This window comes from Coregonus clupeaformis, chromosome 15 (assembly GCF_020615455.1).
Source record: "Coregonus clupeaformis isolate EN_2021a chromosome 15, ASM2061545v1, whole genome shotgun sequence".
NCBI lineage: Eukaryota > Metazoa > Chordata > Actinopteri > Salmoniformes > Salmonidae > Coregonus > Coregonus clupeaformis.
In genome coordinates, this window is record NC_059206.1 from 5,502,076 (window position 1) to 5,563,023 (window position 60,948).

General features: G+C 43.1%; 2 protein-coding genes across 5 annotated transcripts; one reads left to right on the top strand and one right to left on the bottom strand.

Moving 5' to 3' along the window:
* Positions 1-25,831: 25,831 nt before the first annotated feature.
* Positions 25,832-39,521, bottom strand: LOC121586003 (E3 ubiquitin-protein ligase HACE1). Of its 4 annotated transcripts, none has more exons than XM_041902406.2 (24): positions 39,225-39,521; positions 38,195-38,249; positions 37,976-38,065; positions 37,638-37,742; positions 37,355-37,430; positions 36,929-37,060; positions 36,502-36,584; positions 35,261-35,357; positions 35,042-35,143; positions 34,806-34,912; positions 34,446-34,596; positions 33,688-34,064; positions 32,914-32,982; positions 32,495-32,582; positions 31,371-31,482; positions 31,036-31,133; positions 30,666-30,753; positions 30,150-30,299; positions 29,842-30,038; positions 29,334-29,465; positions 28,579-28,677; positions 28,267-28,337; positions 28,006-28,119; positions 25,832-27,580 (listed from the first exon to the last, which is right to left on the bottom strand). In XM_041902406.2, exons 1-24 carry the CDS (start codon positions 39,313-39,315, stop codon positions 27,478-27,480), a joined length of 2,787 nt encoding a protein of 928 aa, XP_041758340.1. In that variant the 5' UTR covers positions 39,316-39,521; the 3' UTR covers positions 25,832-27,477. The 4 variants fall into 4 exon arrangements, with proteins under 4 accessions (XP_041758340.1, XP_041758339.1, XP_041758341.1 ...); XM_041902405.2 differs by having other exon boundaries at positions 33,688-34,112; XM_041902407.2 differs by having other exon boundaries at positions 33,688-34,112; positions 39,181-39,232.
* Positions 39,522-45,917: 6,396 nt separating this feature from the next.
* On the top strand, positions 45,918-59,920 carry LOC123492618 (protein lin-28 homolog A-like). The gene is made up of 4 exons (XM_045225347.1): positions 45,918-45,939; positions 51,188-51,372; positions 55,295-55,488; positions 58,093-59,920. Exons 1-4 carry the CDS (start codon positions 45,918-45,920, stop codon positions 58,460-58,462), a joined length of 771 nt encoding a protein of 256 aa, XP_045081282.1. The 3' UTR covers positions 58,463-59,920.
* The last annotated feature ends 1,028 nt before the right edge of the window (positions 59,921-60,948 follow it).

The window sequence follows — 60,948 nt, forward strand, 5'->3', positions numbered from 1 at the left end:
GCATTTGGATTACTGTTACAGTGATTTTAGGGTTGTTAATTAGATTTGTTCCGACATTTTTTTTTCTTTTTTTTTTCTTTCTTTTAATTTTTTATTTATTATTTGTGTACTTGATTGATATTTTACTGCAGTGTTAGGAGCTAGCAACATAAGCTATAACATCTGCTAAACTGTGTATGTGACCAATATTTGATTTGTTTTGAGGACCTCTGGGCAAGTCTGCACCTCTGGGTAAGTCTGGACCTCTGGGCAAGTCTGGACCTCTGGGCAAGTATGGACCTCTGAAGATTTTGGAATTTGGACAAACCTGAAGTTCCAGGATTAAGAGTTCTAAAGGAGAGTAAAGGAACATGTCTTAAAACCACGTCCACGTCCACACACACACACATGAACCCCCCCATGTCTCCATCCTGAGTGACCAATCAAGCATCCCAAAATATCCCGATCTTAGATCCAAGATCCACCGTCCATTTGAATATTTAAAACTATCCCGAAGTTTCATGTAGCATAAATCCTGGAGCCAATGTAAATTTGCCATGAAGGTTAGTATTTCCGATGTGGCTGCGTTAACATTCCCCAGAGATATAAAGCCCCTAAAAGCATCATGTTCATCCCGAGGTCCAGGTCTCTCTCTCCACCATTCATATATTCATTATGCTTACCATGCACTGAGGGATGGATGGGCGGGAGATGGCCACATATTGTTATAGATGTGCATTAGTGTAGTGGAATGCTGAGATTCCCCTGGCCTATGTGTGTAGTTAGAGATATGGTGTGATGGTGAGTATGATTCATCTTTATGATCCATTGACACAACCACTATTGTAGTCATAGTGGTATTATGTTTGTGAATGCAGAGTTGTTGAGATGGTGTGCTGTGTGTGTTGGGAATGAGATGATGTGTAATGTTATGTGTGTGTGTGTGTGTGTGTGTGTGTGTGTGTGTGTGTGTGTGTGTGTGTGTGTGTGTGTGTGTGTGTGTGTGTGTGTGTGTGTGTGTGTGTGTGTGTGTGTGTGTGCGTGTGCTGAGAGCCTAGCTGTGTGGAGAAATAATCAGATGGTGCACTAAGATGGGAGCTGAGAGCTGAGAGGGTCCTCCCCCACCCACCCCACCGATACCGCTACCACCGGGGAATGAGAGTAATCACTCTGCTCTCTCCCAGCAGACACCACCCCGCCCCCACCCTATTCATATATCCCCTGCACACACACACACACACTCCCAACCTCCCACCCAGCCGTCTGCCTTCAACTCCATGGTACCAGGCCAGCGGGGTGGAAAATTGCATCTTGTCATTTAACTTCCAAAAAAATCGTTGTTTTCACAGGATTAATCTTTCTGCTTTGCTCCACTTAAGTTGAAAGCTCAGCAAAATGAAGCAGCCTGTATCTGTATCTGCAATCTGTGGGGACATAGTTGGCGAACTTGCACAAAGATGAATGATGATCAGCTAGCTGCCATGCAGCGTGTTACAGTACCCGGCATACACACACGCATGCACACGCGCGCACACACACACACATTTGCTCTGCAAAAGCCATATATTACCCTGTTAAGGCCTTGAGGTGCAGCACTCCAGTGGAATAGATCATTATTAAGGGAAATAACAGGTTCATCTACCTGCCAAAAGGTGGGCTTTCAGTCTGCCACTGTCTATGTTACCATCAACTGTTTTCATTAGCTGCTCTGTAAGCTCTGTTAAGCAAATTACATAGGAATTGCCCTTGATTGAATATGTAATGATGTGTCATTTAAACCTGAGCCAGATTCATTCATAATGGGACTATAGATTACTGTACATTTGTTCTTCTGCAAGGCAATGGATTGGCTGGAACACACAAATGTACCCCACTACCCGTAAGTACTCATATTAACTCAACATTCACATACAGAAACCCCATTATCAATGTCCATGCACGTTCCATATTGGTCGTGACTTATGGCAGCACTCAAATAGTTGCTTACAGTAATCCTTCTACCCCCCCTTACCCCACCCTACCACCCAAAAAAAAAAAAAAAAAACATATTGTAAAGTGGTATCCCACTGGCTATAAGGTGAATGCACCAATTTGTAAATCGCTCTGGATAAGAGCGTCTGCTAAATGACGTAAATGTAAATGTAAATCATACTGAAGAAAAACCTTCCCATGATCCTTCAGGATTTACCTCTATCCCCGCCCCTGAAGGACCTAGAGGTCGATGAGTGGGGGTGAGGAGGGAAGAGAAAAAACTGAGGACTTCCGATGGCCTTCCCCTCTCCCCCACAATCCCCCCATTGCCTGATCCGATCGCAAACCCCTCAGAAAACTACCTGATCAGTTAATCAATCACTTTGTACGATCAGCAGCGGCTCCTACAGGGCTCATAAAGACGTCATTAATGAAAAAACAAATAGATGCAGACGGACAGACGAGAGGGGTTGTTGGGGAAAACGCACTGTTGTGTGGAGATATGGATTGGGTGGTGGATCAGGACATACGGTGAAGGCCGGGGAGAGAAGGGGAAGGAAGCTGGGTTATACTTATTAACCTTTTTGAAATGGCCCATTGAGCTGAGGCTTTATTGATGACCCGGGTTATGAAGTCACAATGATTTCTCTAGGAAGTTCAAATGAAAGGTTAAACTATTCACATTAATTGCTCTATGAGGTCGTTTATCGACAGATTCCCTTAGCTTCAAGAGCTGCAGTGAGAGGGGGAGAGAGGGAGAGGGAGAAGGAAAGCGAGAGGGAGAGAGAGGGAGAAGGAAAGAGAGAGGGACAGAGAGAGAGAGAGAAAGAGAGGGAGAGAGAGGAAGAGAGGGGCAGAGGGAAAAAGAGGGAGCGAGGGAAAGAGAGTGGGAGAGGGAGGAAGAGAAGGAGAGCGAGAGCGAGAGAGAGAGAGAGAGAGAGAGGGAGAGAGAGAGAGAGAAAGGTGGTAGGCAGAGTGCGAATTACACCATGACATTTGGGGGGTCTCTATTGAAAGAAAGAAAAATATGGGCCTAATAATAAAGACGTAATTTAATTGAATGTGGCATGAACACAACCAGTCATGATATTTTCATCTGATTGTCAAACAAATCACTTCAAAAAGTAGGCTACATGTGCATGTTCGTCCACTCCAAAATAATTCCAGCATCCAAATTGCATGTATACTTGCATCATTTGATGAATAGAAATAGACATCTGTTACAAAACTCCAAAAAGTGTGCTTAATGACATGGCCTACATTAATGATTAGGCCTACATTAATTGATGCATCTTCCTGACAAATTTACCTTTTTTGTAGCCTGATAAGTCAGGACACAGGATGGTCACCCTAACACACACGGTCAACTTACTAGACTACAATGTATTACCATGAACTTCAAATAGGCCTACCGGTAGCCAGTGATGTAGTGGTAAAAAATAGGTGGGTAAACTCTGATTGCCGGTCTAGATTATTTTTTTATAATAACCCTCTAAACTTTCAATGCATTTTTCAGAAAAAGGTGGGTAAACAGCGTTTACCTACGTTTACCCTCCACTAGGCCTACAGTGGGGGAAAAAAGTATTTAGTCAGCTACCAATTGTGCAAGTTCTCCCACTTAAAAAGATGAGAGAGGCCTGTAATTTTCATCATAGGTACACGTCAACTATGACAGACAAAATTAGAAGAAAAAAATCCAGAAAATCACATTGTAGGATTTTTAATGAATTTATTTGCAAATTATGGTGGAAAATAAGTATTTGGTCAATAACAAAGGTTTCTCAATACTTTGTTATATACCCTTTGTTGGCAATGACACAGGTCAAACGTTTTCTGTAAGTCTTCACAAGGTTTTCACACACTGTTGCTGGTATTTTGGCCCATTCCTCCATGCAGATCTCCTCTAGAGCAGTGATGTTTTGGGGCTGTTGCTGGGCAACACGGACTTTCAACTCCCTCCAAAGATTTTCTATGGGGTTGAGATCTGGAGACTGGCTAGGCCACTCCAGGACCTTGAAATGCTTCTTACGAAGCCACTCCTTCGTTGCCCGGGCGGTGTGTTTGGGATCATTGTCATGCTGAAAGACCCAGCCACGTTTCATCTTCAATGCCCTTGCTGATGGAAGGAGGTTTTCACCCAAAATCTCATGATACATGGCTCCATTCATTCTTTCCTTTACACGGATCAGTCGTCCTGGTCCCTTTGCAGAAAAACAGCCCCGAAGCATGATGTTTCCACCCCCATGCTTCACAGTAGGTATGGTGTTCTTTGGATGCAACTCAGCATTCTTTGTCCTCCAAACACGACGAGTTGAGTTTTTACCAAAAATTTATACTTTGGTTTCATCTGACCATATGACATTCTCCCAATCCTCTTCTGGATCATCCAAATGCACTCTAGCAAACTTCAGACGGGCCTGGACATGTACTGGCTTAAGCAGGGGGACACGTCTGGCACTGCAGGATTTGAGTCCCTGGCGGCGTAGTGTGTTACTGATGGTAGGCTTTGTTACTTTTGTCCCAGCTCTCTGCAGGTCATTCACTAGGTCCCCCCGTGTGGTTCTGGGATTTTTGCTCACCGTTCTTGTGATCATTTTGACCCCACGGGGTGAGATCTTGCGTGGAGCCCCAGATCGAGGGAGATTATCAGTGGTTTTGTATGTCTTCCATTTCCTAATAATTGCTCACACAGTTGATTTCTTCAAACCAAGCTGCTTACCTATTGCAGATTCAGTCTTCCCAGCCTGGTCCAGGTCTACAATTTTGTTTCTGGTGTCCTTTGACAGCTCTTTGGTCTTGGCCATAGTGGAGTTTGGAGTGTGACTGTTTGAAGTTGTGGACAGGTGTCTTTTATACTGATAACAAGTTCAAACAGGTGCCATTAATGCAGGTAACGAGTGGAGGACAGAGGAGCCTCTTAAAGAAGAAGTTACAGGTCTGTGAGAGCCAGAAATCTTGCTTGTTTGTAGGTGACCAAATACTTATTTTCCACCATAATTTGCAAATAAATTCATTAACAATCCTACAATGTGATTTTCTGGAATTTTTTTCCTCAATTTGTCTGTCATAGTTGACGTGTACCTATGATGAAAATTACAGGCCTCTCTCATCTTTTTAAGTGGGAGAACTTGCACAATTGGTGGCTGACTAAATACTTTTTTTCCCCACTGTACATCACTGCCGGTAGCCTACCTCCTCAGCCGAGGCAATTTTACACACATGAACACACGCAGAACAGGCAGCCTACATTCAATATAATACATGAGTTATTAAAACATGTTTTACACCCTAGTTCATGAGTTGTCCATAATTTATGTGTTAATGGTTGGAGTATTCACAGATCATGTGACATAAAACACTACCTTTCTTTCCTTACATCAATTACATTTATGACAGTGTTATTTGAATTTATTAAGCATTTAACAATTTAATTAGAACATTGAATTTAGGGGAGCTAACATCTCATTCAAGGGAGCTGGGTCCCACTTGGCACCCCGTAATTCGCACCTTGGTGGTAGGATGAAGGGAGCTATTTGATGTTGGTTGAGAGTTATGAACAAGCGTTTTTTTTATAGTGCTTTTTAAAGGGCTATGAATAACTCAGAAGGTAGGCGCTGACGACAGCCGTCAGAACTCTCAGAGGATTCCATATTCCATGAATAACATCACCACGCTGGGAAATTTACACTGCAAACACAATGCATTTGCACATAAATGTGTAGCTCTTACCGATGGGTCCTGCCACTCCTCCTCCTTCTCCTCCTCCTCTTTTCTGCCACCCAGATACATTTAACACCGCCCTCTACTCATGTGTACTGTATGTATGTTTGAGGTGAGTTGAGGCAGGTGGGGGCTGGGGGTTGGGGGGGGTTGAGAAAGGGAGATGGTCAAATCAAATCAAATCAAATTTTATTGGTCACATGCGCCGAATACAACAGGTGCAGACATTACAGTGAAATGCTTACTTACAGCCCTTAACCAACAGTGCATTTATTTTAAACAAAAAAAGTAAAAATAAAACAACAACAAAAAAAAGTGTTGAGAAAAAAAAGAGCAGAAGTAAAATAAAGTGACAGTAGGGAGGCTATATATACAGGGGGGTACCGTTGCAGAGTCAATGTGCGGGGGCACCGGCTAGTTGAGGTAGTTGAGGTAATATGTACATGTGGGTAGAGTTAAAGTGACTATGCATAAATACTTAACAGAGTAGCAGCAGCGTAAAAAGGATGGGGTGGGGGGGCAGTGCAAATAGTCCGGGTAGCCATGATTAGCTGTTCAGGAGTCTTATGGCTTGGGGGTAGAAGCTGTTGAGAAGTCTTTTGGACCTAGACTTGGCACTCCGGTACCGCTTGCCGTGCGGTAGCAGAGAGAACAGTCTATGACTAGGGTGGCTGGAGTCTTTGACAATTTTGAGGGCCTTCCTCTGACACCGCCTGGTATAGAGGTCCTGGATGGCAGGAAGCTTTGCCCCAGTGATGTACTGGGCCGTTTATCTTGGTCGAGGTGATTTGTCAAAGGATCGTTCATCTGCTTGGCTGCACATAGTGCTCAAGCTAACCCACCTAGAGTTCAACTAAGGGCTATGCAAACACAATGGGCCCTTCATTCTTCCCCCGTCACATGGAGATATAGTGTGGAACAGTGGTAGTAGGGAGCACTGGTCATAACGGCATGTCTATAATACATGTACATGTTTATCTTCAAGACCACTCTTATCAGACCCGGGGTGGATTTCAAGTTCCTTTTCTGCTCCCTTGGCCTGTGTTGATAACACTGTAGGGCATTATAACTGTAAGTAGCTCTGGATAAGAGCATCTGCTAAATTTTGTTTATTTATTTTACCTTTATTTAACTAGGCAAGTCAGTTAAGAACAAATTCTTATTTACAATGACGGCCTACACCGTCCAAACCCGGACGACGCTGGGCAAATTGTGCGCCGCCCTATGGGACACCCAATCACGGCCGGTTGTGATACAGCCTGGAATCGAACCAGGGGGTCTGTAGTGATGCCTCAAGATGCAGTGCGTTAGACTCAAATGTAAAATGTAAAAACAACTCCATATGCAAAGACATACCACCACTACCCCCTCCGCCCGTCCTCCCTCCATCCATCTTTCTTTTCCCACTCTGTCTCTCTTTTTCAGTATTCAGCAGTAGAACATGTTCTTCATTCAAAGTCCTTTTCTGTTTACCAGGGAATATTACTCTCTCTGGAGTACAGGTAATTCAGTTGTTTTCCTCTCAAGGACACGATCCTATCTTCTCTTCCTGCTCATCAAGAACCTGTCTATCTCATCATCTCTCTCTCTCTCAGCGCCTCTCTTTCTCCCTTTCTCTCTCTCTCTCTCTCTCTCTCTCTCTCTCTCTCTCTCTCTCTCTCTCTCTCTCTCTCTCTCTCTCTCTCTCTCTCTCTCTCTCTCGCCTCCTCTCTCTCCCTCTCTCTCTCTCTCTCTCTCTCTCTCTCTCTCTCTCTCTCTCTCTCTCTCTCTCTCTCTCTCTCTCTCTCTCTCTCTCTCTCTCTCTCTCTCTCTCTCTCTCACACACTCAGCGCCTCTCTTTCTCCCTTTCTCACTCTCTCTCTCTCTCTCTCAAATCTCAGTGTACCACAGCAGGGGGATGTGTATTTTTTCTGCTGTACCTCATCATAGAGCTGGGACCATAAACAGAAAATTATCAACACCGACCATATCGATCACTTATCTCAGGCATTTTGCTGATATTGTTCATTACAATAAGTAGCCTATACTAGAGAAATGTTTGAAATGAAATAAGTTTGCTAATATGGGTGATTGTTAACAGGACAATTGATGGCTACAGTAAAACCATCAAACTAGTAGTTTAAAGGATAATTATTTTAAACTGTGGTGCACATTAATGTAATAAACGTATCGTTCTATTTGTTGTTATCGCATACATTTTGGCAATTTATCTTGATATGGATTTTTGTCCATATCGTCCAGCTCTACCTCATCTTCAGTTCCATTGTTAACAAGGCCAGTTCAGTACTTCTCCTCTCACACAGTCCCTCACTGTACCAACCAGAGCAGCAGCATTATGCAGGAAGTAACACACTACAAAGACTACTATCAGGCTGCAATCCACTTCTACCTGACAGCAGCCCTTCAACATGGTTCACATTATAATAGTACTCAATAACAGAAGCTGCCATGGTGTGGAAAGGAACTGAGTTGACATCTGCCAAATATTAAACACAGTTATCAAGTATAGGTAATGACTCGACCAGATAAATGATGTAAATGTAAATGTAAATATACAGGGACTCTTTTCCTAAAACCTCAACACCACATTTAGCTAGAGGAACAAAATGAACACCACACTTTTTCTATGTAAAATAAGTGGGCTTTGTCCTGTCAGAATTACCTCAAACTTGGGTAAGTACATTTCTCTCTGACCCCGAATGGGCTTGAACAATAGAAAGCTATTAGAGCCGATTTATATTAGTCATAAGGAGGTGGTGGGTGGTGGGTGGTGGTAGGGGAGGTAATGTCAGCGCTAACGCTGCATGGGGCTGGGGTGTGGGCAGGATGGGTGGCGCGGACTCCGGAGCAAGGCCCGTCAAATCAAATCAACCCTGAAAGGAGGCATTATGCAGGCCTAATGGAGATTAAAAGCCCCAGCCATAAGAGCTCTCACTCCATCTCCACAGTTCCACTCTGCTCTACCTCTGTTCACTCACCTGCCCCATTCTTATTCTCCTAAGTCTGACCAACACACAAAAGACTAAAAGCTTCTAACCGCTGTTCCACTTCAAAGCAGCTGCTGCACCCAAAGAAAGGCAATTTCAGCCCTATTATAAAGCGGTGATGTACGGCACTCAGGCCCTCATAGAACAAGCACACACTCATGCCTGCACGTGTGCACACAAACACAAATTCACTAAAACACACACACATTCACTAAAACACATGCTACAGAAACAGGAGAGGGTTCCATTGAGCCCATGCCAACAGTTAACCACCTTGAGACGTAATCACAGATAATGATAAGTAGCCTTTCTCCCTGCATGGGCTCTCCACAGAGACGGCTACGGCTCTGGGAGACGAGGCTTCAAGAGTCATCTCAATCATCTCCATCTGGGCCTCCTCTCTGATCTGAGTGGATGGACTCATCAATAGACCATCAATTATAACGAACCCTTGAGATGATGCGGTTGATGATGATTCAAGTAGCCTCCATAGCCGTAGCTAGCCTACCACAACGCAAGACAAGGCACTAATAAAGGAGTAGGCTCGGTCATTGAACAGATGGATTTAATTACTGGCCTCCTCTCGTTGGCTAATTTCCCAGAAAGCAGTGCAGGGATAAAACAGTAGTAGGGTAAATATGATTTGTGTTCTGTGTAAGCCATGGGGGGTTTAGACGGTTAGATGTCAATCAGAGGTGGATGGGGGAACATGTACTCATTCTTTCCACAGGATCTTATTGAGGACTAATCAGGATAATAATCACTGTAATGAGCTCTCTTTAGAGGCAACAAGGGATCCCGTTGATGTTCTGGATCTCAAATTACGTTCAACAGACTTCGGCAGAAAGTAGTTGTATTTTGTTGTTTATTTGAAAATACCAACGTTTCAAATACTCTAGGTAGTCGATTATAGTTTATATAGATTTTAAACTAAAAGGCAACTATTTTCTTTGATATTCAAATACAGGTCTCAGAAAACCAAATCATATTTGAAAGTATTTTGAATACCTCAGAAAACCAAATAATATTTGAAGTTATTGAAAAACAAAACAATATTTGACAGCTGCCAAGTATTTGATGAAGAACCAAAAACTACAACAGTTTTTGAATTAGTGTAAATATAATGGTTTGGAGGGCTCTTAGATACAGTGAGGGAAAAAAGTATTTGATCCCCTGCTGATTTTGTACGTTTGCCCACTGACAACGAAATGATCAGTCTATAATTTTAATGCTAGGTTTATTTGAACAGTGAGAGACAGAATAACAACAACAAAATCCAGAAAAACGCATGTCAAAAATGTTATAAATTGATTTGCATTTTAATGAGGGAAATAAGTATTTGACCCCTCTGCAAAACATGACTTAGTACTTGGTGGCAAAACCCTTGTTGGCAATCACAGAGGTCAGACGTTTCTTGTAGTTGGCCACCAGGTTTGCACACATCTCAGGAGGGATTTTGTCCCACTCCTCTTTGCAGATCTTCTCCAAGTCATTAAGGTTTCGAGCCTGACGTTAGGCAACTCGAACCTTCAGCTCCCTCCACAGATTTTCTATGGGATTAAGGTCTGGAGACTGGCTAGGCCACTCCAGGACCCTAATGTTCTTCTTCTTGAGCCACTCCTTTGTTGCCTTGGCCGTGTGTTTTGGGTCATTGTCATGCTGGAATACCCATCCACGACCCATTTTCAATGCCCTGGCTGAGGGAAGGAGGTTCTCACCCATGATTTGACGGTACATGGCCCCGTCCATCGTCCCTTTGATGCGGTGAAGTTGTCCTGTCCCCTTAGCAGAAAAACACCCCCAAAGCATAATGTTTCCACCTCCATGTTTGACGGTGGGGATGGTGTTCTTGGGGTCATAGGCAGCATTCCTCCTCCTCCAAACACGGCGAGTTGAGTTGATGCCAAAGAGCTCGATTTTGGTCTCATCTGACCACAACACTTTCACCCAGTTCTCCTCTGAATCATTCAGATGTTCATTGGCAAACTTCAGATGGGCATGTATATGTGCTTTCTTGAGCAGGGTTACCTTGCGGGCGCTGCAGAATTTCAGTCCTTCACGGCGTAGTGTGTTACCAATTGTTTTCTTGGTGACTATGGTCCTAGCTGCCTTGAAATCATTGACAAGATCCTCCTGTGTAGTTCTGGGTTGATTCTTCACTGTTTTCATGATCATTGCAACTCCACAAGGTGAGATCTTGCATGGAGCTCCAGGCTGAGGGAGATTGACAGTGCGAATAATCGCACCAACTGTTGTCACCTTCTCACCAAGCTGCTTGGCGATGGTCTTGTAGCCCATTCCAGCCTTGTGTAGGTCTACAATCTTGTCCCTGACATCCTAGGAGAGCTCTTTGGTCTTGGCCATGGTGGAGAGTTTGGAATCTGATTGATTGATTGATTCTGTGGACAGGTGTCTTTTATACAGGTAACAAACTGAGATTAGGAGCACTCCCTTTAAGAGTGTGCTCCTAATCTCAGCTCGTTACCTGTACAAAAGACACCTGGGAGCCAGAAATCTTTCTGATTGAGAGGGGGTCAAATACTTATTTCCCTCATTAAAATGCAAATCAATTTATAACATTTCTGACATGCGTTTTTCTGGATTGTGTTGTTGTTATTCTGTCTCTCACTGTTCAAATAAACCTACCATTAAAATTATAGACTGATCATTTCTTTGTCAGTGGGCAAACTTACAAAATCAACAGGGGATCAAATACTTTTTTCCCTCACTGTATGAATCTTAACATTGCCTATAGCCTAGAATGAAATACATGAGGGACATGGAATCACCTTAACATTAGAGTAGACCACTTTTGCAGCTTCAAAATGACTAACAAATATATTTTCATAAAGAGTGAGACATAAGGTAATACAGTAACACTTGACATCAAGTTCTTATTTGTGTAGTTGTCATAAAAACCTGACTACGCTACCTGGTGGTTTGGAGCACCAGGACTCATAACTGTATAAAGTTTGAGTTCAAGTGACCAGTTGGGTACGAATTGCAGTACCCATAAAATACAAGGAGGCAAGATTTCAGCAAAAATTATGGACATTTATTTTGAACAGAAATAAATAGGTAAAAATTTAGGCCACCCACTAATTGGCTAAAGTGGAATTTTAAGGAGTGGGACATTCCATTCATGGTTTTCCTTCTGCTCTGTCCACTCCAGATCCATCTCCTCTGGGTTAGGCCTGATGCACAAAGAAATGTTAAGCAGTACAATGCCACACAATTGTCTTTGAAAATATATTTACAATAAACCAGAGTCTATTCCTTAAAATCCTGAATCACCCAGTCCAGTGGAAAATAGTTAAAAACGATGTACTTCCCGGTTACTTCACTGTTCGTCTGAGCTCCTTCCTCATCGGCGCCCCACGCGGTTCTGCCCCCATGCTGCTTCTGCAAGGCTTTAAATACAGGCTTCAATATGTGGTAAACCAATGGGAATAAATCTGAGTGATTGTACCTGCATTCTCACAAGGGACGGTGTGCCAATCGGGCTGTGAGTTGCTCCGGTTCCTCCCGTTGTTACACTCCAGTGATTAACGGCAATGCTCCTATGAATCCACTCAGTGACACTCCAAAACAAAACATATGTGAAATCACACAAAATACACATGTGAAAAAGAGTAAGAGCAACATTTTTATTTGATTTAGTCATTTAACATAGTAACCTTGTGATTATTGCAATAGCAACATTGTTACATAGGACTTTGGAAATTGCTTTATAATTGCATAATAATGGAGTTATTACAGAAGTGGAATAAGGAACAGCCACTATTCCTCTTCTGTACAGTAGTTACAAGAACTCTCAGCTCATTGCTACACAATTCAAATGCAATTACCAAAGTATTATGTAACAACATGCCAATAAAATGTTGCTCCAAAAGTAATTACAGTTTTATTACACAGGCACAAGAACCGTTTAATGTTAAGTGTTACTGAGAATGCTAACAGTAATAAAATATGGCTATTAAGTGTTGAAAGGAAACCTGCCTTCTTGAATCAACTATTCTGAGTAAACTATCCCTTTAAAGATGGTATAGTGTGTGTTTGAAACAAGAACATGTCATTTGTGACAACCTCTCATGTCATTTGAGGCAAATCATCATCATTGCCCATCCTGCATGTCTAGAAAGGGAGAGAGGGTGAGGGGAGATGAAGGCGCAGTAATTATCCGTCCATGGCACACATCAATCACACACAGACAGACACACACAGACACAGACACACACAGACACACAGACACGCACACACACACACACATCAATCACATGTCCTGGAGACCATGCCACAGAGCGAGCGCCGGAAAGGAAAAGCAGATGAGGAAAATCCGTTTGACCTGTCCAAGACTAAATTAATTATCCAATTACTGGTCTCCTCTCCGACTGACTGTGCTGCCCAGATAACTCTGCAGCTATTTACAACTGACTGCCTCCCCAAGATAACAAAAGGGCCATTTGCAGCATAATCACTTCACGTGGTGAACGATCGGCGCAAACTCCCTGAGACTACCAAAAACTCGGAGGAGTCGGACCTCCAAAATCTCATCAGCATTTATTTTAGCTTTCCACACTCTGTCAGTCCACTCAGAATGACTGACGACAAGGAGGTGTCCAACCATAGGATGACAAGCCTTTTAGTGGCTCTCCTCTTGACGGCAGAAGGAAACATTTACGTTTGAAAGTTAATTTCCTGCAATTCTACACATTTTGCCATGGGGTGGAGAGAAATGTTTGTAGTTTTAAAGCTAATTTCCTGCAATTCTACACATTTTGCCATGACTTACGCCATGTTAATATAATATGTGAATAAGAGTGACTAACACAATCAATGGGGGCCCCCTGGAGGTCAGGGCCCCTGGGCACATGCCCGGTGGGTATTCGGCCATGATTTCTACAAGTTTAGATAGCTGGCTAGACTAACTTACCATCTAAAAATCATTAGCTGACATGGCTTATTGAGTGACTGTCAGTGACTGACATAACAATAGAAAAACTGCTGATGCACAACCATATTACTATTCTTACTCTCAATATTAAGTTGAGACTCTGACTGAGTTCCTAAAAAAATATAATCATAATAATTTTGGTCAGGGCCCCATAGTGGCCAGAGACCCTAAGCGACTGCTTATGTCGCTTATGGCTGGAGCCGGCTCTGCACACACACAAACACACATACACAGGCCAGCAGGAAAATCTGTCAGAGCCCTGTAATAATCTCAATGTATCAAAGAGCTCTTCATGGCTCTTTACGGGACAATATGTCTTCCTCTGTTCCCCCTGTTCGCCAGGAGTAAGCATATTTCTCCCAGGAAAACAAGAGAGGGGGGAAAGAAGAAGGGAGGGATATATATTTGTTATTGCTTGGAAACAAGACAGGACTTTAGACTGTTATCTGTCAAAGAGCAAAATAGGAGGTTCCATCCCTTTCTTCTAGCTCTCCTTAGATATGGTAATGATAAGCCCCTGTCCTTACCTCACCCCCTTCTCCCTTTCTCTTTCCCTCTCTCTCTCTCTCCAACCCTCTCTCTCTTTCTCTCTTGCTCCCTTTAACTTCTTCTCTTCTCTCTGACATAAGAGAGTTTATCAAAAGACAACGTGTGGGCTTCAATGAGTTTGAAAAACAGAGATTTGTATACCTGAAAAAGTACAGCAAAGGCAAAGACATGCAACAGTTAGGCAAGATCCTAACACACTAGATAGAGTTCTAAACATAAAATATGTATGACCCACAATATAAATAAAAATAACCAAACAACAAAGGAAGCTGAACTGATGCCAATTACAGTACAGACAACAACAACAAGAAACAGAACTCTGGAAAAGATTATGGAGGACCTCAGGGGTCTATGTGATTGTTTGACACTGAATTGGAAGGATGGAATGGCAGATCAATATTGTGTGCCAGGGTTCCAGAACCAGAACCCTTCTGAGAGGACCCCAGAGCACCGCCGCTATGAAGGGAAGGTAGTACATGGCAGCGTGAAACACACTGAGCACGCTCACAACTGCCAACATCAGAGCCAAAGTCAAACAGAGGTGGAGGGAGTTCAAACGCAGAAACACGTTTATGGTTTTGGCCTCTTGACCCACCGACCCAGGTCAGGCATTGATGTGTATTCATGAATGTGTAAATAAGGAGAGGAAGGCCAAATGTGAATAGCAAACACACATAAGCATACACATACACACACACACATACACACGCTTACACACACACGGACGTGCGCATAAATGCTTGTGCACGAACACACACACATTATGGAGTAGTTAATCTGCTGTTTGATGGGGTGCCCCTTTCATAGTGCAGAAAAAGCACTGACTCCAACCCTGACCATATACCTGACCTCTCTTTTGAGGCCGCAGGCATGAGGGAGGGAGGGGAGGGAGGGAGAGAGAGGGAGAGAGACATTAATAGAAAAACAGTTCCCGGCGTCGCCTCTCCCGCCTCTCTCTTCTCTCCGATGTTCCTATAATCCCCCCAACCTTGAGGTCACTAACTACAGTGGCTTGCGAAAGTATTCACCCCACTTGGCATTTTTCCTATTTTGTTGCCTTACAACCTGGAAAGAAAATTGATTTATGGGGGGTTTGTATCATTTGATTTACACAACATGCCTACCACTTTGGAGATGCAAAATATTTTTTTGATGTTGAAACAAACAAGAAATACGTTTTTAAAAAACAGAAAACTAGAGCGTGCATAACTATTCACCCCCCCCCCCCAAAAGTCAATACTTTGTAGAGCCACCTTTTTCAGCAATTACAGCTGCAAGTCTCTTGGGGTATGTCTCTATAAGCTTGGCACATCTAGCCACTGGGATTTTTAACCATTCTTCAAGGCAAAACTGCTCCAGCTCCTTCAAGTTGGATGGGTTCAGCTGGTGTACAGCAATCTTTAAGTCATACCACAGATTCTCAATTGGATTGAGGTCTGGGCTTTGACTAGACCATTCCAATACATTTAAATGTTTCCCCTTAAACCACTCGAGTGTTGCTTTAGCAGTATGCTTAGGGTCATTGTCCTGCTGGAAGATGAACCTTCCCTGTATTTAGCGCCATCTATCATTCCTTCAATTCTGACCAGTTTCCCAGTCCCTGCCAATGAAAAACATCCCCACAGCATGATGCTGCCACCACTATGCTTCACTGTGGGGATGGTGTTCTCTGGGTGATGAGAGGTGTTGGGTTTGCGCCAGACATAGCATTTTCCTTGATGGCCAAAAAGCTCAATTTTAGTCTCATCTGACCAGAGTACCTTCCTCCATATGTTTGGGGAGTCTCCCACATGCCTTTTGGTGAACACCAAATGTGTTTGCTTATTTCTTTCTTTAAGCAATGCCTTTTTTCTGGCCACTCTTCCGTAAAGCCCAGCTCTGTGGAGTGTACGGCTTAAAGTGGTCCTATGGACAGATACTTCAATCTCCGCTGTGGAGCTTTGCAGCTCCTTCAGGGTTATCTTTGGTCTCTTTGTTGCCTCTCTGATTAATGCCATCCTTGCCTGGTCCGTGAGTTTTGGTGGGCGGCCCTCTCTTGGCAGGTTTGTTGTGGTGCCATATTCTTTCAATTTTTTAATAATGGATTTAATGGTGCATATTATTTTTTTTAAATATTATTATTGTACACAGGTGGACTTTATTTAACTAATTATGTGACTTCTGAAGGTAATTGGTTGCACCAGATCTTATTTAGGGGCTTCATAGCAAAGGGGGTGAATAAATATGCATGCACCACTTTTCTGTTTAATTTTTTTTAGAATTTTTTGAAACAAGTCATTGTTTTCATTTCACTTCACCAATTTTGACTATTTTGTGTATGTCCATTACATGAAATCCAAATAAAAATCTATTTGAATTACAGGTTGTAATGCAACAAAATAGGAAAAACGCCAAGGGAGATGAATACTTTTGCAAGGCACTGTACCTACTTCAGCACTGCATAAATATTCTCATTTTTGGTTAGCCAGAAATCTGCTGCTTTGTGAATGACTGACACATGTCACCGTTTATATCACCTTTCAAAAAGACTCTTAGTTACACCCCAGCTAGCATGTAACGTTTCTTAGAGCTTGGTCTGAGCATGGTTGTCCTATGGTTATTTTGCATGTAACCTTCACACAAGAAAATGTTAGTAACGTTCAGAGAACGTTCTAAAAATGTTATTCAAAAACATATACATTACATTCTCAGCATCAACAAAACTCTCTCTATCCTCTATCTTATTAAGTGTGTTCAGGTGTGTTTGCCGCGCCCACTAATTGGCCACACCTGATCTTAATGAGTGCTTGTTTCCTTTGAAAGGCTGTCTGTTTGAATAGACTAAAATGAACAGCTTTGAATGCATAAAAAAACATGGCATGCTATTTCCATCCTGGTGGAACAGTGGACTAATTCCATGGATAGAGAATATTATAGGTTTGAATCTCACTGATGCCGTGTCACAATAAAAAATAAATATGTTTGCATGATTAATGCCTAAGGAAATGAATTGCCATGTGTCCTATCTGTGCTTGGAGTTGAAAAAAGTTAACAGTATTATTGAAACATTCAATGACATTTTTAAGAAAGGTATTAAAAAACCTCCAAATAACCTACAATTTCAGTTCTCAGAGCATTAATAAAACCTCCCAGGAAAACTTTCAAGGAACCAGAGTAAATTGCTCTCAGAACCTCCCTGCAACCTAAACATAAACATTCCCAGAATGGGCAAAATGTTCACGTCTGTTCTCAGAACATTAAAAAAAACGTTTGGTTTAACCGGTCAGGAAACTTTTGGCTTCCTTCCCACAACCAATGTGAAACCAAAAACACTAAAATGACTCTTGTACTGATGAAGTAATGTCCCAAAAGCAACATGACCAGGGCAGTGGGGACAAGAGCAGAACAGCGGTGTGGGAGTCAGCATTAAAAGAGAGGCCAAATGAGGGAGTTTTTCATGAAAAGCGCCAATCTATCTTTAAATAGAAACATGAATAGTTAATGAAAATAGGTCAGGTCATTTGAGCATCTGGGCAGGGTGATGTTGTTGATGTTTGTGTTTGTTTGTATGCTGTCGTTTGTTTGTGTATATTTTGTATTGTTCAAAAAATAAAATCTTACAAAAATAAAGAAAATAGGTCAGCTCGGTGATAACTTATGAAGCACTTTATAGGAGAGTCATTGCATAAGGAATTTCAAATGTCTGTGATTTTATGTCGAACTAATGGAGTAGCATACATTAATATACAGTGGGGAGAACAAGTATTTGATACACTTCCGATTTTGCAGGTTTTCCTACTTACAAAGCATGTAGAGGTCTGTAATTTTTATCATAGGTACACTTCAACTGTGAGAGACAGAATGTAAAACAAAAATCCAGAAAATCACATTGTATGATTTTTAAGTAATTAATTTGCGTTTTATTGCATGACATAAGTATTTGATCACCTACCAACCAGTAAGAATTCCGGCTCTCACAGACCTGTTAGTTTTTCTTTAAGAAGCCCTCCTGTTCTCCACTCATTACCTGTATTAACTGCACCTGTTTGAACTCGTTACCTGTATAAAAACACCTGTCCACACACTCAATCAAACAGACTCCAACCTCTCCACAATGGCCAAGACCAGAGAGCTGTGTAAGGACATCAGGGATACAATTGTAGACCTGCACAAGGCTGGGATGGGCTACGGGACAATAGGCAAGCAGCTTGGTGAGAAGGCAACAACTGTTGGCGCAATTATTAGAAAATGGAAGAAGTTCAAGATGACGGTCAATCACCCTTGGTCTGGGGTTCCATGCAAGATCTCACTTCGTGGGGCATCAATGATCATGAGGAAGGTGAGGGATCAGCCCAGAACTACACGGCAGGACCTGGTCAATGACCTGAAGAGAGCTGGGACCACAGTCTCAAAGAAAACCATTAGTAACACACTACGCCGTCATGGATTAAAATCCTGCAGCACACGCAAGGTCCCCCTGCTCAAGCCAGCGCATGTCCAGGCCCGTCTGAAGTTTGCCAATGACCAACTGGATGATCCAGAGGAGGAATGGGAGAAGGTCATGTGGTCTGATGAGACAAAAATAGAGCTTTTTGGTCTAAACTCCACTCGCCGTGTTTGGAGGAAGAAGAAGGATGAGTACAACCCCAAGAACACCATCCCAACCGTGAAGCATGGAGGTAGAAACATCATTCTTTGGGGATGCTTTTCTGCAAAGGGGACAGGACGACTGCACCATATAGAGGGGAGGATGGATGGGGCCATGTATCGCGAGATCTTGGCCAACAACCTCCTTCCCTCAGTAAGAGCATTGAAGATGGGTCGTGGCTGGGTCTTCCAGCATGACAACGACCCGAAACACACAGCCAGGGCAACTAAGGAGTGGCTCCGTAAGAAGCATCTCAAGGTCCTGGAGTGGCCTTGCCAGTCTCCAGACCTGAACCCAATAGAAAATCTTTGGAGGGAGCTGAAAGTCCGTATTGCCCAGCGACAGCCCCGAAACCTGAAGGATCTGGAGAAGGTCTGTATGGAAGAGTGGGCCACAATCCCTGCTGCAGTGTGTGCAAACCTGGTCAAGACCTACAGGAAACGTATGATCTCTGTAATTGCAAACAAAGGTTTCTGTACCAAATATTAAGTACTGCTTTTCTGATGTATCAAATACTTATGTTATGCAATAAAATGCAAATTAATTACTTAAAAATCATACAATGTGATTTTCTGGATTTTGGTTTTAGATTCCGTCTCTCACAGTTGAAGTGTACCTATGATAAAAATTACAGACCTCTACATGCTTTGTAAGTAGGAAAACCTGCAAAATCGGCAGTGTATCAAATACTCCCCACTGTATGTACATAATTAGCTGACACAACTAATGTACCGTACTTGTGACATCTTGACATCTGGCTTCAACCAATATCGAGAGCTGTAAGTAAAGGAAGTAAAGGATACACCAGGGAGAACAACAGGCTGAGAGAAGGGAAAGAGAGAGGGGGAGAGAGAGAGAGAGAGAGAGAGAGAGAGAGAGAGAGAGAGAGAGAGAGAGAGAGAGAGAGAGAGAGAGAGAGAGAGAGAGAGAGAGAGAGAGAGAGAGAGAGAGAGAGAGAGAGAGAGAGAGAGAGAGAGAGAGAGAGAGAGAGAGAGAGAGAGAGAGAGCAAGATATAGAGGGAGAGTGGGCACTGCTCCTCATTGTGTATAGGTTAAAACACTAGTGAGATAATGTGAGCTCCTGGATGTGCCAACAGGAGACACTGGGTAAACATGCACGTCGTTCAGCATGCAGAATGACAAGCTCTATTCGCACAAGCTGACACACTCTAAATATTCAATGGCATTGAAAACGCTACAATCTGGCAAGCGTCCTACCCCCTATCCTCCCTGGTAATGCTCTGCCTGTCCCCTACCTACACAAACACACACACACACACACACAACACTCTCCTCCCCTCTCTCTCTCTCACACATACACTTTCTCTCACAACACACTCTCTTTCTTACACACACACACACACACACACACACACACACACACACACACACACACACACACACACACACACACACACACACACACACACACACGCACTCCTCCCCCCCGCCTCTCCATTCCTCTCCGTTGGCTTGTTGGCGGAGCGCTGAGTGAATTAACAAGTGAAAGCAGCTCCTGTAACGAGGGTGCCAGAGTACGTTAGGGCTGCCGCCCAATCTCAGTAAACGGCCGTGAGAGCTGCAGTCTGCTTCAGTGAGGCACACAGCAGGGGACTGGGGTCCGTGGAGGCAGAATGGGGAGGCAGGAGGAGGAGGGAGAGGAGGTGCGGAGGCACAGATAGCCTTACTGTACATACCTCCTTTGCCAACACTGCCTATTCAAGATGCTTCAGAGTAGCCAAGGAAAGATTTGGAGGAGGAGGATGAATAGTACCTCAATCTTATCCCACTAGGCACAGACATCAATTCAACGTCTAGTTTTGATTTACATTTGGTTGAGTTGTCAACCAACGTGAATTCAATGTAAAATCAACTAAACAGTTCACCAAGTCATTGGATTTAGGTTAAAAGTTGGGTGAAAAAGAGACGAAATGCCCTTACGTTGATTACTTTTTGAAAATCCAATTAGTTTTCCACGTTGCTTCAACGTCATCACATTCATTATTGGGGTTGAAATGACATGGAAAGAACGTTAATTCAACCAGTTTTTTCCCAGTGGGATGTAACAGTTGCCGCCACTGCATACACATCTCCTTCATTCAAAGGCAACCTACTGTATCTCATTCAGAGTTACTGTACAGAAAGGCTGTATGCTGGCAAACATGTACTGTATATAAACATCAGGAAACTGAATCAGAAATGTATCTCCCTATTGCTGGCAGTTGTAAGCACATAACACACAGTTAATCAAATGTAACAAAGACACGTGTAGCCCAGATGCTCTACCCAGGATAAATGACATCACCCAGGTGAGTGGTGAGCTATGCACGTCGATGTAAATCAGCTGGAGATATACCGCTGACCGTCTAAGTCTTTGCCTTTTAAATGCTTACTAAGCTCCGGTGAGTATCCCCACAACACACACCCTCTCGACTTTCACCCATAATTTAATAAGAGGGACAGCAGGGACAAGGTGAGGCTTAATAATAATATATTCTCCAGGACCAGTGAGGAGTGAGCTGGCAGCAACAGCACCAATCAGAGGGACAATTAGTTAGGGTGCCATGGTGAGAGCCGCTTGTGATGTCATTAACCAACACGTCGACCATTTTAGCTCCTGATAGAACATACAGTGCTTTCAGAAAGTATTCATACTCTTTGACATATTCCACATTTTGTTGTGTTACAGCCTGAATTCAAAATTGGTTACATTTGGGGGGGGTTGCGATAGATTTTCAAGTAGATTTAAGTAAAAACTGTAACTCGGCCACTCAGGAACATTCACTGTCTTCTTGGATTTTGGCCCACTCTTCCATACAGACCTTCTCCAGATCCTTCAGGTTTCGGGGCTGTCGCTGGGCAATACGGACTTTCAGCTCCCTCCAAAGATTTTCTATTGGGTTCAGGTCTGGAGACTGGCAAGGCCACTCCAGGACCTTGAGATGCTTCTTACGGAGCCACTCCTTAGTTTCCCTGGCTGTGTGTTTCGGGTCGTTGTCATGCTGGAAGACCCAGCCACGACCCATCTTCAATGCTCTTACTGAGGGAAGGAGGTTGTTGGCCAAGATCTCGCGATACATGGCCCCATCCATCCTCCCCTCAATACGGTGCAGTCGTCCTGTCCCCTTTGCAGAAAATAATCCCCAAAGAATGATGTTTCCACCTCCATGCTTCACGCTTGGGATGGTGTTCTTGGGGTTGTACTCATCCTTCTTCTTCCTCCAAACACGGCGAGTGGAGTTTAGACCAAAAAGCTCTATTTTTGTCTCATCAGACCACATTACCTTCTCCCATTCCTCCTCTGGATCATCCAGATGGTCATTGGCAAACTTCAGACGGGCCTGGACATGCGCTGGCTTGAGCAGGGGGACCTTCCTCATGATCATTGATGCCCCACAAGGTGAGATCTTGCATGGAGCCCCAGACCGAGGATGATTGACCGTCATCTTGAACTTCTTCCATTTTCTAATAATTGCGCCAACAGTTGTTGCCTTCTCACCAAGCTGCTTGCCTATTGCCCTGTAGCCCATCCCAGCCTTGTGCAGGTCTACAATTTTATCCCTGATGTCCTTACACAGCTCTCTGGTCTTGGCCATTGTGGAGAGGTTGGAGTTTGTTTGATTGAGTGTGTGGACAGGTGTCTTTTATACAGGTAACGAGTTCAAACAGGTGCAGTTAATACAGGTAATGAGTTGAATTTTACTCTGCCTTGCTGAAACAGTCACATTGGCCTCATGGTGAAATCCCTGAGCGGTTTCCTTCCTCTCCGGCAACTGAGTTAGGAAGGATGCCTGTATCTTTGTAGTGATACACCATCCAAAGTGTAATTAATAACTTCACCATGCTCAAAGGGATATTAAATGTATTTTTAACTGTGAGAGACGGAATGTAAAACAAAAATCCAGAAAATAACATCGTATGATTTTTAAGTAATTAATTTGCATTTTATTGCATGACATAAGTATTTGATCACCTACCAACCAGTAAGAATTCCGGCTCTCACAGACCTGTTCGTTTTTCTTTAAGAAGCCCTCCTGTTCTCCACTCATTACCTGTATTAACTGCACCTGTTTGAACTCGTTACCTGTATAAAAGACACCTGTCCACACACTCAATCAAACAAACTCCAACCTCTCCACAATGGCCAAGACCAGAGAGCTGTGTAAGGACATCAGGGATAAAATTGTAGACCTGCACAAGGCTGGGATGGGCTACAGGGCAATAGGCAAGCAGCTTGGTGAGAAGGCAACAACTGTTGGCGCAATTATTAGAAAATGGAAGAAGTTCAAGATGACGGTCAATCATACTCGGTCTGGGGCTCCATGCAAGATCTCACCTCGTGGGGCATGAATGATCATGAGGAAGGTCCCCCTGCTCAAGCCAGCGCATGTCCAGGCCCGTCTGAAGTTTGCCAATGACCATCTGGATGATCCAGAGGAATGGGAGAAGGTCATGTGGTCTGATGAGACAAAAATTGAGCTTTTTGGTCTAAACTCCACTCGCCGTGTTTGGAGGAAGAAGAAGGATGAGTACAACCCCAAGAACACCATCCCAACCGTGAAGCATGGAGGTGGAAACATCATTCTTTGGGAATGCTTTTCTGCAAAGGGGACAGGACGACTGCACCGTATTGAGGGGAGGATGGATGGGGCCATGTATCGCAAGATCTTGGCCAACAACCTCCTTCCCTCAGTAAAAGCATTGAAGATGGGTCGTGGCTGGGTCTTCCAGCATGACAACGACCCGAAACACACAGCCAGGGCAAATAAGGAGTGGCTCCGTAAGAAGCATCTCAAGGTCCTGGAGTGGCCTAGCCAGTCTCCAGACCTGAACCCAATAGAAAATCTTTGGAGGGAGCTGAAAGTCCGTATTGCCCAACGACAGCCCCGAAACCTGATGGATCTGGAGAAGGTCTGTATGGAGGAGTGGGCCAAAATCCCTGCTGCAGTGTGTGCAAACCTGGTCAAGACCTACAGGAAACGTATGATCTCTGTAATTGCAAACAAAGGTTTCTGTACCAAATATTAAGTTCTGCTTTTCTGATGTATCAAATACTTGTGTCATGCAATAAAATGCTAATGAATTACTTAAAAATCATACAGGTTGGAGTCTGTTTGATTGAGTGTGTGGACAGGTGTCTTTTATACAGGTAATGAGTTCAAACAGGTGCAGTTAATACAGGTAATGAGTGGAGAACAGGAGGGCTTCTTAAAGAAAAACTAACAGGTCTGTGAGAGCCGGAATTCTTACTGGTTGGTAGGTGATCAAATACTTATGTCATGCAATAAAATGCAAATGAATTACTTAAAAATCATACAATGTGATTTTCTGGATTTTTGTTTTACATTCCGTCTCTCACAGTTGAAGTGTACCTATGATAAAAATTACAGACCTCTACATGCTTTGTAAGTAGGAAAACCTGCAAAATCGGCAGTGTATCAAATACTTGTTCTCTCCACTGTATATATATCGACCAATACAGTAGGTGTCCTTCTTTTCGAGGCATTGGAAAACCCCCCTGGTCTTTGTGGTTGAATCTGTGTTTGAAATTCACTGCTCAACTTAAGGTCCTTACAAATAATTGTATGTGTGGGGTACAGAGCTAAGGTAGTCATTCAAAAATGTTAAACACTATTATTGCACAGAGTGAGTTCATGTAACTTATGATGTTAAGAAAATTCTAAAAACATAGTTCTACTTTGACATTATGGAGTACTGTGTGTAGACCAGTGACAAAGAAATCTCAATTTAATCCATTTTAAATTCAGGCTGTAAAACAAAAAAATTTGGAAAAAGTCAAGGAGTGTGAATACTTTCTGAAGGCACTGTACACTGTAGCAGAGAGGAACAGGAGAAGCGAGAGGGCTGATTCCACCCCATAATCTGTCAACGAGAAGGTAGTTCTCTATAGTGCTCTGCCTGCAGGTCATTGCCTTGGTGAAATATGCCCCAGTGTCTGCACTAGAACAAGCCGAAGGGGAGTGACAATCTACATGACCACATTTTCAGCCTCATTGCTTTGTGCAGTTTGTACTGTAGTAGAGGACATGTACGCAGTCAGTGGTTGTGTGTGTATAAGAGAGAGAGAAAGGGTGAACACAGCAGATGTAATCAGTATGTGCGGATGCAGAGGTAATAACTCCACAGAGGACGGCCAGAGGAGTGCATTTATCTCTGTCTGAGGACACAGAGCAATCAGAAAAACCTCAACCAGCCAGATGAAGAACTCTGGAGATCAAAGGTAAGAATCTACTCTACAGTGCAGTGGCATCGCCTGACGGTGTCTAAAGCACTGTGTGTCCTGTGTTATCGCCTGAATGTGTCACACAGGTCCAGGGAGGAGACTGGATGGTGAGGATGAATAGTTAGCTAATTACATTAAGTGAATAATGAGAGCGCATGTTAGTGTGGTGAAAGTATGTGGTAAAATGTGGTGGACACCTTTTCTCTCCCTCTCTGTTCTACTGACATATCCAACCACTTTTCCTTTCTCTCTGCTCTCTCTCTCTGGGTTGTCAGGGGGACATATGCCAGGTCCACATGTCTCAGCCAGCCCAGGCCTGTCCGTGCTGCGTTGCCTGTGTGTGTACTCAACCAGACGTTGGCGTTGCCATGGTGAACCATGGTTTAAGTTAGAGTTTGGAAGGGCAGGTTGTATGGAGGATGCAGCGTTGCTATGGGGAACAGAACATGTTGTGTGTTTAGAATGTGGCTTTGGTCACGGTGAGTGTGTGTGTGTGTGTGTGTGTGTGTGAGAGAGAGAGAGATGGAACAGAGGTTGTGTTTAAGGGAGAGTGCTGAGGAAACCGTTTAGCACAGGTAGCCCTGCTGATCTTAGCCTGTGAACCAACACAGCACATGCTGAGGGCACATATGTCCAGCCACACACACACAAATCCACCCACTATGCACTTTACCAGCATGCCCTCACTCACACAAGCTTGTGCATTGCTCAATGCTCTCCCACAATCACTCACTAACAGTTTGTGTATGGGGGTGGGGCGTTGATGCATACAATCTCAAAGTTTAAACAATGTATTATGTTTATGGTAAAATACATACTTTAATGTTTTGAGTAATTTGCAGAAATATCTATAAAGGCTCTGTATACAATAAACATCAACATTATCTGATTACAATTGCAAAACAAGTCTTACATTTAAAACAATACTGATAAATAATATGAAATATAAACAAGTATTTACATTCCCACATCATTGTAAAGAAGTAGAGTAATTTAAATCAAGGACCAAGAATTAAACATTCCTTAGCTACATTCATGATATGTCAAGTCATGATATGATTCTGTCCCTTTTTAGAACATGTTTCACCATAATGTTCAGGTAGGATAAAAACAAAAAGCAATCAAAATAAAACTGGCTCTTATTTTTGGCACTGCTGACCAAACCTTTCACTTAGTTCTATATACTGTAGTGCTCCTCTAACCTTTAAATTGACTGAGCTGGGAGAAATACAACATGGTAAACAGAGGCTACATCCCAAATGGCACCCTATTCCCTTTATAGTGCACTACTTTTGATCAGGGCCCATAGGGCTCTGGTGAAAAGTAGTGCACTATATAGGAAATACGGAGCCATTTGGGACGCACACAGAGTCCTGACAGTCAGATACCATAGAAAGGGATGACCGACTACTGGGCCCAGTTTTTCAAAAGTTTTCTTATCCGGATAGGATTAAATACATAGAAATAGAATGAGTAGAAGTCAATGATTTGTCCGTTCTATTCATTCTATTTCTATGCATTTAATCCTATCTGATAGGCGAAATCCGGATAGATAACTTTTGAAAAACTGGGCCCTGATGATCACTACAAGGACACAGAGATACAGCTGCAGATGACAGACTAACACATTCCAATACAACAGAATGACACCAAACTGAAGAATCTCACAAAGTAAAGCCACATGAGACATGCAACTTATAGGGTGAGGGAGTTGTGGTTAGGCAGCTGTGAAGGTCAGGGATGTACTGTAGTGGGGGGTAAACGTTTGTAAGCACCGTTAATGCTTCTATTCATTAGAGTTTATGCACCTATTCCTAGGCCAAATTAGCATTTTTTGCATTGGTGTTTGTTACTCGCAGGCCAGCATCTTCACCACCTTCTTACAACTACCTCCCTGGTAAACACATGTAAAACCACCTGGCCACACCCACTTAGGGTAATTATAGACTGTGACATTTTGAAATACACACCAACCAGATTATTCCATATTACCACGTTACAGGAGAAGAATGTCAAAGGAGACTAAAAGGACGACAGACACACTGAGCCCAGCTGACTGGCTTCACGTTGTGAGAGTGATGTGTGCAGCCAGTCTGTAGTGGATAAGAGGTCTGGGTAGAGTTGTTGTTGTGACCATGGTAACATGTTTTTGGCAGTTCAGAGTGAAATCAGGGGTATCACATTTCCTTTGCCTTCAATTGGGTTGAAATGACTGTAAGCTTGTTATCTTATCTTATGAAAATCATACCTAGCTCTGTCCGTAGAATATAATCTACCAAGCTAAAACAAACTGCCACAGATAGGTGAAAGATGTTTGGATTAGGAAGAGTTGGATGGATTCCCTGCACTGATGTGTCCATGTCCATGCATACACACACACACACGCACACACACTCTCGTGGGCATGGGCCAGAGGAGTCCCGCTGAGATGCAGCTGCCGCCAGCGTCATGCCATGGTGTACCCATAGCTCCCACAATGCAGTGCGACCAGCAGCCTGTCCCGCAGGACCTCCTGGCTGGGGTATTCTGGGAGTTTCATCATGTTGATGCTGTGGGAGGAGCAGGAGAGGAGGATCATGGTCAATGTAGTTTCCTGTAGTTCACTGCAGATTGATGGCATGTCATTATGTCTCATATCATATCCAGCTGCTGTATACAGTACAGTGGTGATTTCTACCTCCCAAAGCAAAGACCTACAGCGATGAGAACTGCAGTACCTGTCCTTTCTATCCAACATGCAGAAACCCCTCCCTGTTTTTCCCTCTCTTCTATACCAGTGGACTAAAGCAACACACACACACACACACACACACACACACACACGACTCCAGAGGCAGAGGAGACAGAGGCACCATACTGCCCTCTAGTGCTTTTTCTGTCAGCATGCATCTCTCTCTCATGTGTGAGTGACAATGCGCGTGTGTGTGTGTGGTGTGTGTGTGTGTGTGTGTGTGTGTGTGTGTGCGGTCCTTACCAGGTGCTGGAGGTAGGCAGTAGGTTTGATGTGTATGGTACAGAGGCAATAGTGAACTTCTGTAAGCCACTACCTCCAATCAGAAAGGCAAAGCCACCATGAGGTACCCTAGAGCTGACAGGGACATGAGAGAGGAATTAGACAGGCCAGGAGTGAGAGTAAGTGACTGATCACTGATCAGATCTTACAATGGCCTTGAGGGAATTACTGTAAGAAACTCACATGCCACACACACACATACACTGACTATTAGAAATTCACCTGCCAGTGACAAACTGCAACAGTAGGACCCTCTCCTCTTGGGTAAGGCTTTCTACCACCTTCCAGAACCACTACAAGACAAGAGAATCCACATTAAACCAAATGAAAACCTCTGTGAGATAAGAGAATCTGACAAGAGAATCAACTTTAAAACACTAAGCCAGCCTGGGAGGAGGGGTTAAGATCTCTGTAGGATCAGCCAAGCCTGTGGTACATCTCTCTAATTTGGAGGAGTTCCAGTAAAAAGGGTCCTCCTCTCTGATGAGGTGGTGTTACATTAAAAAGAGTCCTCCCCGGTCAGCGCTAACTCACCTGGATGACAGGTTCCTCCAGGTCATAGCCACTGGTGTATTCTGTGTTCCTGTGCCAGTCCTGCACATCGATCTCTGGCATCCCAGACAGCAACAGCTCCTACACCCACACAGACACCCACACAGACACCCACACAGACACCCACACAGACACAGAGAGGGAGATAAATGGAGTAGCAGTCAGGACACATGTATCATATACAACAGACTTATAAAACATAACTTAGTGCTTCTTCTGTTCAAAATCATGTTGACAAAGACACAAGGGTGTTTTTCTAACGCAACTGAACACGGGTGGTTCAGTTGTAAACAGAGCAGAGCTAAACTCTCCTCCCCACTGAGTCTGAGTGTTGTCAGCAGGCGAGCTGTGACCGTGTGACTGAGGCTTGTACCTGCACACACATGTCCAATAACACATGGCAGGCCAGATAATCGCCATGGCACCCTATCGATCCAGGGACTAGTGAGGACATGGATTTTGCCGACACACACTGAAACAAATCTGATCTGAGCCGGGCGAGGGGCCTCAAGGTGACCCCAACATCATGTTGACACCCCTGAGCCAGACAAGGCCAATCAATCCCTGCATCAGACATCAGACCCCACTAGGCGAGCAGGCGAGAGCAGAGAGCAAAGGAGGAGAATAAAAGAGAATGGGCAAGAGGAGGTGAGAGCAGAGAAAGAGGTACGGAGAGGTGAGGAGAAGGGAGTTGAACACAGGCAAAAGGAGAAGAGAGGAAAAGCGAGGACACTAACCAATTCATATTCGTCAAAGAGCTGGATGAGGGAGGGGGGAATGAAGGTGTGGAACCCGTGCAGGAAGGCATTTATTTGGGGTTGGATGGCTCGAGTCATCCTCAACTCTGTTACCAACTGGACATACTCCGCCTGAGAAAGAGAGAGAGAGGTTTATATAGGGAACATTCACTACGTAGAGTATGGTTGATCTTTGGGCAGCCCTCTAACACCATCTCGTTTCACAGGCGTCTTCCTTACAGAACATTACCACCTGCAGGCCAGCTGTGGTACTACATCCTCAAATTCCAAAATAACTTTGTCAAACATAGGCAAGCACGCACATCATATACACATGACATATGAATCATATATGGTCATAGGTGTTAGAGAATACAGGGGGAGCAGTCTACATCACATTGCAACTTTCTTCTGCTTGACCTGTCAATCATCTGCTATTCTCACCTAGTTGATGTTGAGAGCAATAAAAAAACATTTCAGATCCTCCTTCTGTGATAGGCTGGCTCACCTTGTTGTCCTGGGTGACGATGATGCTAGTCCCACCAGGTTTGAGTGGCACCTCCTCCATGGCTCCGAACACATCTGTTTCCACGGAGAAGGTGAGCTCCAGTCCCAGGTCACTGATGTCGTTGTCCAGGATCCACTGCAGATTCTTGGCATACTCTGGATCGATGGACGACACGTCCTGGTAGCTCACTGGGATGCCTGGACACACATTACATCATGTTAACAACCCACTATAGAATGTGTGTGTGTGTGTGTGTGTGTGTGTGTGTGTGTGTGTGTGTGTGTGTGTTGTGTGTGTGTGTGTGTTACCCAGTATGTGTTTGTAAAAGGAGCGGGTGAAGTAGATGTTGACCAGCTGACGGTGGTAAAGAGCCAACCCCAGGATCTGACCCGCAAACCGGAAGTAGTTCAGATGATCAGGGTTCACTGACGAGTTACTGTTGGGCTGGAAAGTGGTGCCTGTGAGACACACACACACACACACACACACACACAGAGATACACACACCGATGTGCACACACACACCACACAGGCAGACACACGGTGACAAACAAACAAATACCAGTCAAGTTTTTATCTTCTTACCTACCTATCCTGAATAAGTATTTGGATTCTGACGCAAGAGAGGGGAAGAGAGGGGCAAACATCCCAGTCACAATATACAGCTAGGCATACAAAAATATCATTAACGAACAAAGTATTTGGATCATGATGCAAGGTAACAAAAATTTTTTTAAACCGTGAGCGAGGAAAATACACCCTCAATTACAGTAAAAAAACACTGTTTACACAAACAAACATCAGCCAACCGCAAGGTGTCTCACCGTCCGCTGACTGGGTGAAGAGGCCGTAGTCTGCATTGACGATCTCATTGGACAGGACGTCAAACCACTCCCTCACCACGCCCTGGCCCTGGAACACAAAGGTCACAGGTCAACTAAAGGTCCACTGCTAACACTGAGCACGGGCTGAAATGGGACCCTATTTCCTGTATACTGCACTAATAATGCAAAGTGTTGCTAGGACTAAGCATGGGTCAATTTGAGATTATGCCCTATTCCCTTTGCATTTGGGGAACTATTCCATTGTTTCCATTGCGCTAGGCAAGTTCAATCAAGAGTTGCTAAACTAAAGTATTTGAAAGAAAATAAATACTATTTAAACCCAGGTCAGACAGACATTGATAATACCCACCATTCCTTCCTCTCCATGGAATCGTACGGCGATGCCCTGTTTGAGCTTCTCATTGGTCGATTTGGAGACCATCGCACAGCTACTGCTGAATATGGACTCTGAGAGAAAAGAGAAAGAAACATATTGAGAAAGTGAGATATACTGATACATTACTGGGTGGAGTGTAAGACATTTGGGGATGAAGGATGTTCAGTGGGGTTAGCTGTACAGGAAGGATGGCTTATACTGTATGAAGGATGGTCAGTGGGGTTAGCTGTACAGGAGGAGTTATCTGTAAAGTGGACAGGAACGATGGGTTATACTGTATGAAGGATGGGTCAGTGTAGGCTGGGTACCTCTGTGGATTAGCAGGATGTCGTTCTCGTTGACAGGTCGATGGACCATGTCTGAGTCTGGCTGTCCTGCCAATAGGTGCTCATAGAACCACTCACACCGCTCCTTGAAGGGCTGCGAGGGGAAGAAAAAATAACACTTTACTTACAGCCTGCAGGTATAGTGCATTATGATGCAGTTATAATGTATTACAAGACTTCATAAGCATGTATAAACCCCTTATAATGTCTTACAATTATCCTAACTAAATACCAGCCACAGGACTTCCCAAAAATGCATTATCTCTCTCTACACTTTCAACTCTGAGACGGTGTCTAAACCTATGGCTCCAAAGCCTCAAGTGTTGAAATACAGTGTCTGAAAAATGCAGAGAGGGAAGAGTGGCATTTATATTTGCATAATAGTTGAACGTCTTTGTTCTCTCTAAGCGATGAGAGATGAGCTGGGGAGAGAGAAAGTGACAGAGACAGAGACAGAGCAAGAGAGAGTGCGAGAGAGAGATAGAAAAGAGAGAGAGAGAGAGATTTTCCCCTGGGGCTCCTGTGCGTACTGAGAGGGAGATGTGGAGATGAAATAGTCTTCTACAGGTTAAAATCTGTAATTAAAACGAGGGACTCTTATTCCCAGGTGGGATATAATCCAGAGGTAACGAGGCTTGCCACGCCGTCCTCAGCTCAAATATGAGTGAGAGTGGAACACTACACACAACTTCGAGCAGGCACTTAAAATTTATGAAGCTATATAAAGGAACTTAAGACAAGTGTTATCGCCATGGCAATAATGTTGTTAAATGATCCTGCCTGGGAGACACGGGCGTTTCAAAGTCACTCGCCACAGAGTCCCCAGAGGGAGAACTACAGAGGGACATAAAGAGAGGGAGAGAGAGAGAGGCAGAGAGAGAGAGAGAGAGAGAGAGAGAGAGAGAGAGAGAGAGAGAGAGAGAGAGAGAGAGAGAGAGAGAGAGAGAGAGAGAGAGAGAGAGAGGGGGGACATAGAGAGAGAGGGGGACATAGAGAAAGGGCGGGGGAGAGGGAGAGAAAGCTTGTCTTGGCCCTTGTATGTCCTTGCCTACAGCAGATACACAACCAGGAAGTTGACTGATAGACAAGCCAATCACAGGTCTCACCTGGCCTTTGATTATGTGCATGAAGCGGGACATGAGCTCCGGACATTCCAACAGGAAGTGGAAATGGTTAAAGATTATCTTTGGATTCCTGAGAGCGAGAGAGATAGAGGGAAGGAAGGAAAAAGAGAGATGGAGAGAGAGAGAGATGGAGAGAGAGAGAGAGAGAGAGAGAGAGAGAGAGAGAGAGAGAGAGAGAGAGAGAGAGAGAGAGAGAGAGAGAGAGAGAGAGAGAGAGAGAGAGAGAGAGAGAGAGAGAGAGAGAGAGAGAGAGAGAGAGAGAGAGAGAGAGAGAGAGAGAGAGAGAGAGAGAGAGAGAGAGAGAAAGAGAGAGAGAGAGAAAAATGACAGGTTAAGTTAGAGAGATTGATAAGAAGTGTCTGGTAAGAAACAGAAACTTAAGATCCTGTCAAAGGACTCACCTGGTTACGAAACATTTGAGCACCTCGTCATGCTTGCAGACAAACTCTATGAAACGAGGAGACGTCATTCTGGATGAGGAAAGACAAGGAAACACAGTGGGAGCAAGATAATAAAAGAATGAACACACTCACCACATAACCAGGAGCTGTGTTTCAGAAGACCACAACACAGAGATAAGTGGTGCAGTATCTGTCTATTATAATGAGTGGATCTGATCCCTCTCCAAAAAACAATAACCTGCATTATTGAAACAGTGTTTCCCTGACAGGGGAACAGCCAGGCTATCAGCTAATGAAGAGCAGGCCTGGGAAGGAGAAACACAAAGACAAACACAGCCATCTTCTTCTCCTACAGCAGCATAGGGCCAATAACAGTGGCTCCTATTCAGCGTTCAATTAGGATGAGTTTAATGATCTAATTAAAATGTAATTATCTAGCCAGGGGCGAGGAAAGGGTGTGTGTGTGTGTGTGTGTGTGTGTGTGTGTGTGTGTGTGTGTATGGAGAGAGACATTAAAGCTCCATTATTTCCCAGGCCTACTCACACAGAGGGGATCTGAAGGAGGAAGAGTTACATAAAGTATCTCTGTGAAACTAGAACATTATGAGAGGAACACTGACTGTCGTTTAGTGGCCGATATAGATCTTTAAAATCATGTGTGTGCACTTGAGTGCAATCAAGAGCCGGGCCAAAGAGAAAACCAGCAGACACTCAGGCCTCCCAAGAACCGGAGTTGCCATCCCTGGGTTAGAGGTCAGAGGTCAGCATTCTCACCCCTGTGGCATCTGACAGGAACAGCACATGTAGAAGGCCTGGATCACCGCGCTGAGCCGATTGGCCGTCATAGAGATGACATCCTCTCCGTCCGCGTATACCTCTGGCGTTTCCATAACAACCTCCGGGGTCCTCTTGTCAACCTCTGGGTCCAGCAAAGGGGGTAGGGGCATGGAGGGGGGCAGCGAGGGTGCCACCGTGAAGACGGCGGGGGTGGAGGTGGAAGCGGAGTCAACCTCACCGCGTTGTTTGAGGAGGAGGGAGGCGATCTCGCTCCCTGAGGAGGAAGGGTTGGAGGGGTCCTGGTGGCTCTTCTCCAGCTCTGTAGAGATCAACACCAACCACTCATCTAGAGAGTGCCACAGCAACTCCAATGGCTGAAGGAAATAAGAGAGAGAGAGGAAACGGGGATGCAAGGAAAGAGACTGAGTGAGTGAAGGAGAGAGAGGAGAGAGAGAGGGGAGAGAAAGAGGGATGGAGAGAGCGAGAGAGAGAGAAAGACAGACAGACGTAGAAAGAGAGAGAGAGGGAAATAGGGAGAGAAAGAGAAAGAGAGCGAGGAAGAGAAAGAAAGAGAGGGGTAGATGCTGACACACAAAAACACACACAAACACACTCAAAGTCATGCACCAGGACAAGTCATGGATCAGGTGATCAGGAGATGGTGAACAATCTCTCAATGCCCTCTTCTGATTCACACAATGTACTACATCTCTGTGTGTATCTGAAGTCAGGTTCAGTACTAACCCCATACTGACCTTAAAGACCTGGCTGCGCTGCGTCTTGTTCCCGTTGTATCCCATGTCATTCCCGTTGTTGGGAGAGGAAGGGCCCAGGCGGAAGACATGGCAGAAGATCCGGATGATTCTCAGCAGACTCTTCATCTGAGCCTCGTAGCTACTGGACAGACTGGAGAGGAGACTGACAGTGAGTAAGGAATAGAATAGACCTCGACCTAAATGACTAGCGTTTAGGTAGTGGAGTTGCTGTTACATGCTTATTGCATTGTAATGACTGAATAAACATCATTCTTCCAGAGAAATTAGTAAGAAACTAAATAAAGTGCACTTCCATTTGCCTCAGGTCTGGCTGGGAGCCTAGTCTAGCAGAGGGTGTACCTGAGGAGTTTGTGTCCATTAGTAGTGGCTACCTCTGCTAGACTGGTCAGGATCCTCTGGTAGTGACTGTCACTCTGCTGGGAAACATGCTCTAGAACCTGCCTGAGCTACACACAGATACAAACACAGTTAAAATATGCCTACAAGCACTTTCTAAAAGAAAAATAGGTGTGTGGACATGGACCTAGTCATTGCTCTAATAACAGTGTGAGACAGATAGACAGTAGAATATGTACCATATTCTCTTTGATGTCATCATTCTGCGTCATCTGGATGAGTGTCTGGAACAGTCTGCCGTGGTGCTGGATGAGGATCTCACACGTCTCCCCATAACCACCCTGAACAACACACACACACCAACACAGTGGGATCAGAAATGGGGAAGAGACAGACAAATGCTGTTTTCTGGGTGCTTGTTTGTTATATTAGCCATGTGTTGTCATGGTAATGCTCACCTGTACACACAGATCCAGAGGGGTGACTCCATTCTTGTCGGGTAGGTACTTAGCCCCTCGAGAGAGAAGGATCTGTGCCGTGTCCCTTTGACCGTGGCTGAGGGACATAAGTAGGGCTTTAATGTATTGAATGTATTCTTGTATGTTTTTAACATTGCTCTCTACTCCTTTTTACTTCTGAGATTGTGTCTTATCGTAAAGAAATGTCAATGTATATCATCGTACCTACAAATGGTAATGGACTTAACTTTAACACTCTATCCACTATGACTAAGGCTCACACACACAGATTTCTAACAAAATATAGAGTTAGTGTTGGTTAAGGTTTAAACTCTATATAACAATATATAATGACAATTCAGAAGATAAGAGTTAACGTTAAGAGAAGGTGGTCAATAGAAGGCTGGAGTCAGGGTTGGAGATCTGAGAAGGGCTTGTACAAAATCAAGATGTCCAGTGTATTATTTCATTCACCAGACAGGCACATTGGCTGGTGGACCAGCCACTTCATTCAGACTGATATACTCTGTGATGCAGTCAGTTGACTGTAAAACAACACTTCATTTATCCACAGTTCATTACAGACTAATTGTTCTAGTCACAGTGCTTTTCAAATAGAGCCTCCTTAATGGGACCTGACTAATGTACAAGTAAAACATAATCAAAACAAAAGATCAGAGAAGGATAGTGTCACTCCAGCCTCCAGCCCTGCTCCTCCTCTGTGTGTGTCTGTGTGTGTGTCTGTGTGTGTGTCTGTGTGTGCGAGCGCGTGCAGAGCTTAATACACTCAAAGGAAGGCTGGGGTGTCATTGTCATGTTCTGAATTAATAGGAACCTCATTATTCTCCCTCTGAAGCTGAGGGATGAGTTTCCTTGCGCTATTCTTATCATCTGAATGAGACAGGCTGCATAGAGACCATCAGAGGACTGACAGGGATAGGAGTGTGCTACTGAAGTTTGGGACATATCTCTGAACAGCTGTCTGGCTGTGATCACTGTTCTTTGGTCTCTTCATATTCCATCCCCCAGCTTCCTCCTCCTCCAATTAATAGCCTTGTACAATGCCGTAGAATATATATTTACAGCCGCACTGAATCAAAACAACACGTTTGCATTTCAGTTGCCGAGCTAATGTATTACAAAGAATAGTTTATATTCCATCTACAATTCTAAGTGGACAATAGGAAGAAGGATGAGAGGAAGTATTGCATCATCGTTATTGTACTAGTGTATGTAGTGACCTGCAGGCGAAGTAGAGTGGTGTGGCCCCAGAGCAGTTAGGTCTGTTGATGTCCGCTCCACTGTCCAGCAGGCACTGCACCGTCTGATGACGTCATCGACCACACACAGGCCAATGAGGAAGAGGAAAGAGAGGAGACGCACTCATCATCCACACTACTGTCTGGTATTCATCATGTTATTCATGATGGAACTTATCATGAAGTTATCATTAATACACTTTGAAACTTGAATATATAACAACACTGGTAAAGGTTCCATATCAACACAATCCATTTACAACCACTGAGATATCAAAAATGACACCTGTTCTGTACACTCACCGTCTTGTGTCTATGATGAACACTGTATACTGAATATTGGACATTTTATGGAAATGTTGGTATTTCCATACAGGTCTTGGTTGATATATGCGTGTTATCTACTCACAGTCTTGTGTCCGTTCTGGCAGGCTACATGGAGGGCGGTCTGTCCCATGGCATCCTCTACATCCACATTAGTCACATGCTGCACCAGGTCATGAAGCAGCTCAGTCCTCCCGTTCACAGCCAACCAGTGGATCTAAAGGAGGAGGAGGAGGAGGAGGAGGAGGAGGAGGAGGAGAGGAAGAGGAGGGGAGGGAAGGAAGGAAAAGAAGGAGGAGAGGAGGAAGAGGATGAGGAAGAGGAGGAATGTAATAAAGCATAAACACAAGTACACCCTGTATACACAACTTTTTATTGTGTGAATGGCATTTACTGTACACAGTCTTGGCCTGCGTTCACCATTTTTATTAGCACTACATCCCTGAGTTATGACAAGAATTTAACAGCAGTACTGGTCTGTCTATACACATGACTTCATAGTGATACTCACAGCTGTCAGTCCCTCATTGTTGCAGATGTTCACGTCTGCATTGTATTCTAGTAGTCTGCCCATACACTTTTTCTGCCTATAGAGAGGAAATATGAGGGGGGGCATTAAGTATCAGATATACAACTCTAAACATCATCCTCACTATCATCAACATCACCAAACCATGTTCACTGGGCTGGCAGGGATCTGTGATCTCCATGTAAAGGTGTATTCTGCCTCCCTACCAAAGGGGGCAGCAGAGTATATAGTGAGTGTGCAGTAATATCTATGTACAGTATGCTACCCGTTTCTGGCAGCCAGATGCAGAGGAGTGCACCCTGAGATGTCCTGGTAGTTAGGGTTCGCTCCTCTCTTTAGCAGTAGGACCAGGCACTCCACTGATCCACAGCTACAACACAATAACCAACACGTTAACAAGCACCACAATACACAAATAGATGTAGAGTACACACCCACACAGACACACACAGACACACACACACACACACACACACATCACAGCGGATACAGAGTTTCATCAGACACACCACTGTGATAAAAATAGACGCTGGCGAGGTTGGTTTCCAACAAAACAATGGAACAATTAGAACAATCAGTGATAAAAATGTAAACATTCCTTACTTGGCAGCAATGTGAAGTAGACTTCTCTTGACTCGTCCGAAAGCGTAGTTCACATCAAACTTGGAGTTGAGGAGTAATTCAGAAACCGACCTTCAGGGACAATACAGACATGTCAGATAATTAATATACAAGGAACCAATGTTGACAACTTCCACTGTCTCTCTCTCTATCTCACACACACACACACACACACACACACACACACATATATGGTCATACCTGTGCTGGTCAGCCATAACCATTGGCATGAGTGTGTAGACTGCGGTTTCATTGTCTGTGAGGGGAGCAATAATTGTGTCATAATAGTGTCATTGATAATTGTGAAATTAAAGAACAAAGATCTTCCTCTGCTAAAATCATGTCATTTAGCCACTGAACAATTACATGTTTGTGTAATCAAACAGTGAGTCCAGTATTCTTAGTTCTAACCTCCTAAGGCAGAGCTCTCTGTGTATACTTAGGGCCGTCATAACTACTAATGTACATCCACTATCAGTGACTGTACTTCCTTAAAACCAGACACTATCAGCAGGGCTGTCAAAAAGGATTGTACAATGTAGCGCCTCAGACTCAAGAATGCACTTCCCCTACAAGACAAAACACATTTCTGTTTCCTACTCCATTAGATCTTGAGTTCAACTCAAAGGTAATGTTGTTGCTGTTGTCAGACATGGACACGAGTACAGTGGTAATATAATGGTGTTGTTAGTTACACAACAGACATTCCCTAACATGCACTTCTGGATCAATAGAAGAAAGGTAACAGAATACAGTAATCAACGATGGAGCAGGGGATCATCTCCCATAACAACTATGCTTCCTACTGAACTCAGACAGTCTGAATAGTCTATTTACTGACAGGTCTGTATGTATCTGCAGCCTATGCAACCAATTCCTTTATGTCACCACTAGGCTTATATGACCATGACATCTTTCAGTCACTCCTTCGTTTTTGTATCATGAAACAAAGTATGTATCAGTTGGTCTCACTAGATTCGTATCATTTTATTACTATTATATGGTTAGAATAATAGCCTATCCAGCATCCAGTCCGTAGACAGGGAAATGTCTAATGCCCTCAAAGGTTGCTGGCTTCCGCCTTGTTATTGACAAACTGTCAGATGATACTGTAATTCAAACATTTAATGACTATATTTATTAGCATGAATATACAGTATGTTATAGATATAGCTAAAGCTTCATACTATGCCCTGTCGATTATTTGTGTCCTTGGGTCGATAGGCTATACCTTCCGGTAGCTCGACGGTCCTGGCGCGACGCAGGGAGCGGGTCAGCCTGTTCAGCTGTACGTTTAATTGCTCCATCGCCCGTTCCATCATAGGTGTACCAACAACCAGGGACAAAATCGAGGATACAAAGCCTCGAGCGCGATTATTTTTCCACTAAAAGGGTACTTCTGGCTTCGATGTCATCCATCGAGCCGCCAAGAAATGAAGTGGTTCAACATTTACATTAGGCTGCCCCTTTTTCACTCTCTACCCTCTGATTCATTCAGCAACATTTCTTGTGTGAAGTCCCATTCTTCCTGTTTTTATTACGTCCAAAGGCAATGCGGTCTGGGTACTGTAGTTTTCAGTGTAAAATATGTGTAGTTCATAGTATTTTATTACGGTTCATTGATTGATTCAGTCATCATCAAATTATAATATCTCTATATTGTTTAGTGAATTATGCGGTTTATATATGTTTTTTTGTCAGAATGTGTATTGTGTTTCAACCATAGACATCTGACTAATGTGCCATAAATCCCATTATATGAAAAAGGCTAATAATTCATGTGTTTAAGATATTATTCTTGTAATGCTTTAAATTGTTCATTTTTTCATTTCATTAATTGGTGCCATCTGTGTAGACTCTATCTGACAACTTATTTGTATTGAATGAATGCATTGACAGACACCCCTGCTTCACAGTGCATATGGTCATGGTCTCTTAAATGGATTGGACTTGCATGAAACTTTCAGGTTTGATATGTCTTCAGAAAAACATCAGTTTGAAACTATAGTTCAAACTTCCAACATGTAGTAAACCTCTCTAGGCTTCACACCTTTCTACCCCATATTATTCTGGTGACTTGTTTAATATGGCTTTTTGGACAAAAAAAAGATTGTGAGACTAGAATTGAAAACATGGAGTTGTATTCCAAGACATGCATAATGTGTGTGGGTAGCTAGAACCAGAACCTAAAGTTGAGGCATGCTTGAACAAAATGGCGACAACGCTTTACCCTCCAGTGACTCTCAATGAAGAGCTTTCAAACTATGGTGCCAGTCATGTGTAACATCGCTAATAGACCAGACACTAACTAGAGGCAAGAGACAGAACTAGTCTGTTTGGTAACATCGCTAACAGACCAGACACTAACTAGAGGTAAGAGACAGAACTAGTCTGTTTGGTAACATCGCTAACAGACCAGACACTAACTAGAGGTAAGAGACAGAACTAGTCTGTTTGGTAACATCGCTAATAGACCAGACGCTAACTAGAGGTAAGAGACAGAACTAGTCTGTTTGGTAACATCGGTAACAGACCAGACACTAACTAGAGGTAAGAGACAGAACTAGTCTGTTTGGTAACATCGCTAATAGACCAGACGCTAACTAGAGGTAAGAGACAGAACTAGTCTGTTTGGTAACATCGCTAACAGACCAGATGCTAACTAGAGGTAAGAGACAGAACTAGTCTGTTTGGTAAAATTGCTAACAGACCAGACACTAACTAAAGTATATTAATCTAAAGTGGAAGTTGGGAGAGTTATATTTGAGTGTTTCAGTGAAACGTGAGGGAGGCCCCGCTCTCTCGCTTTCCCAGATGCTTAGTTTATTTCATTCCGATCTCCTTTGCATTATTGTAGCCTTTTCTGTAGCCTGTCAACTATGTGTCTGTCTATCCCTGTTCTCTCCTCTCCGCACAGGTCATACAAACGCTTCACACGGCGTGGCTGCTGCCACTCTAATCTGGTGGTCCCTGCGCGCACGACCCACATGGAGTTCCAGGTCTCCGGTAGCATCTGGAACTGCCGTTCTGCCGCCAACAAGGCAGAGTTCATCTCAGCCTATGCCACCCTCCAGTCCCTCGACTTCTTGCCGATGACGGAAACATGGATTACCACAGAAAACACTGCTACTCCTACTGCTCTTTCCTCGTCTGATCATGTGTTCTCGCATACCCCGAGAGCATCTGGTCAGCGCGGCGGTGGCACAGGAATCCTCATCTCTCCCAAGTGGACATTCTCTCTTTTCCCCCTGACCCATCTGTCTCCTCATTTGAATTCCATGCTGTCACAGTCACTAGCCCATTCAAGCTTAACATCCTTGTCATTTATCGCCCTCCAGGTTCCCTTGGAGAGTTCATCAATGAGCTTGCCTTGATAAGTTCCTTTCCTGAGGATGGCTCAATCCTCACAGTTCTGGGTGACTTTAACCTCCCTATGTCTGCCTTTGACTCATTTCTTTCTGCCTCCTTCTTTCCACTCCTTTCCTCTTTTGACCTCACCCTCACACTGTCCCCCCCTACTCACAAGGCAGGCAATACGCTTGACCTCATCTTTACTAGATGCTGTTCTTCTACTAATCTGCAACTCCCCTCCAAGTCTCCGACCACTACTTCATATCCTTTTCTCTCTCGCTCTCCTCCAACACTACTCACTCTGCCCCTACTCAGATGGTAATGTGCCATCGCAATCTTCACTCTCTCTCTCTCCCGCTACTCTCTCCTCTTCCATCCTATCATCTCTTCCCTCTGCTAAATCATTCTCCCTCCAATCTCCTGATTCTGCCTCCTCAACCCTCCTCTCCTCCCTCTCTGAATCTTTTGACTCTCTATGTCCCCTATCCTCCCGGCCGGCTCGGTCCTCCCCTCCTGCTCCGTGGCTTGACGATTCATTGCGAGCTCAGAGAACAGGGCTCCGGGCAGCCGAGCGGAAATGGAGGAAAACTAGACTCCCTGCGGACCTGTCATCTTTCCACTCCCTCCTCTCTACATTCTCTTCCTCCGTTTCTGCTGCTAAAGCCACTTTCTACCACTCTAAATTTCAAGCCTCTGCCTCTAACCCTAGGAAGCTCTTTGCCACCTTCTCCTCCCTGCTGAATCCTCCTCCTCCCCCTCCGTCCTCCCTCTCTGTGGATGACTTCGTCAACCATTTTGAAAAGAAAGTTGACGACATCCAATCCTCATTTATTAAGTCAAATGACACCGCTGGTCCTGCTCACACTGCCCTACCCTATGCTTTGACTTCTTTCTCCCCTCTCTCTCCAGATGAAATCTTACGACTTGTGACTGCAGGCCACCCAACAACCTGCCCGCTTGACCCTATCCCCTCCTCTCTTCTCCAGACCATTTCCGGAGACCTTCTCCCTTATCTCACCTCGCTCATCAACTCATCCTTGTCCACTGGCTATGTCCCTTCCATCTTCAAGAAAGCGAGAGTTGCACCCCTCCTCAAAAAACCTACACTCGATCCCTCCGATGTCAACAACTACAGACCAGTATCCTTTCTTTCTTTTCTCTCCAAAACTCTTGAGCGTGCCGTCTATAGCCAACTCTCCTGCTATCTCTCTCAGAATGACCTTCTTGATCCAAACCAGTCAGGTTTCAAGACTGGTCATTCAACTGAGATTGCTCTTCTCTGTGTCACGGAGGCTCTCCCCACTGCTAAAGCTAACTCTCTCTCTCCTCTGCTCTCATCCTTCTAGACCTATCTGCTGCCTTTGATACTGTGAACCATCAGATCCTCGTCTCCGCCACATGCTCTCACCACTGGTGTCCCCAGGGCTCAGTTCTAGGCCCTCTCCTATTCTCTCTATACACCAAGTTACTTAGCTCTGTCAAATCCTTACATGGTCTCTCCTATCATTGCTACGCAGACGACACACAATTAATCTTCTCCTTTCTCCCTTCTGATAACCAGATAGCGAATCGCATCTCTGCATGTCTGGCAGACATATCAGTGTGGATCTCGGATCACCACCTCAAGCTGAACCTCGGCAAGACGGAGCTGCTCTTCCTCCCAGGGAAGGACTGCCCGCTCCATGATCTCGCCATCACGGTTGACAACTCCGTTGTGTCCTCCTCCCAGAGTGCAAAGAACCTTGGCGTGACCCTGGACAACACCCTGTCGTTCTTCGCTAACATCAAAGCGGTGACCCGATCCTGTAGGTTCATGCTCTACAGCATTCGCAGAGTATGATCCTACCTTACACAGGAAGCGGCACAGGTCCTAATCCAGGCACTTGTCATCTCCCCGTCTGGATTACTGCAACTCGCTGTTGGCTGGGCTCCTGCCTGTGCCATTAAACCCCTACAACTCATCCAGAACGCTGCAGCCCGTCTTGTGTTCAACCTTCCCATGTTCTCTCACGTCACCCCGCTCCTCCGCACACTCCACTGGCTTCCAGTTGAAGCTTGAATCTGCTACAAGACCATGGTGCTTGCCTACTGAGCTGTGATGGGAATGGCACCTCCTTAACATCAGGCTATGATCAGTCCCTACACCCAAACGAGGGCATTGCGTCCTTCCACCTCTGGCCTGCTGGTCCCCCTACCTCTGCGGAAGCACAGTTCCCGCTCAGCCCAGTCAAAACTGTTCGCTGCTCTGGCACACCAATGGTGGAACAAGCTCCCTCACAACACCAGGACAGCGGTGTCACTGACCACCTTCCGGAGACACTTGAAACCCTACCTCTTTAAGGAATACCTGGGATAGTATAAAAGTAATCCAGCTACCAGTTTTACACAAAAATACAAAAATAAATATATAAAAAACAAATGAAAATTATAAATATACTCGAAAATGTATAAATTAAAAATTTAGAAAAATATTTTTAAATAAATTGTAAAGTAGTTGTCACACTGGCTATCATAGGGTGAATGCACCAATTTGTAAGTCGCTCTGGATAAGAGCGTCTGCTAAATGACGTAAATGTAAATGTAATGTGTAGCCAACAGTGAAAACATCTAAAAATGTCATGCATCTCATACCATCACACTTGGTTTGCATTAGAAATTCTGATTTGCATGTTCTTTCTATGTGTTAGCATAAGGTCTGAGGCCAGAAATGTCTCAATGTAAACAAATGTGAAACGGAAAACGATATGCCATAATAACAAGTAAAATGTGGGAAACAGGATTTAAAATTGATGAATTGAAAGATTTATCCATTAAATTGTACATTTACCTTTGTGATAAAAAAAAATGCACCAAGAGAAAGACATTATGAGTAGTATAATAAATCCAAAGATTAACCAGGTAGATTATACAAAAAGTTACAATAAATTATGAAAATCAACATTTGGAGTAGAACATAAAATTCACTCTGTTACTATTTATTTTAATTAGAGTAATACAATTTGAGCTAAAATGTCAGATATTATCAATTAGTAATAATCAGACCTGAATTCATTTGTGTATTGATAACAACCTGTTGTTCAATTCCCATCATTAGAAACATTTTATTAGAAGATAAAAAATAACAAAATCATAAAAAATAACAGGACCAAGTAAACAATTAAGGACATAATTAATACAGGAAAGGATAGAAATTGTATATTTAGTTCAGGTTTATCAAAATGAGCACTATATCTGAAAGAGAGCAAATACGTTGTATTTGAAAGGCCTACAATGCACACATTTCCATTCCATGTCCAGGAGTTATAATATAATATGCCATTTAGCAGACGCTTTTATCCAAAGCGACTTACAGTCATGTGTGCATACATTTTTTAAGTATGGGTGGTCCCGGGGATCAGAACCCACTACCCTGGCGTTACAAGAGCCATGCTCTACCAATTGAGCTACAGAGGACCATATTCGATAGTTGAATTCAAATCCTTCCAGAAACTCTGAAATAATAATATTTTGTTCATATAATTGTTGATAACCAAAACGGCACCAGAACTTGTTCTTGTTCTTGTACTTTTCTCTCTTTTACACATATTGGCACTTACAACATTTTCATATAGAAATTTATATTTTTTTCATGCAGAATTTCACGAATTTAGTCATTTTTGTAATGTACATTTACTTTTTTAAAATGTGTTTTATAAAAATGGCTGTTCAAACATGTGTACCATTCTTAGATGTTACACATCGTTTTGGGCAAACATTTTAATACATTGTTGTTGTTTTTATTGTCAGATTCTGCGATTCAGATTACTGAAATACCTAGCCTTTGTCCTTAAACTCTTAGTCTGGTAGGCTATCCCTTATTGTGAATTTAAGTTTCATAAACATAACATCCGTTAATTTGTTTTTTAAATCTACTTTTAGATTCTTCTTCATCCAAAACTTGATGCTTGATAGCTACCCAAACACTGTTGGATAATCAAACAACTTTTGATCTTAATCGAATCTTTCCTACAACAGGACTAGCTTTTTTGAAAAACATGTAGACTATTCGATTGTGAATTGTATGGTTTACTATTCACACTATGTATTTCACTGCATTGATTAGTGCATCCTAGAGATTCAATCCCAAGCAACCACCAGATGACACAAGAGAGCAACACCTTTCATGTAAATTCCACATTCTGAAATTAAATAGATACCCAGGCCTACCTAATGCTGTCAAGGTCTAAAAAAGAAACTACACATCGAAAGAAACAAACACAGTCAAGACACACAACTGAACAATATTGAAGTATCTAATATTGACAAAGGCTTTTTTTGGGGGGAGAAAAATAATAGAAAATATATTGCTGCCTATTTCCAATCGGCTACACACTAACGACTGTACTAGGCTGTCTATCAATGTAATTAAATTAACACTAGATGGTGCTACGCTGTTACCTATATCAACATGACTGCACTGAGTTCCTAGAGCAACACTCACTGTTCCATGTTGGCGCTATTTGTACAGGCATCCAATCAGCCACGAGAGTAGCAGCAGGTGAGGCTGCGCCAACACCGGAGAGGCAGAGGCATTATGGCTGGACACATCGCAGCTGGTAGCTGCAAACAGCTTAGACAATATACATTAGACTAGTATCGATACAAACTACCCTCTCCATCTTTCCTCAGGAACTGATAGCCTATCCATCAGTAGCTATATTCTCGGCAATGGTGAACAATAGGTAAGCTAAACCGCTGCAAATGTGTTCCCCCACTTCTTTCTAAGGCCTAATGTTCTGCAACTAATTAACCATAAACGTTATGCAAGTATGCCTTGGACCAGGCAACGCAGAGACTGGAGAGGGGGTCATATGAGCCAAAGCTAGATTCTGTTACAATAATGAAAAATATTAGATTTATTTCATATTCTTCCGGTACTTATAGGCTTTATAATCCATGCCGATTAGCTAGCATCAAACAGTTTGTTACCATGTGGACATTCTTACCTAAATTCTATTTAAATTCATTAGGCTATACTTTCTAAAAGGCTATATCCCGAAGATGGAGGGAGAGGCAATAGGCAAAACAGCTGCGAAACCAAAGACAGTGCAGGATGAAGATAGGCTAAAATTGCTTCTCAATAGAAATCCCTGATCACACTTGTAGGCGATGTCATGGCGACCTTAGCTCGCTAAGCTCATGCGCAGAAAGACGTTTAACGGTCGTCTCGCGCCGACATGCGCATGTGCAGACCGTCAATCGACGGCACTGCTTCGATATAAGGTTGTTTTTTACGAAAAAATGAAAACCTGTCGAGTTTGTCACTTTCACGAGGTTGGAATAATGACATATTCATTTACTTAAGACATTGGTTCGAATCTAGGTTGTACCTTTAGATTTCGAGAAAATTAACAAATAAGGAATAATTTTGTACATCTTTCATTGACTTCGCAAACCCCAAACCCAGGCCTTGTCTGTTTCGCAAGCGTTCCCGGAAGTCTCGCGATGTTGTGCCTCTGGGTTTAGAAACTCTATGGCGAAACTCAGTCTCCAGTCGCTGAGTTGAGATATTAACCCTGCCAGACCGCTACATTGCTTGATTGAGGCCTTCGACACCGGGCACTAGATGGCGTTCATCCTTATTGAATTGTACAATATATATTTTTAATAATGCATGGTCAATTTCCCTAGGTTACCCTTGGGGGGAGTAATTTATTATATGCTATAGTTGATATGAATGGGGAAACGGTGGAATCTGTATATTTCTACAGTTCATACATTTACTTTCAGTTATCTTGGGCATTCAACAACTGGTTGATGAAAGTGCACCCTCTTCAATGACATCCCAAGTGCAGGAGGCTAATGTGTAGTCTAGATGCAAGACATTCTCGATGCATTCTGGGCCTATTTAATAAACATCCCTGCTCTTCTTCACAGATATTCAGGGGAGTGACCGAGGGGGACAACCTCAAATAAATGCGTCACGGTCCACCATGCCTCAGATTATTCTGAAATAAGAAACTGTTAAAATCATTATGAATGCGACACGTTTTTATATGGGGAGTGTAACTCAATCCAGTCCAATCCAATAAAAGCTGCTTTGTGTGAGTGTGTTTGAGAGTAGTGTGTGCGTGTGTGTGTGTGTGTGTGTGTGTGTGTGTGTGTGTGTGTGTGTGTGTGTGTGTGTGTGTGTGTGTGTGTGTGTGTGTGTGTGTGTGTGTGTGTGTGTGTGTGTGTGTGTGTGTGTTTGGTTTTCAGCTGTGTGACAGGAGTTTTTTTTTCAAGGCCACCATTGTTTTTAGTTCCACTAATGAGAATCCGATAGTATGCTACACTGAACAAAGAATTATAAAATGCAACATGCAACAATTTCAAAGGTTTTACTGAATTACAGTTCATATAAGGAAAACATTTAATTGAAATAAATTCATTAGGCCTAATCTATGGATTTCACATGACTGGGAATATAGATATGCATCTGTTGGTCACAGATACCTTTAAAAAAAAAGGGTAGGGGCCGTGGATCAGAAAACCAGTCAGTATCTGGTGTGACCACCATTTGCCTCATGCAGCGCAACACATCTCCCTTCATAGAGTTGATCAGGCTGTTGATTGTGGCCTGTTGAATGTTGTCCCACTCCTCTTCAATGGCTGTGTGAAGTTGCTGGATATTGGTGGGAACTGGAACACGCTGTCAGTCAGGTCAAGACCCTGGTGAGGGGATGACTGAGCATGCAGATGAGGATGGTTTCTGACAGTTTGTGCAGAAATTATTTGGTTTGTGCAAACCCACCAGTTTCATCAGCTGTCCGGGTGGCTGGTCTCAGACGATCCCGCTGATGAAGAAGCCGGATGTGGAGGTCCTGGGCTGGTGGTCTGCACGTGGTCTGCAGGTTGTGAGGCCAGTTGGACGTACTGCCAAATTCTCAAACGACATTAGTGGTAGAGAAATGGTAGAGAAATTAACATTAACTTCTCTGGAAACAGCTCTGTGGACATTCCTCAGTCAGCATGCCAATTGCACACTCCCTCAAAACTTGAGCTATCAGAGGCATTGTGTTGTGTGACAAAACTGCACATTATAGAGTGGCCTTTTATTGGCCTCAGTACAAGGTGCACCTGTGTAATGATCATGCTGTTTAATCAGCTTCTTGATATGCCACACCTGTCAGGTGGAGGAACTATCTTGACAAAAGAGAAATGCTCACTAACAGGGATGTAAATTATTATTATTATTATTATGTAAAGAAATTTGTGCCAAAAAAATTTGATAAATAAGCTTTTTGTGCCTATGGAAAATTTCTGGGATCTTTTATTTCAGCTCATGAGGACATGGGACCAACACTTTACATGTTGCGTTTATATTTTTGTTCAGTATGTTTGAGACTTAGTTATTCTACCATATGGTTTAAATAGATTAATTGTCCAATATTTAATTTCCCTTTCATTTGTTTCAACATAACGTTTTTAATATCCATAATCTGATTTATTGGGCACAGTGTATTTCAAAACTTGACGGACTAAAGATTTAAACCTAAGATATAACCTCATTGAGCTCAGCAGTTTAGCCAAGCGGTAGCCTCAGAGAACACCAATAGTTTAACATGCACCAAAATAAAAGGTCCACAATCTTCATTTGATTCCACATTGCGAATTTCTCTACCTTTATTTAAAATCGAATCATTCGTTCCCCGTTTCACTATCTCGACCTGCTAATGCATTGGAAGAGATCAACATGAGCCAGAGGAACCCTCGGCGTCCTCTGTTAACCCCCTAACGTTAATCCTTGCCTCTCTTCCATCAATGCCCGGGCCCCTCCCAGCCCTCACTTTGAATGGAAAAAATTTCCTGATTATCACCATACATTATAAGGACCCCAATATCACTCGGAAAGGATCTCAGATTATCGGAAAGGGTTACAAGATTAGGCAATACAATCGACATTTGGCAAAACTATATGGATGTAGAGCCCATTTTAGCATGGTTTTTCTCACAAAACTGTTAAAAAAAGAGACATTCGATCTAAATATAATGTGTACAATCTGATTATGATATATTTATACTTTACATTGTAGTTTAAACAGTTAAATTGTAGTTTTCTACATTACTTAGAGTTGTTAATGTTGGTAGCAGCCTAATGATTTTTTGAGCAATGTGAACCTTGTTGGCACTCAAAAGCTAGACTGCAAAAAAAGTGCTCAATGGTAGAAAATGGAATGAAACCCAATGAACTCGATAAAATTAAATGAGAGAGAGAGAGAGAGAGAGAGAGAGAGAGAGAGAGAGAGAGAGAGAGGCTCTCCGGTGGCCTCGGCATTTCTGGTTGAAAAGCGTTAAGAACTGAGAAGTACCAAGCACATTACCAATTATGCATGGCTACTTTCACCTCATAACTGTGACTATACATGGGCTGATTATGTTTTACCCTCTGTCCTCACCGTTTATATCTTGCACACAACACATAAGGGCTATAGTCTGAGTTTTCTGTTTCCAAATCCTCCTCAATCTTTCCCAATAGGCGCTGACTCAGTTGGATGCGTTTATCCCCAAATGATACCTGAGAAAATAACTGCTTCGGTAACATCTGATACGGCTGCTGCCTGGTATTCTGGCCTAATGTTCCACGCTGCGTTTGTGCTGAGCTCCTATTCCTCTCATATTCTGCATCTTCACAAACACAACTTGAAGGCGGGTTGAAGTGTGAGGTGGGGGGCTGGGGTCCATCAGGGAATTCCTGCAGCAGTGTGGGCGTGTTTACATGGTATTGGGAGTATTTCTCCCCCACTCCCCTTCATGAAGAATTCCCCTAACCTTCGCCCTGGCTAACCTCTGTGTTTTGAACCCTCTGTCATGTTATTTATGACATGGTCTAATTATCGGGGTAATCGTTTTTATTTCGACAATTCTATTATAATATTGTATTAAAACCAGGTGTTATTACGCACGAATAGTCTTTATGCAGCCTGTTAAATGTGTACCATGCAAGGAACACATACGCCTATCTGTGAGATATTTCTGCTTACCTTAACCCTTACCTTAACCATTTTACATTTCAACTTCAATTGGGTAGGGACGTCCTAAGGATCCCGTATCGCACCGACCGAACATAATAGTAGCCAGAAAGCGTGTAAATTGACAGAGTCACGTGAACAGAGCAAGCGAAAACCATAGAAGAATATCCTGAAAATCTATGGGGGGACGTACGGTGGATCATGCACGCTAAAGTATTGTTGCTTGAATTAGAATATTCGGCTGATGCAGAAGAATAAACAATATCAAGACCAGCAGGGCTTAAAATCACCGAAGGTTGGAGCGGAAACTTGGCAGGGAAACATGGCCGAAGGTTATTCTATATTCTATGTATCTCTGCTTAGATTGTCTCTCTGCCGTCCCTCTTTCCTGGGAAAGGAGAAGGGACTGACTGTAGCCTCCGAGATGTTGTTGGGTATCTCTGTCCAATATGTTGTGTTATGTAGCATACCGCCCACGGCGTTTGCTATTTCTATATACTTGAGTTTTTTTGTGCGCTTTTTGCAGAGGTTCATGGGTGACAATGGACACCTGTCCTTTGCGTCAAATACAAAGTTATTTTCCACCCTTGTTGTTAGAAAATTAAAAGTGATGCTGGTGCAGGTGAAGGTTCATAGCTGATATATAAACACTTCAATATCGAAGTTGAAGTAGCCTATGATGGCGATTTATCAGATGCCTGCCCGCTTTGGAAAATAAATACTTTGCATATGAACTGTGGACATGACAGAATACATTTTAGAAGTGGAATAATTTGCCCAAATAAGTTTTACTGAAACGAATGGGAAATGATTTCATTGATGTTTTAACATTGTATTTTCAACTTGCTTTCAGGAGGGGTGGGCAAAGGTGGCGAAAGAGGAGAGGAGCCGGATCGCTTGCAGGGTGGGCAGCAACAGTCCATGCACGGCGCTGGCCACTGCAAGTGGTTCAATGTGCGGATGGGCTTCGGGTTTATATCCATGACTAGTCGTGGGGGAACTCCCGTAGATCCTGCTATGGATGTATTTGTTCACCAAGTAAGTTAAGTTGAACCATCTATGGATACAAATAATCAGCCAATAGATAGTCAAGCTGAAACCTCATGTCTACACGAGCTGGATACAAATTGTCCCACTCCTATACAGGGTGACCACACAGTGCAGGCTATTGGATAGTTTGTATCTCTATCACATATCTCTGAGACACATGCACATTGTTGAGGGGCAGTGGTAACATTGTAACACCTAAGTTGTAGCATCAGGAGTATCATATATTCTGAGTCCTCATGAATGAGCTGTCATTTTAGGATGTCTGTAGGCCTACAGGAAATATTTAACATTTGGAAAATTGTTATAGTAATATAGTTTTGCATTGTAAAAATGGTTGATTGATGAGATGTTAATCGTCATGTTTTATAGACCCAGAAGACAGGAGGAAGGGCCTCTCTATAAGAGGGGGTTTTCTGTAGCCAAAGAAAAGATGGGTGGTGCATGCATGGTGGTGGTCAGGTTAACCATGTGCTTAGAGGCCAACTTCACAACCAGGTTTTGGACATTATTTAACTCCTGTGTGGGCTTTAGACTGTGTATGTTATAGCGCTGGCTTCCTTCACCATCCTGTGCCATGTTGCGAGATTCTATTGACACTTTACAGCCCAATCAGAGCCAGAATTCCATCCAATACACAAAAAAATTGCCACATTTTAGGTGTGCTTGATTTAGCTTGCCCAATCCCCGCCCCGTGCGGATCAGTTGGATCTTGTAATGCCAGGGTTGTGGGTTAGATTCCCACGGGACCAGTACGAAAATGTATGCACTTACTACTGTAAGTTGCTCTGGATAAGAGTGTCTGCTAAATGACTAAAATGTAAATGTAGTAGGATTTGCTTGGGCAGCATAGGCTTGGGGAGTGGTGTGGTGGGGGACATAGTGTATGATGCGATAAGAGACTGGCTGGAGTGGATCCTTGGTTATGACCGCCCATCAGTCCATCTCATCTCACTGTGTGTTTGGCAGGCTCCTCCCCTTCCTTCCAGGGCTAATACCAGTCTTTGTTTCTTCCCTCTTCCTGGTTGGTTTTTTTTCCCTCAAAAGAAAATAAAAAAAATTGCTACCTACTTGTGTTCACATGACTTCCTCCTTACAGTGAGTCATCTGTTGATAGAGGGACTGAAACTAGAGTAGACTGATTTCATGGCACAGCTGATGAAAATGCATATGACGACAGTGCAGCTAACTGCTAACCGAACACTGTTGGAGCAATACAGTTGCAGTATGTTATCTGTCTGGTGTGCTGACCACTGCTTCGTTTGATGTTGAATCACTGTCTCCATGGGCTTGAGACTCTGCAATTACAATTAATTTTAACTGGGTACATGAGACTGATTTCTGGGAATGTTTCACAAATTTACGTGGATTTATATACTGTAGGTTCCCTTGCATGGCTTGAATGTGACTAACAAATGAGGGCAACATGATGCCTCTGTAGAGAGGACTGTGGAGAGACCACATATGGATTTGTAGAATGTCCTGAAGTACGCTTACAAGTGGGGGAATTGCTCTCTTAAACTGGGAATATGTTGAATCTGTTGACGATGAAACATTTGAAGCTCAACAAATGCCTGTGGTAGATTCAGGAGTTAAACTAGCTGAGGCCTGACCCAGCCTGAACTCTAGGGTTTTGTCATTTTTTCTACATGTCTGTCCTCTCCAACCCTCTCATTCATATCACGTTTCTCTCAATCAAGCCGTCCAGTGGCAAAAGCTTCTCCACTATTGGAAGAGCTAGTAAATAGACACTGTGCTGAAAAAATTAAATTAAAAGTACTGTATATACCCCGCACCCCTTCCTCTTTCTCATGTCCCTCCTTTCTCCTTGATCTCTTTTTCTGCTTTCCCTTCTCTTCTATGCCCTTTTTAATTCCCACATTTAGGCCGATTTACACCTCCCCAATCGAAAACAGGCTAAATGGCTGCTGTGCTGGGTTGGTCTGTGGTAGCCCAGAGTTTAGGTGGCTCCAGCATGGTAACAGAGAGCTGGGCTGAGGGCTGATGGCTCAGATATGTCAGGAGGAGGACAAGGTGTCTGGAGCAGAGAATCCCATTCCCTTTGGGAGCCTGAACCTATATGCTTTGACTTCTGTTGAAACTCAAATCAGTGACTGCGAGTGACTAGTAGAAATATGGGCTAGATGAGTTTTGTTGGCCTCTGTAAAGATGAACTAGGGTTAAGTTTAGTTGCATGTTGTTTCATCAGGATTCATGAGTTATTCCGCAATAATTTACGTTACTGTAAACATAACTTTCACAGAAGTCAAATAATGTTTGTTTTAATCAGTGGTATCCCCTTTGTGTATTAGAAAAAGTTATTATGTATTGTGAACTGGGGATAAATTGGCTTAATTATTGCTGTTGTTGAGGTAACAGTAGCTGTAAATGCATGAATTAATTTTGTAAACATTTATTTTGGGCAAGATCAATGAAAATGTAATTAGATGTAAAATAGTAAAAGTTAATAGTAAAAGTTGTTTCAAAAAAATATCCTAATTGAGAGATTATTAGGATATTATTTGAATATATTCAAAACCTAAATTATCTGTGTAATAGTATTACCATTTATATACTGTTTATATACTATATATGCCTACTATTTACATTTTTATAATAAAATAATTGTGAAATAGTATTTGCTATTTGGAAATTGTGTTTTTCTTTGATGGATGAAATTTATTTAAAAAAACTCATGAACCTCAAACAAGCAATGATTATTATTTGACACATGAATAGATCGTACATACAATTATGTTTCTAACAAATAAGGAAAGGGAACCAACTGTTTTAAAGTTTCACAAACAGTAAGATATGATTTAGTTTTTTATACATATTTTATACCTGTAAAAAGTATGATTTTGTATTTTATAATGGGATAAGAGTGATGATAATAGTAGGAATTATAATATATTTGTTATTGCAAGTTTATATTCAACAAATGCATTTTTTACACCAAAATCCTTTGTTTCACTTGCCATTAAATAATTGTAGAAACATTTTGTGATCTATATTAACTGAATGCCTAAGATTCCAATGACTGAGTTCACAGATCACCATGTAAGACTAAAACTGACCTTTTCTTACTGGCACTGACTTTGCTGATAGCTGCTTTATTGAGGAAAGTTTTACATTTTAGTCATTTAACAGACGCTCTTATCCAGAGCGACTTACAGTTAGTGAGTGCTTACATTTTTTTTTTTCATACTGGCCCCCCCGTGGGAATCGAACCCACAACCCTGGCGTTGCAAGCGCCATGCTCTACCAACTGAGCTACACGGGGCTACATTTTACTTACTACGAATGTGAGATGTGGTTTTCGTACCTAGCTACGTTAAGATGAATGCATTAAGTGTAAGTTGCTCTGGATAAGAGCGTCTGCTAAAATACTAAAATGTAAATGTTACACCAACATTACCTAGTTTTCTACTTCTTATTAACAATATCCTGCTCAAAGGACAGCTATTCCCTGTCCTGTGGCTCTGTGGGTCTGTGTAAAGATAAAAAAATTCCCTCAAAGAAGTGAAGAGATTGTGGGTCTATTCTGGAAAGTGTGGTGTTCTGCTGTAGTGTGCTAAGGTCAATCTGAATCATTTGGTATAGTAAGTGAATCAATGTGCTCAGTCCACAGCGACAGACCCAGGGAATGGCAGGGAGCAAGTGACTGTAGGGATCAGCCATTAGGACGGCTATGTCAGTCTTTACCATACAAGTAATCTTCAAGCACATATTTGGATACATGGTAGCAAGTTATCAAATGTGATGTAGATGGATGAATATGAGATTGATTGAGACCTAGGTGGAGAGGTGGGTTGATTTAGTTTTGCTGCATGTGACTAGACCATGAGATCCCTGTATAACCTGTGTCCTCTTCTCCCTATCCGGCCCCTGTCCTATCCTCCTTCTATCCCAGAGCAAACTGCACATGGAGGGCTTCCGCAGCCTGCGGGAGGGAGAGCCACTAGAGTTCACCTTCCAGAGGTCCCCCAGGGGCCTGGAGTCTGTACGGGTCACGGGCCCCGAGGGAGGCCCCTGCTCGGGCAGTGAGTGGAGGCAGAAACCCAAGCCCCCGGCCCAACCGCAGAAATGGAAGTCAAAGGGAGGCCGGTGAGTGGACCATAGAAATATAATTACTAGAACAGACTTTCCTTTCAATTCAATGTTCTGTTATGGGTGAAAATGGAGTGATTAAGACCTGCTACAGCAGGAAGGGAATTGAGACTGAGACTGGCAACAGAACAGACAATGATGTTGATGGGAATGGGGTAGTACAGTGATCATTAGTGGTGTATTTGGTGTGTGTGTGTGTGTCTGTGGGTTTGTGTGTGCATGTCACTTGCATGTGTGTGTGCATTGATGTAATCTATTTTGCAGGAGCTGCATGTTTGTATTTACCTGTGTATGATTCAGAGGTTCTGTGTGGATTATACCTGCTGCATTATTTACACTATGTAATAGGTAAACATTTGTACGGGTTCTGTTGCATGGTGTTCCTCTAGAGGTCAAATGTACTGTATGATGAGTTTAGTATTAGTAATGAATGTGATTGTGCTGGACCTTTCCTGTGTGGGGGCTGCATTTCCACCCAAACTGTTATTCTATAGGGCTCCAGTTCTGCCATGGTTTTACGGCAATATTGTATGACGTCGGTCTAGTCAGTCGTAAGTGCTACTATTTCTGTGATGGTTGGTTTTGAGGCTCTACTGCTGGCTGCTATTTGCTTTGAATACAGATTTGTCCTTCACTCCACTGACATGGATTGGTGATAGGAACGGCTGTTTTAACAGCTGTTTCCCAACCAGATGCAATGTTGTAATGTATAGCAAATATCACTTTAGACTGAAGAGGAATTCTCAGAAACAGGCATTCTAGTTTATACAGGATTGCTTTTTACTGATCATGTTAGGTGATGTTATATTGCATCATGTTGTGTTATGGTGGATGCTAATTGTATGTACTGAGTTAGGCCTATGCTACATCAATTATGAAATTTATATAACAATGTATACTCGTAATAAAGAGTATACAACCTCTTTTTTTGTGTAGACATTTCATCCTAATTTCCCTCCCCATTGTTATAATGTCAGAGGATCTTTCTTCAAAGGCAGGAATAGAAATATGTTGAGGTCAGTGTGTGTTGACCTCACCCCTGACCTTTCTGGGTCAGTAAAAAAGCTGCTGGTTAGATCCAAGTAGGCAGGTTAAAAACATTTATAAACACTACATTCCCTTTAGTAACATCTACCACCATTTATATTTTTTATTTAATGGATTGATGTATTACAGTGTTACACAGTTAAACTCTTGGCTCCCTGATCTTATAAACATTGACAATATTTGAACATTTTGGAATGTACAAATAAATTGTGCCAACACGTTTCTCTTCACTTGAGTTATTGGTTGACTTGAAAGTCAAACCTCAGCTGATTTGTTGTTCTGTGCAAGTATTAGAAATTATGCAAACATAAAAGTTGTGGGAACTATGTAACCATGTATCTAAACAGTGCCTGCCTATGTGATTGATATGTTATAAAAACATAGATTCTGCAACACTTGAGAAACCTTGACTACTAGCATGGCAGTTTGTCTTGTGAAAACTGGTTATTCGCTCTACCAGCTAGAATGGGAGTCTATGTGGTGGGTTGGGGGAGTGGAGGAGGGGGGTTTGGTAGGTAGCCTCCCAAGTAAGCGAACTAGCGTGGATGAAACCTAAATTCCAATGCCCTTCCCCCTCTCCTTCCCTCCCCTCTCCTCTCCTGTCCCCCCTCGCATGTTCTAATTGAAGATGCCACCGAGAGGGACCCCCAGCAAACCTCCAGCTCAGTCATGAGAAACACTTTGTTTCCACCTGAAAGAGTTAAAACTGCAATATGTAACTTTTTGTGTGACCGACCTGAAATGTAGCCTTATAACATCTGACTGCAAGTTAATAATGTCATAATGATCCTATCTAATTATGATGTGATATCTAATGATCAGGTCTATTGCTAATTAATTGGTATGATTTACTCTTATATTAACCAGTTAATTGAATAGCTTCCTTTTTGAGCCAGTAAAACAGACCATGTGACAGGCCTTTGTTCCCTGTGTGGAGTCCTGCTTTGTTTTGTCCTGTCATCAATGTTTCGCATTGTCATTGTTTCCGCCCGTGAGCAGCTTCTTGGTTATTTATTGCAGGTCTTAGGCCTGAGTTGTTGACATACTGTATTTCTATAGACATTTGGCAGTAAGCTATACATATCAGCACGTGGGCAACTTTGTTATTAAAGTGCATTTTATCAGGGAAAATAATAAGCTATTTTTCTATTTGTTTGATTTGTCTTCTCTTGATGAGAACACATATGAGAAGTATTGTATTTGCATTTGTCGCTTTAGCTGTTTTCTGTTAAAGGTTCAGTATTGGTGTATTCTATGGTGTATTTTATGTGTATTCTATGGTGTATTCTATGTGAGATGCTGCCATCTAAAGGATACATTTGGACCAACAGATTTTGGGAAAATATCATTCAACCAATCTAGTAAGCATGTTATAACTGGATTTGTACCATAATGCATTACATTCTAGAGAAAATGTAATGATATCCCATATAAGAAGTTCTAGGTATTATTATTTTATTTCAGAATAAATACACACTTTAAGCCCTGAAGTTGAAAGAAACTGCTTGTTTGTGAATTGGAATGTGACAAGAATCTCCTCTCTCTGTGTCTCAGATGCTATAACTGTGGAGGACTAGACCACCATGCCAAAGAGTGTGGCCTGCCGCCCCAGCCAAAGAAGTGCCACTACTGCCAAAGCGCGATGCACATGGTGGCCCACTGTCCTCACCGCCCCCCCGGCCCCTTATCTCCCGGCCAGGCCGCAGCCACTCAGGGAAGGCACACTACTGTGGACCAGTACCCCACTACCTCCTCCACCACCTCCTACAGCCCCAGTCTCAGGCATGGAAACAGGCACTCCCAGCCCTCTCAGGACAGTTCCTCCCCCCTCAGCAAGTCCTCCAGCAAGTCCTCCAGCTCTCCGGAAGACCTGGCACAGTACCTGGGGAGATCTGGAGGGCACCACAGGTGGAAACAATCCTGATCCACAGCCATCATGGACGGATGCCACCTCTTAGTATTACCTCTGGTCCAATAAAACCACCTTCCTTCAGTCTGATCAGTCTCCTCCTCACACAGACACATCCTTAGCTATCTCCTGAGCAACCTCAAGCAGATCCACATTTCTAACCAAATGGACAGTCAAGTATCTATTTTACTTCCCCAATCCCTCCCCGACTCTCCCTCTACCAAACTGTGTAAATCTTAGCTACCTCCTGGGCCAACTCAATCCATCTCACATAGATAGACCTATAATCTTAGCTACCTCCTGGGCCAACTCAATCCATCTCCACATAGATAGACCTATAATCTTAGCTACCTCCTGGGCCAACTCAATCCATCTCCCCTACCAAGCTGTACCATGATAGCACCATTGGATCCAAGGGTAAAGCTTCAGCCTCATCTACCTCAGACTGGTAGCACAAGGATGGTCAGTCACTCTTGTGTTTCCATCGCTGAGTCAGATCAAAGTCATGGACATCCGCTCTATTATCTGTTGCAATAAGAAGACAACTGGGAATGAGACTGACACACAAACAACCAAAGCAATCTTTTTCTTTCTTTTTTGATCATTTTCCTCATCTGAACTCTATTGTCCCAAAGCTCAGTCTACTCAAATTCACCATTCACCTGGATTCACCATTCACGTGATCCAACAGGAAGTATTTCTCAGATCTTTCTCTATTTTGGAGAACTACACAGGGCGGTAATGAGCCTTTGTTTTCTCTGTGCATTTTTCATCGGTCGCCAAAGACACCCAAACATACCTATTAGGCTCGGTTTGCCGGACACAGATTAAGTCTAGTCTTAGACTAAAACGCCCTTTCAATGGAGAATCGTGATAAGTCATTGAACGTGCTTTTTAGTCCAGGACTAGACTAGATCTGTGTCTGGGAAACTGTTTCTGACTAAACCAATGCTAATATGATAATTTGTCTGTTCAGGGCAATGAAGAAGTAGCATAAAGTGCCTCCTCATATGGCCTCATTCATCCTCATCAATAAGAATACTGAATGTAAATATTAAGATGTATGTTGAATGCATTTATAAGGACACATGGTTTATGTTTTTTTAACTTTACTCACACAACATCAAGACCATACAGTACTCACTCTCCCACAGGGTACGGCTACACTGACTGACTGTGAAAGGTGTCAGCGGAGCAGTCACTTCTTAATGTGTGTTGACAAATCAAACTTAATCTAATCAAATGACCTTAGTAGGAAGTGTAAGATGACAAATAATCAATGAGGTGAAATGTTTGCCTTCAATCCTTTGATTACTGTGTGACTGAAGGGCATAATACTGCATGAAACAAAGCACTGGGGCCTCCCAAGTGGCTCAGCGGTCTAACCAACGCTTTGAACAAACCGACTGTGTTATTGCGTTTTGGTACACCAGAAGTACATTCATTTCCAATGGAACGCTGCGTTTGCCTTGCAGCATTGCGTTGCAGAGGCAGTTGCAGTGCGTTCTGTGTGGTGCATACGTTGGATTTATCGAACATATGCGTAAACGGGTTGACAGAAATGGTAGCAGAAGGTGAATGTTGAACTTTTGTTGCACACATATCTAGATGATGCTGCATACTATTTTGCACAATGACGCAGTAGGTGTGTTCAAAGCGTAAGGCACTGCATCGCAGGGTTCGATCCCGGGCTGTATCACAACCGGCCTTGATCGGGAGTCCCATAGGGCGGCGCACAATTGGCCCAGTGTCGTCCAGGTTAGGGGAGGGTTTGGCCGGGGGGGCTTTACTTGGCTCATCGCGCTCTAGTGAATCCTTGTGGCGGGCCGGGTGCCTGCAGGCTGACCTCAGTCGTCAGTTCAGTGGTGTTTCCTCCGACACATTGGTGCGGCTGGCTTCTGGGTTAAGATGGCAGGTGTTAAGAAGCGCGGTTTGGCGGGTCATGTTTCGGAGGACGCATGACTCAACCATCGCCACCCATTGGGGAGTTCAGCGATGAGACAAGATCGAAATTGGGGAGAAAAGGGGGGTAAAATACAAAATATAAACAAAGCACTGATATTTTGTATAATGCAGTTATGAATTGAACATCTAGGCTCTACTATGTTTACTGACAGTTAATACGTGTTATAATCATAGATTGTATATATAATCAAACATTAGCACAAACCAAACTAGATTCCTGGAGGCCTCGAATTTTATATTTTCTCTCAGGAGAAAGAATGTTCTCAGGGAACTTACCAAAAAGTTTACTTTTCATTTTGAGGGGAATCATCATCATAGAACTCAATTTGTTTTTGTTTTAAGCAAACCATGTGATATCGAGTTAGTGTTCAACTCTATAGACTTATGTACTGATATTAGTAACTACCTCTGAGTTCTAGGTATACATACTGTTATTATTTCCATGTTACATTGTAAAAGCACCTGGCCACACCTGTCTGAACCTGTGCATTATTGTAAGTGCATACCACCATCTAGTGATCAGTTCTGGTAATTTA

Bases quoted from the DNA above. Each gene is read 5' to 3' on its own strand.
- LOC121586003 (XM_041902405.2), bottom strand. From the start codon at position 39,315: ATGATGGAACGGGCGATGGAGCAATTAAACGTACAGCTGAACAGGCTG. The intron at 37,743-37,975 runs GTAAGGAATGTT...ATTGTGTTGTAG, and splicing joins CTACTTCACATTGCTGCCAA to CTGTGGATCAGTGGAGTGCC. The intron at 31,134-31,370 runs GTACCCAGCCTA...CTTTTCTCTCAG, and splicing joins CATCCTGCTAATCCACAGAG to AGTCCATATTCAGCAGTAGC.
- LOC123492618 (XM_045225347.1), top strand. From the start codon at position 45,918: ATGGCTGGACACATCGCAGCTG. The intron at 51,373-55,294 runs GTAAGTTAAGTT...CTTCTATCCCAG, and splicing joins TGGATGTATTTGTTCACCAA to AGCAAACTGCACATGGAGGG. The intron at 55,489-58,092 runs GTGAGTGGACCA...TCTGTGTCTCAG, and splicing joins TGGAAGTCAAAGGGAGGCCG to ATGCTATAACTGTGGAGGAC.